Source organism: Chlorocebus sabaeus, chromosome 2 (genome assembly GCF_047675955.1).
Source record: "Chlorocebus sabaeus isolate Y175 chromosome 2, mChlSab1.0.hap1, whole genome shotgun sequence".
NCBI lineage: Eukaryota > Metazoa > Chordata > Mammalia > Primates > Cercopithecidae > Chlorocebus > Chlorocebus sabaeus.
This window is the reverse complement of record NC_132905.1, coordinates 13,784,350-13,844,992: the sequence shown is the minus strand read 5'-3', so window position 1 is coordinate 13,844,992 and position 60,643 is coordinate 13,784,350. Positions and strand designations below refer to the sequence as shown.

Here is a 60,643-nt window from a genome sequence, read left to right as displayed (position 1 = left end):
GGCTCCATCAGGACAGGAACTTTTGTCTACCTTATGCACCTAGTGCAATGCCTGGCACACAGTCAGTGCTCAACAAATGTTTGTTAAAAGAACCAATAAATGAATAGCGATCTGTCTGGGGAGAGGAGCCCTGAGCTCACCTCCCTCCCCAAGCCCAGGGCTCTCGGGTGCTTGTTGGTGTCAGACCCAGGTCCCCTCTCATCAAGCAGCCAATAAAACTGCCCTGGTTGGCGTTCTCATTTCACAGATGGAGAGACTGAGCCCAGAGAGGGAGAGTCGCCTGTCTGATGTCACACAGAGGTCGGCACCTGGGCTGGGATTCCAGCCCAGGATCATGTGGGGTGGGGGACAGTGGATCAATCTTTTCCTGGAAGGAGTCAATGGTGATGGTGGGAACGGGTCAGGGGTGCTGGCAAGGAGGTTCCAAGGCCCCCAGGAGGGAGGGAGGCATGGGAGATGAGTTAGTCCCTCTTGAGTTCCATCTCTCTCTGTGTCTCTCTGTTTCTGCCTCTTTCTGTGTCCTTGTATTTCTCGGTCCCTGTCTTCGTCTCTCTTTCTCTCTTCCTTGTGTATCTGACTCACTACCCAGGAGGGGATGCAGGCACACACCCCTGGCTTGGGGGCTGGAGTTGGGGCCAATGAGGGGATTGACATCTGGGGTTGAGCTGGGACTCTGAAGCCAGACCCTGCAGCCAGGGCAGCATGCCAGTCTTGGCTCCACACTCTAGGGATAGCCTTGGAACGTCAGGCAGTTCAGAGAGCCCAAGGCCTGGTCCTGGAGACCTGGGTTCCAATCCCAGCTTTGCCACATTCCAGCCTCGTGGCCTTGGGCCCTTAGCCTTTGTTCCTGTAAAATGGGACCATTGAGAGCCTGATCTCAGCGTTTTATGAGGAGGAAGGATGTGAGGGTTGTGCTGGGCTTCCTGAAGCCCTGTGTGGCCTGGAAAACACTCAGTAAATAACTCAGTGTAATGATTTCTTCTAGCAGATGGAGAAAGCGAGAGTTAAAGAGGCCCAATCATTTCACTCACTCATTCCTCAAACGTTATTAAGCACCTGCTATGCACCAGGTGCTTTGTTTTGTATACATTAACTCAGGGTTCAGCAAACTACAGCCTCCAGGCCAAATCCAGTTCACGGCCTGTTTTTATAAATAAAGTTTTATTGGCACACAGCATGCCCATTCATTTGCGTATTGTCCACAGCTGCCTTTACTCTACAACTGCAATGTTCAGTAGTTGTGAGAGAGACCATAACACCCAGAAAGCTGAACATATGAACCCTCTGGACATTTACAGTAAAGTTTGCTAATCCCTGGATTAACCCATTACAACCCTGGAGGAAGGACGTGTCATAAGCTCGATTTTACGGGTTAGGAACTGAGGTCCCAGTGCAGTGTCTGTCACAAGGTTGGGTCTCCATACATAATATCTGGGTCTTATTCCTCCTCTTCTGGCCCATGGGAAGCTGCCAACTCCTGTTCCCTTTCCCTATCCTGCATGGATCATAAGTGGATAATTTGAACCCCGCAGAGGAAAGAATGCTGTTTGAAAGTCAGGTCAACGGAAAGAGTCCTATTTTCAGGTCAATTTGGACCTTGCCAAAGCCTCTTCCTTCTGGTGACCTTGGATGAGAGGTCTGCCACTAGTAGGAGCTTCATAAACAGTTGCTGAACAAGTCATGTGCGTCACGCCCTCGCTGTGAGCTTCAGCTTGCTTGAAGGCTTCCTCCACGTAATTGCAGGAGACCCCACGGCTGGCCGCACACCACCATTGGGGTGAAAGATGGCCTCGAGCCATCGGTGGGAGAACACCCTGGGCATGGAGATGCTTTCTAGAACTCCACGGAAGTGGGGGAGGGGATCTCACTGCCCCCAAGCCTGCCCTGGAGTCTTTGTTCCTTCCTCCCTCATGCCGGAGGCCTGCAGGTATCTGGCTTGAGATGTTGCCTGGCCCTCAAAACACCCAGGTTCCCCCCAAGCTCCTACCCAGCCTCCCCTCTGCTGGCCTTGGGAAGCTCCCAGTTTGCCCTCAGCACTTTTCTGGAGGCCCCAGAATCACCAAGAGGTAATCCTGCCTGCTGCCTGGAGGAGGTGATGTGGGAGACTCATGAACCTGGGGTGTCCCCCAGCCAGGGAACGGGCGTGGTGATCAGGGGCTGCTGAGCACTGCAGTGCCTTCCCTGATGGCCTTGCGTGCCGCCCCATCCCTCCCTTAGAGCAGCCTTCCCATACTGCTGGGTGACACTTGGGTAAGTCATCTCACCTCTTGGCTCTGTAAAACGGGACTGGGGCGGTTCCCACCCCTTCAGGGTGTCATGAGAATGAAAGGCATCAAGTGGGCAGAGCACTTGGCATGGCCCTGAACCACGGTGGGCATTTGTCACACACGCTCATGGACTTACTGCTGGGTCCCTAGGACACCCTGGAGCTCCTCCCCAAGTCGGGCCTGCTGCTAGCGTGAGAAGGAAGAAGGGGGACATAGACACCAAAGATACCGTTCTCATCCCCATCTAAACGCTGGTGACTTCCAAGGGCGTCTCCCCAAGGCCTCCCCTGAGCCTAGACTCAGGTCTCCACCCACCTGTCTCTGTCACTGCTGGGATGACCAGGAGGAGCCTCAAACCCGGGTCAGCCAGGACTTCATTCCTGATCTACCCACTGAAACCAGTCCTGCCTCCGCTGATGGCTCCTCCATCCTACAGGTGGCCCCCCAAACCTGGGAGTCTCCCCTGCCTTCTCCTCATTCGCTCCCACATCTGATCGCTCATCACATCCTGTCGACTCCACCTTCAAGGTGGACCCAGAGTCTGCCCTCGTCTCCCCACCTCCATGGCCCCCGCTTCGGCCACGGCCACCAGCACCACTGCCTGGACTGGTGCAGTCACTTCCTCCTGCCTTCCTTTTCTCCCTCAGCCCCTCATAGTCCGTTCTCCACACACGACCAGAGGGACCTGTCAGATGGGACCCATACCTTCCCGCACAAACCCTCCCAGGGATCCCAGCTCTCTGAGCGAAAGCTCCCTGTGGCCTGTGAGGCCGGGTGTGACCCTGGCTCCCAGCAAACCCTCCACCTGTCTGATGACCTCGCTGCCTCTCTCCCTCGCTTACTCCCTTCCAGCCCTGGCTGGCTTCCTGCTGTTCTTCAAGAAGCCCTGCGTCTTTCCACCTCAAGGTCTTTGCAGGTCCTTGGAGCCCTCATCCACCACGGATGTCCATGACTCCCTCACCTCCTTCAGGTCTGAGCTCGGATGCCACCCTCGACAGCCACCTCCTCTGACCCTTCCCCTGGATTAAGCAGCCTCTGCCTGCTCAACAATCTCTCTCACTACGCCCCTGACCATCCCGTATTCTTTTTTCATAGGGGGAGGGGAAAGGCACTCCCAGGAGAGTGGACAGTGTAGGCCAGGGCCTGGACGTGTGGGCAGTGAGAGGGTGGGTGAGGGGACAGTGGTGGAGCCTGGGTGGTTGAGTTTCAGGGCGAGGCATTCCCCAGGAGTGAGCAGGCCAGGGTCACCCTGACTCCATCAGCCACTGGTTGTATGACCTCAGGAAGCTCTCTCTGGACCCAAGAACCTGCAACTGCTGTTGGAGACCCCCTAAGTGGACCCATCATCTGACAGAGGGGGAAACTGAGTCTGCAAAGCTGCTGCTATGACCTGGTGAAAGGGTCAGCCCAGGGATAGGGACAAACCAGAGGCTTCTAGCAGTCACTTGCACCTCAGTGTGAATGAGCTCCCCGGATTCTTGGCTGTCTTGTAGTCCCTAGACCCCATGGGACTTGGGAGGCAGTGTGAGGGAAGGGCTGAGCCTGGGGTGGGATGAGGGCTGTGTCAGGTCCTGGCCCAGCCTCTGTCCCGGCCCCTGGCTCCCTGCAGGGCTCTGGATTGCACAATCATACCACCCACGGCTGTGACCAAGGCAGGTGACACATGCTTTCTGGGAGCCACCCTTGGGCCGTGCAGTCTCGTCACACATACAGAGCCACCGTTGGCATGGATGCACCCTGGCACAGCCTGACTGTGTGAGAAGTGACTGTTCCTCACACTGCCACTTCCAGGCTGTGTGACTCTGGGCAAGTCACTTCCCCTCTCTGAGCCTCTTTTCCCTCTTCTGTAAGAGGAGGTAATAACAGTTCCTGCTCCCCTGGCTGTTGGAGGGATTGACTCTGCCCCGCCATACTGGCCCTCTGGCTGGTCCTCAAATGCACCTGGCATGCCCCACCCAGGGCCTCCGCCTGTGCCCTTCCCTTTGCTTGGGCCAGCCCTTACACCTCCTTTAGATCTCTGCTCAAACGTCGCAGCTCATGAGGCCTTTCCTGCCCCTGATACTCCCTCCTCACTGAATTCCTCCCCGCATCTCTCAGTGCTACCTGACCCATCATGGTTCCCACTTGTTCTGTCGACCCGCTCCAGGGTGGCAGCTCCATCTTTGTCTCTCCTGATCATCATTGTGTCCCCAGATCCCAACAAAGCACCTTGTACAAGTGCTCAGTCCACAGTTGCAGAATGAATGAATGAATGAATGAATGAATGAATGAAAAGTGCTTAGCACCATGCCTGGCCCTTAGTAAGCACCTGAAACCCAATGCCGTGTGGTGGTGTTAGCTTTGGCTTCCAATTTCTAGCCCCATCAAATCCCACCCTCATCAGCTCGGCGCCCCTGCTTTCTCTGCCTGGCCAGCTTCCTGCTGCCTGTGCAGTCTCTTCCCTGGGTCAGGACGACCTCTCAGGGAATCGTGGGCCTGCAGGGCTGGCTCCCTCTGGCTCTGCCTCCAGCTCCTCTTACATCTCCCGGGGGCAGAGGCTTCTGGGAAACAGGCTTTGAAGCTCCCCTGGGTCAGACCCGCTGGGGCCTTCCTTAGGCATTGCCTGATGTGACCCCATTAGTGAACAAATGGGGACAGTGAGACCTAGAGAGGGGCAGCCATGTCTGATGTCAGGCTTCGGGGCTCCCAAAACATCCAGGGAAGCTTCCAGGACTCTGACTTTGTTGTTTTTGGAACAGAGCTGAGCTCAGGTGCCGGTTTTCTGGATGACGAAACTGAACCCCATTACAGGCTTTAGAGCCAGGTTTCAATCTCAGTCTTGCCACTTCCTGGCTGTGTGATCGAGGCTTGTCACTCGGTCCCTCTGAGCCTCAGCTTCCTTGTCTGTAAAATGGCATGCTACTGGTACCCAACTCACGGAGGTGTTTGAGGGGACAAGGTCAGCCATCCCGCAGGCATGTGGGGTTTCTGGCCTCTCCCACGGGGTCCCGGGACTCCTGGCTCTGGAACCCCTAAGGCCCAGCCCCTCCAGGGCCGGCATGGTTCCCTCCTTGCTGGATAATTTACAGTCCCGGGGCCATTGCTGCTGTTGCTTTATTTTTTTCCCTTCCCCGACTTCTCCCCTCCTTACCCTGGCCTCACTTCTCCAGAACCAGCTTGTTTTTGTTTTCTGTTTTTACGGCTCCATAAATGAGTCACGGGTCTGATCTGATTTAATTTCGTTGTAATTGTTATCTTTTCAAGCTTGTTTTTTTCCACTCGGTTACTCACGAGACCGCAAAAACCTAAACAGGACGGGGCCTTCCCCAGCCTGGCCTCCTGGTCCCCCGGGGCTCCGGGCCAGGGTCAGCAGCTCCTGGAGATTGAGGTGGGGTCTGTGGCGTTTCTGTGGGGAGGGACTTGGTGTCCCCAGCAGGACTGGGTGTCCCGAGTCCCAGGCTGTAGCTCTGTTGCTGGACAGCCTTGAGAGAGTTGTTTGAGCTTTCTGATTTCCCCAGCATCCTCCTTTGCAGGCTTTAGAACAAGGAACCAAAACCCAGGCACCTCTGGGCCAGAAGGTGACAGGATGAGTAAGGTGGGCTGGTGCTGGCTTTGGTGAACTGGAAAGAGCAGGCTCTTCTCAGGGGACGGCGGCCTCTGAGCCGGCACGCGGCCCAGATCTTCCCATTTAGTAAGAGAAGCCAGAAGTCTGAGATTGTATGTGAAAAGTCCTGATTTTTAAATGTTGGCCAAAGACTCAAACTGAAAACAAATAAACAAAACCCGACTCTGTGGATATCTGTGGCCCCGTGGGCCACCTCTAGTCTAGAAGGTTCCAATTCTAGCTGCGGCCGCCGTGTTCTCAGTCCTTCCACCCTTCTGCCTGAGCACTTCCCTCCACCTGAAACTCTCTCCTTCCTCCTCCTCATCTCAGTCACTCTCATTCTCTGAACCTCGGTGTGTCTCCTGCTCTCAGCTCAGAAGAGATGATGTCTGCTTCGTCCATGTTCGCCTTCCCAAGGCACCTCGTTGCTCCCAATTCACTTTTGTTTCTATGCTTTCTCTTCCATGGAGGGTCTGTCTTGTTTGAGACTGCCTTCGTAGTGGGGGAAATTAGCCCCTTATTTGTTAAAAGTCCTAACACATATCCTGCCTGTCTTATCATTCATTTCTAAAAGGGGGCACGATACTTCTTTGGTCATTTAAAAACCGAAGATGCAAGGCCGACGCCTCCAGGGATGTGCACTGGGCGGTGGGAGCCAGGTGTGGGGCCAAGGAGTGGGGGCGGAGGAGGAAGCCAGGACCCCAGCCAGGGGACTAAGGGCTGCTCCTCCAAAGCTTGGGTATGGACATGTGACCAGGTCTCACCAATCAGATGCAGCCATGCCAGATTTATGAATCAGAAGTTGGAAATGTTGGGGGCTGATTGCTTAAGGACTCTGCTCTGGAGTGGGTGGGGCTATTTTTCCAGAAGCTGCAGTGGGCCAGTTCTGGGGGCAGTGACCAGGGCTCAGCGGTGGCCACAGTGCCGACGGAATCATTTTGCAGAAATGACCCTCCCCGTGATTATGTCAGGAATGTCAAGTACAATGAAAAGAACATTGCATTGTGCGGTCATGCAATTTTGTTTAAATATATTTAAATGTATCCACGCTTGCTGTAGTGTGTTCATTCTAAAAATCTGTGTGCACCACAGCAATTATACGATAATTGTGTCAGGTCAAAGAGAAAATCAATTTATTTTCACAATTTTTATCCCATGTGGCAAGACAGTGACCTAGTCAAATCTCTCTAAGGTCATTCTTTATTATGATGTTTTGGCTCTAGTTCTCGGTGAATAACTCACTTTACATGGCTTTTTCCTGAGCCAAATTGTCCACCTTTATTTTCTGAGCTGTGGCCTGAGGTCTCCAGAAGCCCCTCCCAGTGCCTCCCTGGGTGTGTCTCATGCTGCAAAGGGCACAGGGACCTGCAGGCTGGTGCTGCACTCCTGGAGTCCTGATGGCTGTGAAGCCCAGGGACCCACCCAAGTTGAGCTCTGTCACCCACCACCACCTGTGGCTTCAGCCTTCCCAAACTCCTGGCTCAGCCCCTGCCTCACCTTCTCTTTCACCCTACTTGTCTTTCCCTCCTTAAGTGAGACTTTGGGTGAGACTCTTGGGCAATGCTCTGGGCCTCAAATGGAAGCTTCATGGATGCTTCAGATGCTTCAGATCATGGAGTCCTGGAACTATAGAATTTTGTCCTCCAGGACGAAGGAATCACCAGCCGTCAGCAGACTAAACCTTTGCAATTCTAAAATTCAAATGCACAGGAGGCCTGGTAGACCAAGTCATGTGCTTGTTTGGGAAGCATTTATTGAGCATCTAGTATGTGCTAAAGTACTAGGGAGACAGCAGGAAACACAATGGACAAATCCTTTGACTTCATGGCTCTTAGGTTTTGGGAGGGGGAGACAGCAAATAAATGACAAATAGGTGAAAGACATAGCATGTCTCATAGTGAGACCGATGGGGAAAGGGGCTGAGTCTGCAGGAATTGAAGGGGCTGGCCACACTGATGTCTGAGACAGAGCATTCCAGATAGTAGGAAGAGCAGATGCAAAGGCCCTGAAGTTGGAACAAGCTTGCATTGTGGGGGAGAGTGAAGGAGAGCCAGAGATAATCCGGCCCTGAGGGCCACAGGAGGAGAAGCAGTTTGAATTTTATCGCAAGTAAGGTGGGAGCATTGGAGGGCTCTGGGCATAGGAGGGAGATGGCCTGACTCAGGTTATAATACCAGGTTCCTCAGCCTCGGCACCATTAACATTTGGGGCTGGATGATGCTCTGTAGGGGGGTTGTCTTGTGCAGTGTTGGATGTTAAGCAGTGTCCCTGGCCTCTGCCTGCTGCGGGGGTTGCCAGTCGCACCACCTCCCCAAACTCAGTTGTGACAACTAAAATGATTTCCAGACATTATGGAATGTGTCCTGGGTGCAGGATCTCTCTGGCTACAAATGGGGCAAGTGGACTGTGGGGGGCAAGGGTGCTGGGAAAAGAGCAGGGAACCCAGCAGAGATGACTCCCCTAGTCCAGGGCAAAAGGAAAGTGGTGGCAGCAGAGGTGGGAGAAGGGGCTGGAGTCTGTTTGGAAGGCAAAGCCAGCAGGATTTGCTGGGTTGGGCGAGGGAGATGTTGGAGTGGATGGGTGGATGCAGGCACTATCGTCTGCTGAGATGGGGAACTGGTTTGAGGGGCCACATTAGAAAGTTTCTCCGCTGGATGCCAACTTCATAGGCCTGGGGCAGGGCCTAGAACCTGGCGTGGTCACAACCTGGCCTCAGGGGATGCTGACTTTTTCACACTGTGCCTCAAAGAATTTAAGTGTCCAGAGGATGTACGCTGGGGAAGGGTCTCTTCTATGGGTGCAGACGGGAACAAGCGGTCAGGGGCCTTTCCTCGTCAGCAGACCAGGAGACTCTAAGTTGCTGTTTCAAGGGAGTCAGAGGATCAGCCTCATTGGAGGACTGGTTCCAAAAGGCGGCCTCACGGCCAGGCGTGGTGGCTCATGCCTGTAATCTCAGCACTCTGGGGGCTGAGATGGGAGGATTGTGTGAGCCTGAGAGTTAGAGACTAGCCTGGGCAACATGGTGAAACCCTGTCTCTAAAAGAAAATAAATAAATAATAATAAAAATTAAAAGAAAAGAAAAGAAGGGATTCTGAAAATGAAAAAAGCCAAACTCAGGTGCTGCCAGGGCTGGACAAGCAGCACTCGTGGTGAAGTGGTTGGAGAGAGGTGCAGGCCTGTCTAAAGCGGTGGACACTGCTCAGCTTCTGCCAGTGTCGCCACATGGGAAGGCCGGGATTGACAGTTTTTCATGAGAAACTGTGAATCTAGATCAGGGTGTCCAACCTTTTAGCGTCCCTGGGCCGCACATGAAATACGCTAACACTAACGATAGCTGATGAGCGAAAAAGAAAAAATCGCAAACAAAATCTCATGTTTTAAGAAACATTATGAATTTGTGTTGGGCCGCGTTCAAAGCCATCCTGGGCCACATGTGGCCTGTGGGTTGCGGGTTGGACAAGCTTGATCTAGATTGTTATGTGACACCTGTTGATATTTAAATGTTAGGGAGAATTTATGCATATACAGGCCAGTTTTGGCTTGAGGGCCATGAGTTTGAGGCCTCTGTGATACTGCAGCCCTTCCATTTTGCAGATGAGGAGCTGGCCGGGAGTGTTAGCACAGCTGCCTCCAAGCCTGGCAGATGGTTCTGGATGGGGACTCGAAGGGGTGCCTCGGGGAGGCAGTGCTTGGACTCAGCTCTGAAGAAGGGTCAGATTCCCACAAAAAAGGGGAGAGGGCATTCCAGGGGGCGGAGGAGTGTGAGCAAGCATGTGTGGTGGGAATATGGAAGACTGTTTTCCAGGTAGAGGGAAGTAAGAAGACGAGGAACTGGAAAAGGAGTTGAAGGAGACAGGTTGATGAGGATGACGGAATAAAGCGGAGACAGAAGGTCAGATTGGACCCAAAAGAGGGTTGGAAAAATCACCCAAACACTTTAATAATATTAGGAACTTCACTTCTGAAATTGTGTGGCAACAAGCAGCTCGTCTATTTTACCACTTACTTCGGGTTCTTGGCAACCCTGCGTACACCAGGGAATGTTTGCCTAACAAGAAACGTTCTCACTCACAGATTGTTTACAAACGCCTTGAACATTTTTGTAATATTTTTATAAATATTAGATTAGAAATTTCCTATAGAATTGTAAAGTGTGAGTGGGTTAATTAAAGATTTTAACATTTCAACTTAGCAGGTTTTTCTTTTTCTTTTTTTTTGAGACAGGGTCTCACTCAGTGGCCCAGCAGGCTGGAGTGCAGTGATGCAATCTCAGCTCACTGCAACCTCCACCTCCCGGGTTCAAATGCTCCTCCCACGTCAGCCTCCTGAGTAGCCGGGACTACAGGCGTGCACCACCACACCTGGCTCATTTTTGTGTTTTTTGATAGAGACAGGGTTTCACCATATCGGCCAGGCTGGTCTCCAACTCCTGACTTCAAGTGATCCACCTGCCTCGGCCTCCCAAAGTGCTGGGATTATAGTCGTGAGCCACCATACTTCGCCAGCAGATTTCTCTAAGTATTTTAGAGGCAATATTTTTCCCCCAAATCTCTCTTGTGCAAATTTTCTACCTCACAGCTGCCAAAACTTGAGGTGATGGACAAAAATAGTTGATATATAATGCTAGAAAGACTTAAGTGAGGTTTAGAGAGAGAGTCTAGAAAGAGTTCACTTTCAGAGCGGAGGATCAGGGCAGGCTCCCTGGAGGAAAAGGTTTTGAATATGTGTGTTGAAGGGTGGGTGAAACAGACCAGGCAGATGGATTAGGGAAAGTGAGGGCATGCCGGGTGGAGGGCCCTCTGTGTGCTCAAATGTGAGGTGGGAATGACGGGGGTGAGAGCTTGGACCAAGGGGGCTGGGGCTGGGGCTCGGGTGCCAAGAACCAAACAGCCACCATAAGGCCTGTCTGGGGCTCAGCCAGACTGGGGAGTAGTGCATGAGAAGAGGAATGGGGAGCCCTAGAGGGTTTTAAGCAGGGGAGGAATGTGGAGTCCATAGCAAGGCAGAGTGACTGGTGGGGAGGTGGGGAGGATGCCATGGCAATCATTCACGACAAGCCTCGGCCCCAAGCCTCAAGGAGGCAGGCAAGGCTGAGCTTCTCTTTCTAGATTGTTTGTGGGTGCAAAAGGGCAGCAAAGAACGTGGGTGCCTCGTCCTTCTGCCCACGGTCTAGGGTCCTTCCCCTCACCCCAGTGGAGCCATCATAGGCGAAATATAAGAACAAGTTGCCTGCGTTCAGTGGCTACAGAATACCTGGCCTTGCACAGAAGGCTGCGGGGTTTCTGCTCATTCATTCTTCCCGCATGAGGGAGCCGCTACGTCCATTTTACACAGGACACCGAGTCCCAGAGACGCTAAGCAGCATGCCTGAGGTTACACAGTCAAGAAGGGGCACAGCAGGATTCACCCAAAAGTCTTCACTCCGGCTACTGCCCTATCATGACACTCACGCGCTCCCACCAAATCTGGCTCGTGTTTCCAGGACCATAATCATCCCTATTTACCAGATGGGTAAACCGAGGCTCTGAGAGGTAGAGTCACTTGCATGAGGCCATACGGCAGGAAGGGTCAAAGTAAAGATTTGAATCCCTGGGTCCAGTCAACTCGGGAGCCTGCTTTCTTCCCACCAAATGCCTCAGCTGCTTGGCTCCTGGGCATCTGTTTCCTCGTCTGATGAACGGGGGTGATGGTGATGCCCCCTGGCACGGTCTACAGAGGATCCCGGGTGGTGCACGTCAATCACCCAGCTCAGTGCCTGGCACTCAGTGGATGCTTTAAACGTGACGGCTGTGTTTATTTGTATAAAGGTGGCTGAACATTAAATGGGTGGATTTATGGAAGGCGCTTAGGGTAGTGCCCTGCACATAATAGATGCTCAAGAAACACTAGAAGCAGTTATTATTATTATAGGATCTACCACAGGGGACAGCCCAGTGTCCCCTCAAAGCTACTTCCTTCCCAAGTTGCCTTCCATTTATTTCTCCCTTCATCCAACACACTGGCCTTAGGGTCCAGGTCAGGATTTGGGGGCTTGGAGGGCTTAGGTTACAATTTGGGGTGACTTGGCCCCTCCTGCCCATCAGTCAGAGTGATGCTGAGAGCACTGGATGATAAGACCAGACTTCTAGGTCCACGCCCCGGACCCGCTGTGTGATCTCTGGCAACAGCCTTGCCCTCTCTGGGCCTTGGTTTCTCCTTTCATCTGCAGAACCTGGGCCAGGCTGCCCTGGGAAGTGCCAGCCCCAAATGGGGCCGGGGGCGGTTCCTGTGTCCCCTTGGCCACCAGCCTCCATCTTCCGCCTCCTGAGCTGCAGGCCCGCCCGGCTCAGCTGTGACGATGAACCAGCCAATCTGTTTACTGAACTGGCTGACCCCTTCCGGGAACTCGGCCCAAGCTTCCCAGAACTCCGGTATTAATGACCCGGAGCCACATGACGGAGCATGACACAGCACTTTTGGGCACAAGGCAGGGCCCAGAGGGGTGCGTGGGGGCCGCAGCCCAGCCCCCAAGCCCGTCCAGCGGGTGAGTCACCCGGGCCCCCTGCAGCTTCCTGATCCCAGCCACTCAGCTGTCCTCCCCACCCCCAGGATATCCCCAGTTGTCAGGGCTGCTCTGGGACCCCTTGATCTTTGCACTAGGGACTTAGCGTCGGTCTTGGGTGATCAGGGCTGCCTTCTGGGATTACAGATGGGGACAGTGAGGCCCAGAGAACTAGAGTGAATGAACAGTGCGCTCTGAGTAAGCGTCCACTGTGTGGGAGGCACTGGGCAAATACGTCATGTTAGTCTCACAGCAATGCAACACAGTGGCATAGTTTAATCCCCATATGATAGATGGGGAAACTGAGGCTCAGAGCGGGAATGAATTCTCCCAAGGGCATGCAACGAGGGCACTCTCTGTTTGACCAGAGATAATTTCCTCTTGTCTCCTCAGCAGCCGACAAGGGAGGTGCCATGTGGACTGTTTCACAACTGGAGAAACTGAGGCACAGAGGGGTTGAGTCACCTGCCTAAGGCACTAAGCAGTCTGGCTCCAGGACCTGTGCTCAGAACCAGCACCTGGCACATAGCTGGCACCGACATGGTCTCTGTGCACTGCCGTGGATGAGAACAATGCTGGCTGTGGTGTCCAGCGGAGCTGGGTTCCGATGCTGACTTCACCTTTCTCAGGCTGCACAGCCTGGAGCACGTGGCTGCACCCTGCTGTGCCTCAGTTTCCTCACCTGTCAGGGGTGATTGTGGTCACCCCGATCTTGCAGAGCTGCAGTGAGGGCTATGAGTGAGGGGTGTCTAAACTGCACCTGGACACCCAGAAGGCGCTCTGTGAACACTGACTTTCATTGGCCCAGGCCTCTGAATCCATGACAGGTCAGCCTCTGGGCCCCACGTCTTCCTCCTTCACCCTTTGCCGCCCCAGGGCAAAGTGAGGGCGGTGGTTTTTATGGGCCTGGGAACCAGACAGGCTCTGGGGCTTGGAGGGGGTGCCTGCTGCTGGCGAGAGTGGGGCCTCCTGGTTCCCAGTCCCTGATTTTGGGCTGGGGGCTGGGGGTGGGCAGGGGTGGGGCAGCACTTTGATGCTCTTCCCTTCATTCCACCACCATTGCTGGAGCTCCTACTGTATGCCAGACTGCAGGGGACCCAGAAGTGAACAAGGTCTCTGCCCTCACTGTGGTGGAGGAGAGGATGGAGGAGATAAACATCGGTGAGCAAACGCTCGAAGACGCGAGAGGATTTCACCAGGGAGAAGGGCCGTGGTGGGAATCAGCAGGGGTGTTGGGAGCTGGGTGGGTCAGACAGGGCTTTTCTGAGGCGGTGCCGAGGAGCAGACGCCTGAAGGAGAAGAAGGACCAGACCTGGGGAAGAGATTTCCAACAGAGGGAAATTCACCACAGCACATGCAAAGGCCCTGAGGGTGGGAACGGGTTTGGGAGGTTCCAGGAAAGGCGAGGAGGCTGAAGGGGTGTGAGGAGGGGACAGCAGCAGGACATGGTGCTGGAGGGCCAGCAGGGGTCGGACCATGCAGGGCTTCGTGGGCTGAGTGGGCAGTGGCGGCTGGGACTTGGGCAGGAACTGATGTGAGAGATGGCAAGACCGCCTGAGATGGCGTTCAGAGCTTCTACCCATCTCACAGACGAGCTCGCTGAGGCCTGGGCCAGCTTCCCCTAGAAGGTCAGTGGCTGGACAGGCATGAGAATCGAGGGAGTTCCACTCCCCTGGAGAAGACAGAAGCCAGAACACGGGTAGAGGAGAGGGTCCCGCGTTCACCCCTGCAGCCCCGAGAGCTGTGGGCTGTGGGGCCGCCTGGATGGCTTCCTGGCAGAGGAGGTGCCCTCCAAGCTGTGGCTGGGGCAGAAGGGCTGGGAGAGCTTTCCTAGTGAGGGAAACAGCACACAGAGAGGCCCTGAGGCGGCGGTGAGGTGCAGGCGTGTCTGGGAGATTCTTCACTGCTTGGGAGTCAGGAGAGTGGCGGGGTGAGGAGGTGTTACTGTCAGGGTCTCCCTCTCAGAAGGCCTTGGGGCCAAGGGGAGGAGCTAGAATTGCCTTTCACCACGGGCAGACCCCAGGATGGATCCCAGGACTGCCTGGAGACAGGCACACGTCTGCCCTCATGTGGCCCACAGTCCAGGGGCAGGGACAGTCTGGAGAGGTCAGGGCCAGTGGGGGGGCAGGAGGGCAGAGGGGCAGAACTCCCATCCTAGTTCCAGTCTCAGTGCTGTGACACACTCGCTGTGTGACTTGGGGCAAGTCACTTCACCTTTCTGAGCCTCCGTGTCCTCATCCATAAACACCACCTGGAAAGATATTCTCAGAACACAGTGAGATCATTCACTCATTCGTCCACTCATTTATTCCTTGGATTTTATTTTTTAGCGCTTCTTATATGCCAGGCCCTGGGCTGGGTGCTAGGGACACAGCAGTGACCAAAACTCCTGCCCTTGTAGGGCTGGTGGAAGAGGTAGTGTAAAGCAGCGAGTAGTTAAGAACACAGACATTGGAGCCGGGGGGCTTGGGTTAACTCCCGGCCCACTGCTTATTTGCAGTGTGGCTTCGGGTGAGACACTTTACCTCTTTGAGCCCTACCTATAAAATGCCACGTCATAGGATTGCTGAAAGGACAAATGAGTTAATACACGTAATGTGTTTAGCACACAGCCTGGTACACAGTAGGTGCTCAATTGTGCTTGAATGAGCAGAGATGTGCAATAAGCAAACAGAAGAGAGGTGAATGGATGAGACAGTGTCTGATAGTGGGAAGTACAAGTGGCCAGCTCTTAGCAACAAGTAGGCATTCAGTAGGTGGTCAATAAGTGTTTCTCCTCCTTTATCTCCTTCCGAGTCCATCTTGGACCTTAGCCCATAGGGGACTTAAGGGCCTGAGGTTTGGAATCTGTGTGGAAGGTGGGAAGTCGTCTTTGCTGGTTCAGAAACCCAGAGCCGAGTTTTGGAGTTGGGAAGGGCAGAGATGCCCCCAGCATCCCCCGCCCCTCATGCTCCCTGCACCCTGTCCCCAGCATCATGTGCAGCCTGGGTGGCTGCGACGAGCTGGGGCCTGCCCGACGGGTCCCCAGTAATGACACTCATTACACAGGTGTCTGGCGGCGGGGGGAGGAGAAGGCCCCAGGGGCCGCATTCACATGGCGCCCAGCCAGCCCACCCCGGGCCCTTCCTCGTCCTTTATGAGTCTGGTGCCCAGGGCAGGCGGGCAGGCGGGGGAGAGGAGCTGGCGAAGGGCCAGCTGGCGCCCAGTGAAAGGAGGGAAAGTTGAGAGGTCTGGGTGCCAAGCTCTGGAGTGGAGGCCAGGGGAGGTGGGCACGGGGGGCGTGTGTGTGTGTGCACGCATGTGTGTGTCAGTGTGTTTGGGGGGTGCAGTGAATGTGTCCAGGTCTGTGCATCTCCCCTGGCCTGTGTGCAGAGATGAGAGGGTCTCTGTAGATGAAGCACTGATGGTCCCATGCCCGTTTCATTTGTTCTGTAACCTACACTGTGAGGTGGGTACCAGGCTGGGTCCAGCCTGGGCCTGGTGACATTAGAGCCAGCCCCAGGGCAGCCCTAGACTCTGCCGTCTAAGAGCTCCAAATCCAGGGAGAGAGAGACGCCAGGCAGAGGACTAGGACATCCCAGTGAAGACTTTGATGGAGAAAAACAAGGCAGGGAGCTAAGATCAATAGGATGGGGTCAGAGGCTTCACTGGAAGGTGAACTTGGCCGGAGGCCTGGAGGACGAGCCGCCATGGCAAGATTGGCAGGAGGAATGGCAAGCGCAAAAGCCTGGAGTCAGGGCTCAACTTGGCCTGTGTGAAGCGGCGAGTGAGGAGGGAACTGGGGGCCGGGGCAGGTCTAGAGCTCATGGCCAAAGTCAGGAGTGTGCATCTTCTGGGCGCAGTGGGAAGCTTGGCATGCGGTAGGCACACAGATGGGGGCTCCGCTGGGGTGAATGGGTTTGATGAGAGCGGGGACCAGGCCCTCTGGGTGTGGGAACAATTGGCTTTCAGAGCTACAGACGGGAACGTGGGCTGCTCAATTGTGTTTGAACCTTTTCTCCTGGGTTCAAACCCCTCCTGGATCCTGGAACCTATTATTAAGCTGACTGCACCCTGGGGCACCGGCCTTTATCCCCAGACAGGGCCCTGGCCCCCAAGACGCGGGTGGACGGGAGATACTGGTGAACCCCATGCCTACCCCACCCCTGCCAGGCCCCTCGGCAGGGCCAAGTCTGCTTCTGAGAGCTGGAAGGAGATTGTGGAGCACTGAGTACCTCCGCTTTTACAGATGGGGAAACTGAAGCCCAGAGAAGGAATGGGTATGTCCTGGGGTCTTGTGGCAGGGCATGGGGGGCAGCACCCAGAAAGCCTCCGTCACACTCCTATCTCTTCCTACTTCATCCCCGCCCACAGCAGGCTCCTCCCAGTATGACTCTGGCAGGGTAGCAGCTGGTGTCTGGGCAGAGCTACAGAGAAGAGCTGGGTCTGGTTTGAGAAGCCTCTCTTAATTGGGTCCTGTAGGAAGAACTGTTAACACTGTGAGTTTCCCATCGCTGGAGGTGTGCAAATAGATCCGGATAACAGCCCTTCGTCTGCTTAGAGAATTACAGAGAGGTTCGGGTGGATGGGAGACCATTTCCCTTCTAGCTCTGTGATTCCACAGGAACCTCAGAACAATCCTCAGCTCAAGCCTCAGTTTTCCTGACTGTAAAATTGTTTTTTGTAATTATCAGAGTGACCTCATTAAAAGGACAGCTTTGTTGATAAAATTCTCCTGCATTTATCCAGTCCACACTTGGCTCCCCAGTGCTAAGAGACAGCTCCAGCCCTCACCATGGCTTGTATATCCTGCAATCCTGGTCCCCGGGGCCTTCCCTCCCACCCCCTGATTCTCCCCTTCCTCTCTCTGCTGCAACCACAGACTTCCTCTCTGTTGCTCCTCTCCTGCCTCAGGGCGTTTGCAGATGCTGTGAGCATTGGATGCCGGGTGGAGGGCTTTCCACAATTTCAGTTTCCCACCAGTCCTATCAGGTGAATAGGAGATCCATTTTACAGATGAGGAAACTGAGTCTCCGAGAGCTAAAGACACACAGCTTTTTGTGAATCCACAGGAGTCAGGATTTGAGTTCAGGCCATCTGGAATCTAACACCACTATCTTTTCTTCATTCCTTATGTGACTTGTCTTCATTTTCAAAACTTTGCTCAACAGTTGCCTTCTCTAGGAAGCCTTCCCTGACCACCCTCGTCATCCACCTCCCGTGACCTTCCTGAGTTTCACCGTTGCTGCACTGCTCACACTGCCTCTCAATTATCTCACTCTCTCTCTTTTTTTTTTTCTCAACAGCTTTACTGGGGTGTAACAAACACATGATAAACCGCACATACTCCAGTGTTCGTGTGGCTGATCTGCTTTCTGTAGTCGTGCATTAGTTTGCGTTCTCTACAATTTTCTGTAAGTGGAATCATGCGGTGTATTCTTTACTGGGCTTCTTTTCCTCAATATCATGATTTTGAGAGTTACCTGCATCCCTGTGACCATTCTCTCTTTTTTTTTAAATGTATCTGCCCTGTCCCCCTCAGACTGTGAGTTCCATGGGGCAGAGACTTTGTCATATTTACCTCTACGTCCCCAGCACTCAGCACAGGGCTGGGCACACAGGAAGTGCCTAATAAGTGTTGACTGACTGGAAGGAGGATGAGGATGTGCCCAAATGGGGGAAGAGCGGGCGCACTGGCATGGCAGTGAGGAGCCCAAAGCCTGATTAAGACAAAACAGCTCCTGGAATCATCTGGAGGCCTCGCGGCCCTATCAGATAAGCATATCCGCTCATCCCCGTGGCTGTCTCTGTGGAGCAAAGATCTGGATTGCACAAGGGCTGGGCCTGGGCTGAGGTGGCGCTAGTGGTCCCTTTATCTTGTGTGGGCATTCGGCTCCGTGTTCTAGAACTGCACAGCCCACGCACCCCAGCAGGCGGAGGCCTGAGCTCCGGCAGCGGGTGGGCAGGTGGGCGGCAGGAAGAAGTGGCCGCTCAGCCCTCCCCAAACCAGTCGGACTCCTTTGCAGAGATTTCTGCAGGCGCTTTGGGAGCTGGGTAAGGGAGAGTGGGAGGCAGGAGGAAAAAGCAGGAGGAGGGGAGGAATCATTTAATGAGCAAATATTATAGGGAATTTCCAGTTCATGCCCCATCAGGCTGGGCAGGAACAGAGTGGGATTACTCAGGCAGTTTCCAGGTACCAGCCTCGACCTCGAAGGTTCAGTGTGGCTCAGATGCTTCTAGGTCTTCATCGCTGGCTAGAAACCCAACTAGCCAGGGTGAGAAAGTGGCTGTGAGCTACATCCTGAGACAAAGCCTGAGACTAAAGTCGAGTCTAATCATGTGCTTCCTGCATCAATATTTGCTGAGATGACCTTATTTCCCATTTCCCAGACAGAAAAACTGAGCCTGGGAGTTGTGGCATTGACTGAGGTCACATAGGGGTCAGTGGGGAGTAGGGAGAGCTTAAAAGTCAAGGGCCATTTTGGAGTGACTCCTTCAACAAGGGCCACATTCTTTTGATAAATACTTATTGAGCACCTACTGTGTGCCACACACTGTGCTCAGCTCAGCAGGTGAAAAAAAAATGGAGGCCGGTCGCGGTGGCTGACACTGGTAATCCTAGCACTTTGGGAGGCCGAGGCGGGCAGATCACAAGGTCAGGAGATCAAGACCATCGTGGCCAACATGGTGAAACCCCGTCTCTACTAAAATACAAAAAATTAGCCGGGAGTGGTGGCGGGCGCCTGTAGTCCCAGCTACTTGGGAGGCTGAGGCAGGTGAATAGCTTGAACCCGGGAGGCGGAGGTTGCAGTGAGCTGAGATCGCACCACTGCACTCCAGCCTGGTGACAGAGCAAGACTCCGTCTGAAGAAAAAAAAAATGGAGTCTTTGGGTAAAAATTGTGCATTGCATCTTATCTACAGATGAACACAATTTTTGAGGTCAGAGATGTTCTGTGGAAACAAGAAGTTTGGATCAGACTAGCATTTCCCAAATCTATTTTATCATTTATCCATTCTGAGGACACAGATCTGAGGGACACAGAGTCTCTGGGGTATTAATAGGAGTGACAACGGGGAACGTGTTCCATCATCCACTGGCTTTGGGAATTCCTGGGTGAACATTTGCCACAGGTGTTCTCAGTCCTAGATGCGCCAAAGAGCTCAATGAGCATCTAGGTGGTCAGTTCCTGTAAGTTACCCTCTGGGATACCTAAGGGAGTTTGTTCACTGTTTTTCTGTCTTCATGAGTCCTTGTTGGATGCTGCTTCCTCCAAGGAGCCTTCTCTGAATCCCCAGAAGGACCCGAGTCTCCTTCTGTGAAGGCACCTGCCTGGAGCTCCCTTTGACCTCCAGGGTTGTAGCTGTCTGTTTCCGTCACTTGATTGTGAGCTTCTCAAGGGCAGGGACAGCTGTGATTCCCTTCTTGGTTCTGGTATAGAGAACAGAATGGGTGGATGGAGCATTTAATGGGTGAAAGGATGATGACTTGATGGATGGTCAAATGGATAATTTAATGGCTGGGTACCTATGTGGAGATAAGGGAACTGTTTTTGGATGGATAAAATGGATGAAGAAATAGATCAATGAAAGAATAGATGAATCAATGAATGAGATAATTAACAATTGAATTAATGGATTAGTGAACGCATGAATGAAGAAATTAGTGGATAAATGGAGAGATGGATGATGGATGGTTGAATAAATAAACGAGTGCTGGATTTTAAATTGTGTGATGGATGGTGTGGGTGATTTCATGGTTGAATACTGTGAATTATTGATGGATGAATGAATAAATATATAATTAAATGAATGAATGAATACATAAAGTGATGGGTGACTTAATAGATGGCTAGATGAATAAACAGATAAAGGGATAAATGGGTAGATGGATTGGTGATTCCACGAGTGAATGGATGGGTGTATGGATGGGCAAATGGATGAATAGATGAAAGAGTGGGTGGATGGATGAGTGAGAGGACAGATGAATGGGTAAATGGATGGATGAGTGGACGGGTGGGTGGGTGGATAGGAGAATGGATAGGTAGATAAATGAATGGATTGGTGGGTAGGAGGGTGGATAATAGAATAGATGGATGGGTAGGTGGATGGATGGATGGATGGATGGATAGGAGAATGGATAGGTAGAAAAATGAATGGATTGGTGGATGGGAGGGTGGATAATAGGATATATGGATGAGTAGGTGGATGGATGGATGGATGGATGGATGGATGGATGGATGGTTAGATTGATTGGTGGATGAATAGATGAATGGGTGGATGAGTGGATGGGGAAATAGGATGGAGGAGTGCATGATGGGTGGATGAGAGAATGAATGATGCACAGGTGAGTTGGATGGATATACAGGTGAATGCATGCTATGTCATAAGATTGGAACTGAAGTCAGAAGGCAGGAAAATTCCTGTCTTCCTCCTTGATGCAGCAGTATCAAGTTTTTGAAGTTTGAAAGCTTAGTGAAAGTTTTGAGTCATATCTCTAGAAAATTGCATATAGACACAAAATGCTAGCAACTTTATGGGAGTGGTGGTCATGGAGCCTAAGAGCCACCTACAGACCCTAGGTAAGGAGTCCCAGTGCAGTGTTATGCATTTCTTTTTACTCTCTGAGCCCTGATTCTGGAGAGGAACCCAGGCCCAGTGGAGTGAAGGCAGCTGAGATGGGGACAGTTTCCTAAAGGAGAAGAGACTTGTGTATTCATTCATTAATTGCACAACATTGCTGAGACCTTTCTGGATGCCTGGGAGATGATAAAGGTGCCTCTCATAAATGGCAAGTGTTTGGAGCTTGAAGTCAGACAGATTGCATTTTTAATCTAATCTCTGATATGTACTAGCTGGGTGACCTTGGGAAACTTACTTCACCTCTGTGGGCCTTCTCTTCTTCATGTATAAGTAGGGACAGCAATAATCCCTACCCTATTGGGTTGTGAATATGTAAACAGGTATGTAAAACATGTATCCCAGTGCTCAGTGCATAGTAAATGCTCAATAAATATCAGTTCTTCTTTTTCTTCTTACATGACTACTGCTATCTTGCATTGGGCCTATGCAAGATGCTGCTGAGCCTGAGATATCCAAGGCATCATCCTGGCCTTTTAAAGTGTCCACAGTCCATCAGGGAACACAGACAAGCAAGCAGAGGATTCCATTCACAGAGGGTTTTGGGGCTGAGATAGGGAATCCTAAGACCTCACGTTCAGGGTCATCTGATCCTCAGCATCCATTCCTATTAATATCTCTTTCTAGCAAGTGGCTGCAGAGACTGGAAGGCTACACGCTACATTTCCCAGCCTCCTTTGCAGCAGGGGTTCTGTACGCTCTGCAGGTCCTGCCAGGCAGATGCCTTCCTGTGAGAGTCAGGAAATGGGGGTGGCCTTGTTTTTGCCTGGGCTCTCTTTCTGTTGGTGAGCATGGACATGGGATGGATTTTCTTGCAGCAAACTTGGCGTCTGGGTACCACTCTTGGGGAGTCTAGAGGTAGGGGTGGCGGTGGTGGCTTCCTTATCTCCAGATCGCTGGATGGTGCTGCAATGTGTTCTCAAAGTCTACAGCTCCTCTGTGACCTCCTGATTCCCCACCATCCTGAGTGGCTGACAGCTCTCCTGAAGGTCCAGTTCTGCTGTGTGGTGCTGGTGCCTCTCCAGCCCTTCCAGCAATGTTGTGAGTGTTCAATTCCCTGTGTTGAATCCTTTCTGCTTAAAATGCCTGGAAGGAATGCTGTCTCTAAAATCCAAAACAAACACAAAATCTGGAAGGGTTTCTGGTTCCTATAACAGTAGTTTGACTTACACGTGGTGGGAAGCGGGGAACACTGTAGGACCTCAGCAGGTACCTAAACCAGACTTAGGGCGTCAGGGAAGGTTTACGAAGCCTGTGACATGTAAACTGAGTCCTGAAGGGCATATATGGAGTAGTCAGACAAAGAGTTGAGTGGGAAGAACACACCAGGCAGAAGGAACAGCCTGTGCACGGCTGGGCATGGTGGCTCACACCTGTAATCCCAGCGCTTTGGGGGGCCAAGGTGGGCAGGTCACCTGAGGTCGCGAGTTTGAGACCAGCCTGGCCAACATGGTGAAACCCCATCTCTACTAAAAATTAAAAAATTAGCTGGGCTGTGGTGGTGCATGTCTGTAATCCCAGCTACTGGAGAGGCTGAGGCAGGAGAATTTCTTGAACCTGGGAGGTGGAGGTTGCAGTTAGCCAAGATCGTGCCATTGCACTCCAGCCTGGGCAACAGAGCGAGACCCTATCTCAAAAAAAAAAAAAAAAAAAAAGGGACAGCCTATGCAAAGACTCAGAGATCAGAAAAGACATCGTGGAGAAGTGGGTAGTTTGAGCTGACTGGAACGTACAAATTGCAAGGGAGAGGTCAGGGGCTTTAAGGCTTGCCAAGGTGCTACACTTCCTTTGAAAGTGATGGGGAGCTTCTGATAGTAAACAGCAGAAAATAGTAGGTGTCTTTCAGACTCCTGCAGGAGTCTGAATCTGGGGAAGAGGAAGTATCATTGCAGGGAAAGCAGCGAGGCGGCAAGGAACTGCAGCCACCTGGGTGAGAGGTGATGAGATTGACCTGGCATGGCAGCCTCAGAGGAGAGGAGGGTGGATAGATTTGAGGGAGGTTGAGGACGAGACTCCCAGACTTTGGTGATCAATTGAGTTGGAGGCATGGCGGCGGGAGGCATTATGGATGATGCTTGTGTTTCTGGCTTTGGACACTGAAGAGTTGTGCAGCCTTCCAAAACAAGGCAGGCAGGCTGAGGGACAATTTGGGGGAAGTTGCTGAACTTGCTTTGGGCACACTGATTTGGAGGATGCCTGGGGACCATCCAAGAGGAGGCATCTGGGAAGTGAACAGACATGTGGTCAGAGGCTGAGACAGCAGATTGGATATGGACAAGGGCCCACGACTTTGGAGAAAATGAGTGAAATATTCATTCAACTAATAGCACAGGGGAGCCTGAGACATACTCTGTCTGTTCATGTCTGAATACCTGGCAGTGGGCCAAGGGCCTGGTTGCTTGTTCAGTAAGCCAGGAGGAAGCACTGGAGCAAGCCTTGGAGGGTGGGCTGGGTTCTACCAGAAGAGACGAGATGAGGGCCCAGTGGTCAAGTGCATGAGGCCTGGGTTTAAGTCCGGCCCCTCTGTGTGTTGATTGTAGGGATCTGGGCCAGATGTTTTCCCTACCTGAGCCTGTTTCCTCATCTGAAAATTGGTCATAAGGGACATGGTGAAGCTTCAAAGTTGTGCTTGTGGAAGCAGGTAGCTTGGAGCATGGAGCAGGGCTTTTGGGGGACAGCTTGGGACAGAAAGAGTCACCCACTTCCTAGTGTGGCAGAGCCGTGGGGGATGGGAAGACAGAAATTAGGATCCGCCTGAAAAACACATCCACAGCTGTGTCCCATGTGAGAAAGGAGACCTTGGTCCCCGCCCAGGCTCCCTTTCACCCCTCAGCCTGCTGGAGCTGGCGGGCGGGGGAAATCATCTCCATGGAGTGGAGGAGGGGACCAGATGACAGAAACCTTCCCCACGTCCCTTGGAGCTGCTGGAGCTGGGTCCTGGCCACCGTCCCAACCTGTAGCTCCTGACTCGGGGTCAGGCTGAGATTTGCTCCTTCTCTGCCTGCTCCATTTGGCTACAGAGAACAGAGGCTGCAAACTGGAGGCCTCAGGGGCCCAATGTGGTCCCTAAGCCTGTGGGGCTTTCTTCAGCCCACACAGAGTTTTTAAAAAGAATGAAGCCAATATTTAAGAATCTGTGGATATGACACAAAAAGCTGTGTTTTGACTCCCTCTGGAAAATCAGGGCATGGAGCATCTGACCATATTGGGCCCCATTCTCTAGGGACTACCATCAGCCAGAGCTGAGAGGTGACTGTCTTCAAACAAGGCATGTACCCCAGTCCCCACCACTCCCTCTTGTCTCTCTGATGCTGAGGCCAAGGAATAGTAGCTATTTATCATCTTACGCCAGCCCACTCTGTTCATTTTAAATTCCTGCCTGGTCCCTGGTGACACTGTTTTCAACCCCAGAGCCAGTCTCTTTTTCCTCTAAAACCACGAAGACTTTGGCCGTGGTTCTAGGCCTGAATTGGCTTCCTAAGATCCCCAATCTCTGAGCTCCTCAGGGTCATGGTTTACCTTCCTTTCCCTCTGCCCCACAAGGCCCAGCACACCCCCCCGGGGGACAATGATGAGCTGAGACTTGGCTGGTGCTGGGGGACCGGCTGGGCCTGTGGGAGGCAGACCCACATCTGCTCTGAGATGTGTCAGCTGGGCCTGGTCACACTCTCTGCGGCTCATCCCTGAGGCATGTGGAACCAGGCGCTGTTCTCGTGGCCCAGCCAGGGTGGTGGGCGGGGCCAGGCCCAGGACGTGGTGTATGTCAAGGCCACGCACAACAGGCCTGATGTTCCAGCCGCAAACACGTTGGTTGGAAAGAGGAAAGGAGGAGGGAGAGGCAGAGCTGCTTTAACAGAAAGTACCCAAAATACAGAGGCAGAAAGAGCCGAACTCACACTCTAAGTTGCTGTGTGACCTCGGGCAAATCACCTCACCTCTCTGAGCCTCTAGCTTAAGATGGAACCGAGGACAGACCCCAGCTTGCAGCCTTGTGGGCATATTCAGTGGTATAGTGGCTGATGTGGGGCCTAATGCCTAGAGGGGCAGCCTGGAATGGAGACAAAAATCACAGACTTTGGGGCCAGATGAGGTTGCCACTTGTGAGCTGGATGACCCTGGGCAGGTCACTTCTCCATCTGCATCCCCAGAGAAGGTCCTCACAAAGTTATTCTGCCAAAAAAAAAAAAAAAAAAAAAAAAAAAAAAAAAAAAAAGAATCCATTCACTGAACAAATATTTATTGGGCAATTCCTGTGGGTCAGGCGCTGGGGACATGGTAGGACATAGGACAGTCAAAGGTCTCTGCCCCCATGGAGTTCACACTTGTGGAGAGAGCAGGCAATACACAAGACAAATAAGTTGCATATTGCATTTGAGAAGATCCGTGCTAGGGAGAGAAATGAAGCAGGAAAAGGAGATGGGATTTCAGTGGGTGGGGCAGGGACAGCCTGGTGAGCAGGTGACAGCTGACAGTGATCTGTAGGAGATGAGGGAGGGAGTTGCGGGGAGGGGAGAGTGTTCTAGGCAGTGGGAACGATGCACAGGCCCTGAGTGGGGGCTGTGGCTGTTGTGTTTGGGGTGTAGCGAAGAGGCCAGTGTGTGGAGCAGAAAGAGTGAGGGAGAGAGACTAGGTGGACGTGAGGGCCAAGAGGCTGCTGGGGGGCAGATCCTGCAGGACCACGTGGGCCGTTTAAGGACTTTGGCTTTTTCTCTGCAGGAGATGGGAGTCATGGAGTGTTCTGAGCATAGGAGGGACGTGGTCTGACTTCAGTTTTCATGGATCCCTCTGGCTGGGGTGGAGAATGGGCTGGAGGGGCAAGGACAGAGGCAGGGGGGATAGTGGGGAGGTGATGGCACTAGTCCACCCTCTGTTTAGTGATCCTGGTCCTTCCCTGCTCTAAAGCCTTCCTGACTTCCCATCGCCTCTGGACAAAGCTCAAACTCCTTGGCATGACATTCAAGGCCCCCTTACCTGACTCTACCTGCTCCCCGCCCCGGCTCCTCACTCTCCACCGCATCCCAACCAGATATCCTTCCTTCCCTGCTCCACATGCTGTCCACCTTTGCTTGTGCCGTTTCCTCTGCCAGGAATGTCCTTCCTGTCCCCCTTTGTGACCCAGCTCATGTGAGGCTTAGTCCCACCAAGTTAGGAGATAGAAAAGCAAGGAATAGAGGAAAGCCCGTTCCTGGGGAGGGTCAGGGAGGACCAGGTTTCGGCTCCCCTCTTCTTCCTGGAATTCATCCTCCAGGGTCTCCGTAGCTGAGGGCAGGCTCAGGAGCTGGGAGTGGGGTTGTAGCCCACACAACCATGCTGTGTGACCTTGGGCAAGTCACACACCCTCTCTGGGCCTTGGCTTTTCTGCTGTGTAAAATGGGAAGGATCCTGGAGCTCCTCATGGTGGTTCTGTGCACTCAAGGGCTGTGGCAACTGTGGAATAACAGCATCCTGGGGAAGACATAACTGCAGTTCCTTGCCCAGCCATGCCAGGCCAGCTCAGGGAAGCCCTGAGCTGATGCTAGGGGTAGCTTGTGGGAGGGGTGCCCTCTGAAGCCCTGAGCATCTCCAGTTCAGTCACCCCTGAGTGACTTGAGCACCCAGGCAACCTGGTTTCAAATCCCAGCTCTGCCACTTCGTAGCTGTGTGATCTGGGCAAGTAATGGAACCCAGCTGGGTCTTGGTTTCTCACCTGTGACATGGAAAGAGTAAGAGTGCTCTCCTCCTGGGGAGCTCAGAGAAGCCGTGCGCTCCTGTAAATACCATGCTCAGTGCGCGGAGAAAGTGGCTTATCAAGACCAGCTAGCATTATTATTATCATCACCACTGTCATTTCCTGGCTTTGTGGCCTCAGGCATCACTTGCTTCCCTGTGCCTCAGTTTCCTCCCCTATGAGATGGAGTAATAGTCCCACCTTCAAAGAGTTGCCATGAGGATTGAGCCTGACGCATGTAGGCACTCTTTGATTTTTGTTTGTTTGTTTGTTTGTTTATTTGAGACAGGGTCTCGCTCTGTTGCCCAGGCTGGAGTGTGGTGGCAAGATGGCTCACTGCAACCTCTGCCTCCCAGGTTCAAGCGATTCTCCCACCTCAGCCTTCCAGGTAGCTGGGACTACAGGCATGCACCACCACACCCAGCTAATTTTTGTATTTTCAGTAGAGACGGAGTTTCACCATGTTGGCCAGGCTGGTCTCAAACTCCTGACCTCAAGTGATCTAGCTGCCTCGGCCTCCCAAAGTGCTGGGATTATAGGCGTGAGCCACCGTGCCTGGCCTCACTGTAATTTCTTAAGAAAAACATTTCAAATGCAGAATTTATTTGATTCACTACCATAAGTCATCACTGATGTTTGAACAGTCCCTGTGAACTCCTTTGTTGTTCCTCTAGTCAAACAAATGCTTATTTGGTTTAATCTGACTTAACAAACTAATAAGATGAGGAAGAAAATTCCAGGCCTCGGGGCATTCGCTGCAGCCCAACCGGGCACCAAGAGACACATGTCCTTCTAATGAAGAGTGGAGGAAGATCAACACGATCCTTATTTATACTTCGAGTCATTATGACTGTGCCGCTGGGTGACCTTGGGCAAGTCCCTTCCCTTCTCAGACCCTCAGTCTCTTCTTTCCTGAAATCAGTGTGATAGCTTCCTACCCGCCCTGTCTAGCTCATAGGATTATGGTCTGGCTCCAAGACATCACGGCTATCATTTATGAAGTCCCTCCTGTATGCAAAGTCCCTCTCCTTGACCACCCTGCCTCTTTCCAGGAGGGAACTGCTTGTTTTCAGGACAGGACAGTGAGCCTAGGGAGGTGGCAGAGGATGCTGCCCAGGGAGAGGAGGAAGTGGGGGGCTGGGGCTGGCTGGGCTGACGCAGCTGTGATGTCAGAGACCGGCCACAGGCAGCCAGCCCAGTGCTAACTGTGCGCTCTCTGCTGGTCTGGCCTGGCGCCTGCCCCCTCCTCCCCCGCCACCCCCCTTAACCCCTTCCCGGCCTCCTCTTCCCAGACGGCCATCCCCCAGGCCCAGCCTTGCCCACAAGATTCCCAGATTTCACAACTGGGGCTGGCGCTGAATCATGTACAGTAAGTCCGGGGAGAGAAACTCCCGGCTGCCTGGCGTCCCCAGGACAGGACGGCCGCCAAGCCTTCCCTCCCTCCCAGGGGCCCACCGGCAGCCAGGGATCATCCCCTCTGGGCCCCTGACCAGCTAGGGGGTGATGGGCGGGATGCACAACCTCTCTTGGCTGTGCCAGGGATCGAGGGACTATGCGGTTTCCAGGGAACCTTCAGGCTCTGGAGGGATGGGGACAGGCCAGGGTGGTGGGAGGGGGGTCGAAGTGGCCTTTTATTCAACCACAGCCTGCCACCAAATCACTGGTGACCTGGAGCAGTCCCTAACTGTAACTCTAAGTTACAGTTTCCTTATCTGGAAAGTGGGGATAATCACAGCCCTGACCTCACAGGCCGCTGGAAGGGCTCTGAGACGATCTGGGTACGGTGCTTACCGCAGGAAGCGCCCAATAAATATTATTATTATTGTTGTGACGTGGAGCTGCCCATGACACGCTTTAAAATGCTGGAGAAATCATCCAGTTCTTTGGATGACGTCTCCCCTGAAACACCCACCCCTCCCGCTGTGATACAAATTACATCTTATCTTTCCAAAACTTCTTCAGTACATCAGCAAACATTTATTGAGCACCACTGTGTTCCATGCCTGCTACCAGGTCCTGGAGATACAGCAGCGAACAAAAACAGAAAGACATTTAAAAGCCCTCTGTCCTCGTGGAGCCTGTATTCTAGCTGAGGAGAACGGACATTTGAGGTCATTACAGAGAGCGAGCAGGGCTCCAAAGGAAATAAAGCAGAAGGTGAGATGGAGAGAGCCTGGGAGGTCCCCTCTGAGGGGGTGACATTTGAACAGAAGCCCCAACAAAAAGGAGAAGCCCACATGCAAAGGCAGGGGGTCGGAAATGGTGCTCCCGGCAGAGGGAACTGCAGGTGCTAAGGCCAGGCTGTACGATCCTCTCGCTGAAGGCTCAGCAAGGGCAGTGGCTGGAGCAGAGGGAGTGAGTGAGGGGTGGGAGCTGAGCTTAGCAGCGCCTCCACCCTGGAGCAGCTCTCCTAATGTCAGGCTCTTCCTGAAAGTGGCCACCTGGTGCCTGACTTGTACCTGTGGGGGCAGCTACCTGACAAGAGCCCGGCTTCTTCCCACCTGGGGTCCCAAGGCCCTGGAGCTGCCCACTCACGGTAAAAAGCCTCATTCCCAGGAACACCACGGAGGGCCAGGCTCCCCAGCCCCTGCCCTGTGCTCAGGCTGCCCCTGGGACTCCCTCGTCCCTCCCGGAGAGTGTGAGCCCTCCCTGCCTCTCAGCGGCTTGGAGTGTGGGCATCTGCATCTCGGAGTCTCAGTGTGCCCACCTGTGAGATGGGCACCATGTTGCCTCAGGGAGGAAGTAAAAGGAGGAAGGGAGCTCTGACCTTAGTATCTGTCCCCTGAACCCTGGAAGAAGGAAAACATCTGGGACTCACCGGGGACCAGGCTGTGCGTTCACAGCTGGATGCAGAGATCAGGCGTGTGTATGCGTGTGTGCGTGTGTGTGTGTGTGTGTGCACGTATGGTGTGGGGGAAACGGGGTGGCATCAAGATCCAGGAGCCACAAGAGCGAGGAAGAGGGAAGGGGTGGGCTTCTGGGGACAGGGGCCAGTCAGAGCCTGGTTCCGGGGCCCAAGTGGGGATTGGGGCAGGGGGAACAAGAGGCCCAGCCTCCCTCCCAGGGTCCCAGTGGCCACCCGGGATCATTTCCTGGGATGTTTTAAAAATCACTTATTTCTAGAAAAGTCTTTCATCATTTTCCTTCAGATCACGGAGGCTGAGATGGCTGATGGCGCAGGTGGTTGTGGGCTGATGTGTCACTTTTGACCTCAAACTGAGGCAGCAGGGGGACGAAGTGGCCGCGAGGCACAGTATCTGGCATATGTGTGAGAATCAGCCACAGTGCCCGGGGGTGGGGCCAGGGTCTGAACATGTCTCCCAAAGGTCATGTGGGCCTTTAAGAGGTGGTTGGATCCTGAGGGTTCTGCCCTTATGAATGGATTCATGTCATTATTGCAGGAGTGGCTTCATGATGGAGAGAGTGGATTTGTCACAAAAGTGAGTTCGGCCATTCCTTGCTGTCTCACATGCCACCTCTTGCCATGGGATGCCCTCGCCATGGGATGCCCCCGCCATGGGATGCCCTCGCCATGGGATGACAGCAAGAAGGCCCTTGCTTGAGTGAGCCCCTCCATCTTCGACTCTCCGGCTTCCAGGACTGTTAGAAATACACCTCTGTTCTTTGTAAATTACCCAGGCTGTGGTACTCTGTTATGGCAACACAAAACAGACTCAAGACACCACTATATGGATGAAGAAACAGGCCCAAGAGGTGAGGTGTGTTGTCCAGGTCTTCCGGTCAGAGGAGTGGCAGGATGGGATTTGAACCCTAGGACTGTGGCTTGTGACCACTCCTAGCTTCAGCCTTGCCTGGTGCTGGGGGGCTTGAGGCCAGGACGATGGTCAGATGTTTGGGCACACTGGGCCCTACCCACTTGGAAAGAGGCTGGCCTGGGGTTGAATCAGAACTAGAAGTGACTCAGGCTAGGACCCCTCTGCACCCTCCCTCAGGCCGCGGGTAATTACCTGCCCAGGTTAATAGCGCCCACTTTCCGCCACCTTTCATCAAGGCTCCTGGAGCTGCCAGGCAGTAATTAACCCTTACAGCACCCCTCCGAAGTCAGCACTGAGGCAGACATGTGATGAAACCTGTTTTTTACGAGTAGGTAAACTGAGGCAGAACCCATTGCACCCTGGGAGCCTGTTGTTTCCCCGTGACTCAGCAGCTCAATCAGTTGCTGCTTTCTTCCCACAGGAAGCACCAGCTGGCCCAGATGCTTCTCATCTTTAGAGCTGAGCTGCAGGCTGGAGACCTGGAAGGCCCTCGCAGCACCTGCTCTCACGCTCTCACCTCATGAAAGCACAGGAACTTGGTTTGGAGCCGATGAAAAGGGCTGGAATCTGACTCTGCTCTGTGACCCTGGGCAAGTCACTGCCCCTCTCTGGGCTTCAGTTTCCTCCTTGGTAACACAGAATGATTATACCTACCCCTTGGGTTTGTTGACCTGAATCTACCTCTGAGTCATTGCCTTTCCTTCTTGCTGCAGCCACACTGGCCCCTTGATGGTTCCTTGAACACAACAAGCCCTTGCCCACCTCAGGGCCTTTGCACGTGCAGTGCCAGATGCCTGGAATGCCCTTCCTTCCCATCTCCCCATGGCCGGCTCATTCTCGTCTTTCTTGGCTCAAATGTTACCTCCCCAACCTAGATAGCACCCCTGCCACCTCTTCACCCTGTCTTACTCTTCTTCAAGCACTTCTGGAGGTATCTTGCTATTTATCTTGTTTGTATCTTTTTCAGCTCCATGAGGGCAGGACATCTTGCCTGTTTCATTCACAATGTGTTCCCAGAGCTCAGCACGGTGTCAGGCACACACTAGGTGCTTAAGAAACAACTGCTTCCTCTACCTCTTCCCCTGCCAGTCCCAAGTTCAGCTAACTGGCTGTGTGACCCTGGGGATTGCTTTTCACCTCTCTGGTCCCTTATTCTCCCTCGTGGACAAAGGATGGCCTGGGCATGTGTTTCTTCAAGGACTCAGGTAGCAATGAAATCCCTGGGACCCCAGCTTCATTATCTCCCCAGGCAATGAGGTAGAGAGCAAGAAGGCAGGTGAGCAAGGACCAGCCTCCGCCACGCAGACACCCTCTTTCCGGCTTCTCTGTCCTCCCACTTTGCCCTGGGTTTGTGGACTTACTCTGGGCAGATCTCCATGACCAACCACCCCCTCCCTTGGCATGTCTGTCAGCACCCTTGGGGGAAAGAATTTGGAAAGGGGAGGGAGAAAAAGAAAGCAGGGTGCGAGAGGATGGTTCCCACACCTGTGTAAATAATTTGTCATCTTAAAATGCTCAAGTATGCTCACCTTTAATGCCTGGTTCTTGGGCTTGTTTTCCTTGGCAAGGCCCCCACAGGAGTGGAATTTCGGCCGAAGGGAGCCCAATTGTCATCTTCTAAGCATGTTCCCAGGCCGGGGGCCGGGGAGGGCTCTGGCTGATGCTCCATTTCCGTCCCCAGAAGTGCTGGAACGTTCCTGGGATCTAGGGAGCAGCCTCCAGTCCTGGAAGCTGTCCCAGATTTCTGGAATGTTGGAATTCAAACGGCCTCCTGCCCATTTTCCGGAGGAGGAACATGAGACCCAGAGAGGGGAAGGAGTTGGCCTGAGGTCATACGATGTGCAGAGGCGAGCTAGAGTTTGCCGGGAGAAGGTGAGGGTGTGTGGACGAGTCAGCATCTATCTCCCATTTTCAGGAAACAGCACCTCGACTTCCTACTGAACAACCTTCTCTTCCCTCTTCTCAGTCCATGAGGAGGGGGGTGCCCAGAGGCCTCTGTCTCCAGGGGTGGACATGTGACCGGGTCTTGCTCTAGTGATTGGTCCAGGGATGAGCACATGACTGAACCTGCCCAATGAAACTTCATCCTGGGACTTTAGAGCTGGCCATGATTTGTGAAGGAGATGCCATTTTCCACTGGATGGACAGTGAGCAAGTGAACGCTTAGAGCAAAAAGAGAACAAAACAAGGGAAAAGTCTGCCTGGGAGGAAGCAGCACAGAGCTGGACAGGCTTTGAACTCCTAGATCCCACCGTACCTGAAATTAGGCGCCTTCAACTTTCCAGTCATGTGAGCCACTGCCTTTCTCATTTTTGGCTGAAAACAGTTGGGACTGGCTTTCTGTCCCTTCCATACAGAAGGTGCTGACCAACCCCTGCCCCATGGGAGAAGAGACTCCAGGCAGAGGAAATAGTGTGTATAGACACCCCAAAGCAAATGCCAAGCGGGGCACTCATGTGCCAAGGAGAAGGAGGACGAGGCACCTGGGAGCTGAGCTTAAGAGTTAGTCAGGTGGTCAAAGTGGGAGAAGAGAGTATCTTTAGCAGAGGAAACAACCAATGCAAAAGCTTGGAGGGGTGACTAGTTAGTGAAGATCAACTATGTGCTGAGCTCGTGTTGGGTGGCAAGGGACACAGACGAAAAGGGCACAGTGGAATCCAGCTACTCCTCACCTGCCCCAACACAGTGCAGGCTTGTCTGCTTTTGGAGCCAAACCTGGACACCTCCGTGTCCTTCCCCTGGCAGAGTGCTGCCCGCGCTGTCTCAGACTCTCCAGCATCTCCTGGTTTGATGATGTGCATCATGGGGAACACACAAGATTATTTTATAGGCTGCATAGACAAAGCGTAAAATCACCTCGGGTCACATAGCGAGAGTTATTCTCCCTGCAAATTCTTTACAGTCTTTCCTTTATATCCAGGAGAGTCTTTGTTTGGTGCTAACCTGCCTCTAAGACCAAATACTTGCTAATCTCCCTTTGTGAAAAAGAGAGCAGATCTCAGGCTCATTCACGTATCTAGCTAGGCTTTTCAAAATGTCCTGTAGAGCTGTAGCACATATGAACGAAGTGTTCAGCTTGTCCCAGGCCTGTAATCGGCACCCCAGTGAGCAGACTGGACATCCCCACCCCCAGAGAGAGCTGCCCTCTCTCCCCTCCACTTATGTTCCCTCTAGGGATGCCACGATCCCAACTTGTATCACCACAGATGAGTTTCACATGTTTTTGAATTTTACATCTTATATGTTTTCTGTTTCTATACAAGTTTGCCTTTTCTAGAATTCCATATAAGTGGAAGTCTATAATGTGTTATCTCAATTTGAGTCTGTTTTTTTTTTTCCTGCTCAGCATGACACTTTTGAGATGCATATATGCTGTTGTGTGTATCCGTAGATGGTTCTTCTTTATTGCAGAATAGTGTTCCAGGGTATGGATGTACCAAAGCTTGTTCATCCGTTCACCAGCTGAGGGATATTTGGACTGCTTCCAGTTTTTAGCCATTATAAATAAAGCCATTGGGCACATTTGCAAGCAGGTTTTTATGTGAACATAAATTTTTGTTTATCTTGGGTAAATTTCTAGGAGTGGAATTGCTGGGCCAGGTGGCCAAGTGTATGTTTCACTTTTACAGAAACCGCTGAGCTGTTTTCCAAGGTGTCTGTACCATTTTTAATCCCTACCAGGAATGTATGAAAGTGTCAGTTGCTTCGTATTCTCACCAACACTTGGTGTTGTTAGGTTTTTTTGTGTGTATGTGTGTTTTACTTTTAGTCATTCAAATAGGTGATAGTAGTATCTCCTTGTGGTGTTAGTTTGCATTTCCCTAATGACTAATGATGTTGAACATCTTTGTATGTGTTTCTTTGCCATCTGTATATTTTCTTTGGTGTAGTATCTGTTCAAACTTTATGTCCGTTAAAAAAAAAAATTGTTTTCTTCTTAATAGATTTAGAGAGTTCTTTATATATATTCTGGATACTAGTCAAGCCTTTGTCAAATATGCGATTTGCAAATATTTTCTCCTGTTCTGTGGCTTGTCTTTTTGTTCTTTCAATAGGTAGACTTTAATAACATGGTTTTGTTTTCTTTGTAAGTATTTTTCTGGTTATCTTTGATTTGTGGCATGTATTCTTCGGTTTTTCAATTCTAGTGATAACACCAAATGTTTTCTTTTAAAATGAATTTATTTAAGTAAAAAAGTCAGTAAATTTGAAGAAACACATTAAATACAGAAGAGTAGAAGTGGAGAGTAGACAGCATAAAAATTGTGAAGACAGTTTCCAATTTGCATAACCAAAGTACGGGCAGCTCCGATTTGTTCATCAACAAATCCTGATGGAGCCCCCACTGTCCACCAGGCTCTGAGCCAGGTGCTGGGGACACAGCACCAAACGAGACAGTTGTTTCTGCTCTTTTAATGCTGGCTTTCCTCCAGTGAGTCTCTCTTCATCTTTCAAAAGCCAATTTGAATGACCCTTCCTTCGCCCAGACCTTCCCTGGAATGTTTGTCACACTCTACTGCAACTTTCTATTTCTGTATCTCCCAGGCAAGGGGCACGTCGGGCAGCCTCTGGTAGGGTTGCAGAGAGCTTGGTGCATAGATACTTCAATAAATAGCCTCTCACAGAGTACAAGCTATGATGAGGTGCTGAAGACCAGTCGCTGATTCCATTGGTTGAAACTAGCCAGGTCTACCCTGATGAAGGGGCCTGAGGACCCTCCCTGCTGCAATCTGGCTGACCCCATGCAAACCAAGGTCTCTCCCCTTGGCCTCCCCTCCCACAGATAAAGACACCAAGAGAAAAAGCCTCCCGAACCCACTGCCTTCAGCCTCTGCTATGTGCTTCCCATCCAGTGCCCATGGATGCCTTTCCTGCAAGGCTCAGTATTCACACAAACACTTCCCAGGCATCTTTGCTCTGACCTGCCCCAGGCCCACGACCTTCACCTTGGCCTCTAACCACCCTTCCCCTGTTTCTCCACTCCAGCACACCAGCCACCATTTGCCCCTCCAACATGCCCAGCTCATTCCCACACCTGGGCTTTTGCACTAGCTCTTCCCTCGTTCATTGCCTTCTCTGGCTCTCCACGTTCAGTTCTGAACTTCACGGACCCTCCTCAGAGGCCCTCTAGGCTATGCTACCAAAGCCCTCTGTCCTTTTTTTTTTTTTTTTTTTTTTTTTTGAGACAGGGTCTTACTCTGTCACCCAGGCTGGAGTGCGGTGGTATAATCATAGTTCACTGCAGCCTCCATCCCCCAGGCTCAAGTGACCCTCCTGCCTCAGCCTCCTGAATAGCTGAGACTACAGGTATGTGCCACCATGCCCAGCTATTTTTTTTTTTTTTTTTTTTTAAGTAGGGATAAGGTCTCAGTATGTGGCTCAGGCTGGTCTCAAAATTCTGAGCTCAAACAATCCTCCCACCTCGGCCCTCCAAGTGCTGGGATTACAGGAGTGAGTCACTGTGCTCAGACACCCCATGTATTTTTGATCCCTTCATTCTGTTTCTTTCCTTTGTAGCATGGAATGCTCTCATTTCTGAGTTTATTTTTGTGTTTGTTTCTTGTCTGTGTCCCCTGCTGGAGTGGCAGTTCCATGAGCGATTTGAGTCTATCCTTCTCTCCGTCTCCCCAGTGCCCAGCACAGTGCTCAGCACACAGTCGGTACTCAATCAGAATTTGTTGAATCAATGAGAGAATGAATGAATGAGGTCATGAGCTCTCCCTTCTCCAGATGCATTCACGGCAAAGTTGAACCCATCTATCTGCCCATGAGTCAGGCTAGTTATCCTGTGGGCCCCTCCTGGGTGGGTACTGAGGGCTGCCTACTGTGTCCAGCCAGGCCTGTGTCTTGTCAGCTGCCCAGGCTAAGGGACTTTCCACTGTCCTTGGAGTTGGCCTGTGGAAAGTTGTTCTCAGGACCTCGTGAGCCCAGGGCCATGGATGGGGCTAGAGGTAGCTGCAAGGTACAGGGACCCTGGCATGAAATTCCATCAGTTAACACTGTAAGTGAGGCTTTCCAGCTCCCTTTTGTCCTCCCTGTGATGCCAAGGGGAGGGAGAAACTCCTCGTGGGGCTTGTGTGTCTTGAACACCTTTCTACCACCTGCTTTTTCTTCAGAAGGAACAGAGCAGATCTCAAGTACCAGCTGCCATCAGCAATAGTAGCTGGTTTTGTTTCACTTTTTTGTATATTTCACCAATTGTCTTCCATTTGCAGCAAGTGCCTTAGATTGGGAGCCTACAAGCAGATCCCTAACAGAATAATATGAAGGCAAGTAGCCTATTTGGGAGATGCCTCCAGAAAGCACTGGTAGGGAAGTGAGATCAGGGAGGAAGGGCTGCCAATCTCAAGAGTGCTACCAAGTCAGTAACCACTTAGGCAACTGGGCTCAGTCCTGCTGTGGCATGCTGGGAGCCCATGTAGTAATGGAGTTAGCCCCTCTAGGGGAGGGGATCTGGTGACCAGGGAGCTGGGGAAGGGACAGGATGACTCAGGTCGTGCCTGTCATTGGTTGACAGCTGCCGCTTGGAGTGTTAGTTCCCAGCACATCCAGCCTGCCCCATGAGCAAAGCTCACAGGTGAAGGGGGCAGGTGCTGTCTGTGTTCACCAGAGAAAAGGGAGAGGGGGTATGGGCAGGGCACAGACAACAAAGGCCTCACAGTCACCACTGGTTCCTCATTTAAAGCCAGGATAAAATGAGTTCCTTTAAAATTAAATTTTAGCAAACATTTAAAAAGCGAATTGATGGGAAGAGTAGGTAATACCGGCAGGTGAAATGTGAACATGGCAAAATGCTGCTAGTTTTCAAAGCATCCAAAGCCCTTAATAAGGAAAGAGGTGTTCTTCAGGACCCACAAGAATGGCGTGTTTTGGGCGGTGACAACACTCCCCCTTTCCTCCCAGCATACGAGACTCATGCCCACTCCTAATACTGCCCAGGACCCCTGGGAGTCCTGGAAATGGACCATGAGGCTTGGAGGCAGAAGCCCTGTGTGACTTGGGGTTTGCCCCTTAACATCTCTGGGCCTGTCTGTTAAAAGGGGATGTTCTCAAGTCACGTAAAAGAGTAAATGTGCAAAAATAGTCAAAGCAATGCTGAAAGAAGAACTAAGAGAGAGGACTTGTTCATCCAAACATTAGAATATATGACAAAGGCATAGGAAATAAAACAGTTTGGTATTGGCATATAAGTGGACAAATACATTATGGGAACAGAAGAGCATCCAGGAATTAACCCGGTTATCACCTGTACTACCTGCATTCATGGATGTGAAAGGATTTAGGAAAGGCAAGGCATTGGCGGGCATGGGATTCTCTGGATTATGTCCCGGCTGATGAAGAAGCTTCCAACAGACTCCCCACCTGCAGCCCTTCCCCTCTAACCTACCAGCTATGGCACCAGGGACACTCACTCTCATGAGCTGCACTTACCCCTGCTCTGCTCTGGAAATATCAGAGCCTTCCACGCAAGATGCATTAGATCACAGTTGTCACCATTCCTCCTTTTGCAATTCTCTTTGATGCTTCTGATTAACCCAAGGAGAAAGTCTCAGGTGGGCGCGGCTGGACTTGAACACCTCTCCCACGTTTGCTTGTCTCCCTTTATGAGGCAGAGCAGACCTTAAGCTCAGAGCCTTCACCAGGCAGCAGAATGCAGCTAGGATTTGGTAATGTTCTTTTGTGATTGTTGTTTTAAGGTTACTTTCTATTTATAGGAATGAAAAGTTGTTTCCTCTTTCTGATAGTAACACAAATTTTCCTTGAAAAATAATTTTTTCTGATCCATATTACAATGAGAATGAACCTCCAAAACATGATGCTAACTGAAAAAAGCCAGACACAGAGGTCTTTTTATTTGGTGAGACAGGCTCTTGCTCTGTTGCCCAGGCTGGAGTGCAGTGGTGTGATCTCGGCTCACTGCAACCTCTGCCTCCCAGGCTCAATGATTCTCTCACCTCAGCCTCCCCAGTAGCTGGTACTACAGGCGTGTGCCACCACACCTGGCTAAGTTTTGTATTTTTCGTAGAGGCAGGGTCTCCCTATTTTGCACAGGCTGGGCTCAAACTCCTGGGCTGAAGTAATCCTTCTGCCTCAGTCTCCCAAAGTGCTGGGACTACAGGCGTGAGCCACCATGCCTGGCCAGAAGGTCATATATTGTATGATTCCATTTCCAGGAAATCTCCAAAATAGGTACATCCATTGAGACCAATGAAGAATGGTGGTTGCTAGGGGATTGGGAGCAACTGCTTAATGGTCACAGAGTCTCCTTTTAGGGTGATGAAAATGTTTTGTGGTTAGCTAGAGGTGATGGTTGCAAAATACAATACTAAAATGCCACTGAAATGTTCACTTTAAAATACTTAATATGATGCTATGTGAACTTCGTCTCAGTAAGTTATTTTTTAAAAAAAACCAACTGAGTAAACCGAAAAATCAATTTACTTAAGAAAAGGTATGAATGGCTTTAAAGATGGCTTTTTTTTTTTTTTTTTTTTTTTTTTAAGACAGAGTCCTGGTCTGTCTCCCAGGCTGGAGTGCAGTGGCGCAATCTCGGCTCACTGCAAGCTCTGCCTCCTGGGTTCACGCCATTCTCCTGCCTCAGCCTCCCGAGTAGCTGAGACTACAGGCGCCCGCCACCTCGCCCGGCTAATTTTTTGTATTTTTAGTAGAGATGGTGTTTCACTGTGTTAGCCAGGATGGTCTCGATCTCCTGACCTCATGATCCGCCCGCTCTGACCTCGCAAAGTGCTGGGATTACAGGCGTGAGCTAAAGATGGCTTTTAAGTGAGGTGTGGGAGACACTGGCTAAGGGGATGAGTCTCACCACCACACATTGCCCAGGCCTGGAAGGTCCTCTGCTCACTGACGGAATCCTATGCAACACTGGGAACCCAGCTCAAGCCTCACCTCTGCAGGAAGCCCTCCCTGATTACACAGGTGGTCAGGCGTGGTCAGTCCTGTAGCCCTTCAGACCCAGGTGTGAATCCCAGTCGTGCCACTTACTAGTGGGAGGAGTCTCTTAACTTAGACATATTGTTTGACTAAGAGGGCCTCAGTTTCCTTATCTGGAAAATGGGGGCTTATGATAGTTCTTATCTCACTAGGTTGAGCTCCTACATAGAAAGTTTTAGGACAGAACCTGGGGAGATGAAGCTGCCCTTAATTCACACTTCAGTCTGGCACTGATCACATCACAGTTGCATTCCTTTTCCTCCCGTCTCCTACACTGTGGGCAAGGGCTCAGCCTTTGTGATCTCTGTATCATGTTGCTGTACAGAACTCATGCACAGTAGGCCCCCAAGAAGGGCGGGTTGGCTGATGTGCAGAGGAACTCCCAGAATTCACCTCTTCTCTCACCTCCACGGTCCCCACCCTAGTCCAGACCCTGCATGGCTTACCTGGACTATTGCGGTCTCCTCCTCCCTGGTTTCCTGGCTTCCGTCCTGAATTCTCCACCTCCAATGCATTCCCCACATGCAGTCAGAGAGATCCCGTGAGAACCTAAGTCAGATCTTGTCCCTTCTCTGCCCAGAAACTTCCCACAGCTCTCACCTTGCTTAGAGGAAAAGCCAAAGTCCTCGTGGCTCATCCACTGTGGGACATGCCCCAGCCCCTCTCTGCTCTCTCTTCCTCCTCCCCCAGCCCTCGTCCCTACGACAGTCTCCTTGTTGCTCCGACACTCCAGGTTCCACTTCAGAACCTTTGCCTCTGCCATTCTGGTTTCCTGGAGCACTTTACCCCACATTACCCCACACGGCCCGCTGCTTACTTCCTCACCTCCTCCAGGCCTCTGCTCAAATAGCACCTGCTAGGGAAGCTTCCCCCTGCTTCCCAGGTTTTGCTGGACTCCGAAGCTCTTTTCTTCCCAGAGGCAAAGCCCTTGGCTGGGGTCCTGGGCCCAGCCTGGTGACTCAGGTGGAGAAGATGCTCCCAGGCCTCCCGCTGGATTTGGAGCCCAGGGTCAGCCATGGGAGTAGGCGGTACCTAGGCTGTACCTGGCGCAGAGGCCTCTGCCTTCCCCTGCCGTGGGAGGCAGCCCTGCCCTGCACACACGGGCTTCCAGTCTGTGGGTGGGAAAGCCCCACATCCTCCTCTGCTTACCTGACTCGAGCTGACTCAGACCCCCAGCCCTGGCCAGAGGGGAGCCGCAGCTGCTCCGCCCCTTGATGGGAAGCAGAGCTGTGGCTGTGAGGGCCTGGCTGGGCCAGACACTGACTCACCTCGCTGTATCCCGCCCCTGTGCTGGGAGCCATGCCTCCCTCTGGCCAGAACCTCTTGGCCGTCTGCTGTGGGAGCTGCCCCAGGCGGAGTCTTCCTGAGGGGTGCCTTCTTCTGCCTCTCGGAGCCTTTCTGTTCCTTCAAGGCCCAGCTTGAGGGCCATCTCCTGCTGGGAAACATCAAATTCCCTGTGGCCAGAAGGGGAAAAGGATGTGGGAGAGGTAAAATAATAGTGATGATAATACCAGCAACAATAATGAAAACAACTGTTATATAAGAATCATAGCAGCTAGCCATGCTTACTATGTGCCAGGCACTGTGCTAAACACTTCACGTTTTAACTCATTCAGTCCTCACAATAGTCCTATGAGGTAGGAACTCTCATTTCTCAAGGCACAGAGTGGTCAGTATCCAGCCCAAGGCTACCAGCCAGGCCGTGGGGGGAGGGGATGTGAATCTAGGCAGCTGGACATTGAGTGGCATTGAGTGGCATTCTCACCCCCAGCTGTGAGAGCCGAGTGGAGGCCCCAAGACTGGAATGCAGGGAGCTGGGAGGGAGGGGAGCCAGGTCCTGGGCTCTGTTCCAGTGCCCGTCCCCACAGTGGGATTTTGAGTCTCCCCAGGCAGAGGCCAGCCGCCTCTCTCCAGGGGAAGAACCTCGCAGAGGGAGGGCCCTGCCACAGCACAGGCTGGTGCTTCTTCCCTCCATCGGGGTGGAGCTCAGAACAGAGGGTCTGGGCAGTCCACCAACATTGCCCAGCCCCGAGTGATGCCAGCCCCTGCTCTGGGCAGCCACTGAATAAGAATTCACACAGGTAGGGCAGGAACCATGGCGTGGGCACTTAACTCATTAACGCTGCCAGCCACACTGTGAAGCGGGGACAGTACAAACATCTGTTTTACAGAGGAGGAGACTAAGGCTCAGAGGGCGACAGGACTTGCTCAAGGCCACAGAGCTAGAACATGGCAGGAGTGAATTTGAACCCAGGATTGTTCTGATGCCACACAGTCAGAGTCCCTTCTACTGGGTGGTGACACAGCATCTCAGTGAAGAATGGGGCAGGGTGGGAAGCAGACACAGGAAAAAGCCTGGAGCCTCAGTTCACATCACCCTCTCCCTCTGGCCTTCCACTAACCTGCACTCACCAGTCCATCTTTTCATTCCTTTACCCGTATATCCACCTACCTACTCATCCACACATTCATCCACCATGCAAACATCTGTCCATCTATCCTTCCATTATTCCATCCATCCTTTCTGTCCAATTCTCAGCCATCCATCCACCCATCAAGACTTCCCTCCACTTGTCCTTCTATTCATCCACCCATCCATTCTTCTATCCTTCTTGCCTTCTATCTATCCATCCTTCCATTCGTCCATCTGTCCATCGGTTCAAATATCATCTATCCACCTATCCTTCCTTCCAACCTACAATCCATCCATCCATCCAACCATCCGCCCACCCATTCATCCATCCAGTCATCCACCCACACATACATCCGTCCATTCATCCGCCCACCCACCCACTCATCCTCACAGCCACCCACACATCCATTCATCCATACAACCCACAAATGTCTATTTGAATGACAGCTGTGATGCCCAAGCCTTGGGGTTGCCATGCCTTGAGCCAGAAGAAACACGCCTAATTAGGTTCCTGTTTATTTGTTGTTCCAAGAAGGTTAATTGTGGGCTTTGTAAACAGCCGTTTGATGGCTGAGGAGTTACTTTAGGAGGACAGTTAAATAAACAGTCACTGGGTGGAAAATAGTCAGTGCTGGTACACGGCGGGTCCGAAGTCATGGCCTGCCTTACAGAGGAGGGATGGGATTGAGTTCCAGTCACTGCAGAGGCTTTGAGTCAGAATGATGGGAATGCTGGCAGTAACAGCTCATCTGTGTTGGGTGCCTACTGTGTGCCAGATGCTGTGCCAAGGAGCCCTCACAGCAACTCCAGGTGATGGCAACCATTATGGCCCCGATTTATGGGTAGGGAGACTGAGGCTGGGAAAGAGGAAGCTGTGTGTCCAGGGTCACATGTCTGAGAAGTAGCACAGCCATGACACCGATCTAGACCTGACTCTGTGCAATAATAATGATAACAATAGCAAATAATTACATAGTACTTACTATGTGCCCAGCACTGTTCTAAGAGCCTTTTTTGCCTGTACCCTACGAGGTCAGAACTAAACATCATCCCCTTTTTTACAGATGAGAAAACTGAGGTTGGAGACATGAAGCAACTTGCTAAGAATTTTTAAAAGTTAATTATCTGGGCCCAGAGTCTTACTCTTGATCATGTTATTCAGTGGAATGTACTTTCTATGCATTTAACTTAGATCCAGCCATACATGATCTGCCAGACATTTTTTAAAAAATAATTTTTCATCTATTTTATATCTCTAAAAATATTGCAATATTATAACTTATGTGTTTTTTATTACTTGCTGCTGAGGTTGGTAAAATGTTTCTGTAAAGAGCCAGATAATAAATGTTTTAAGATTTGTGGGCCATACCATCTTTATTGCAACTACTTAACTCTGCTGTGGTGCAGGAAAACAGCCACAGACTGTATGTCAGTAAATGACTGTGACTGTGTGCCAATAAAACTTTATCTACAAAAACAGGTGGTGGGCCAGGTTTGGCTCAAGGGCTAGAGCTTGCCAACCCCTGACTTTGCAGTACACACGTATTTATACTTACCAAACCATGTTCTCTGCTCTTTTATGAATGAGATAAAAGCTTTTCAAGTGTGATTTCAACCAGGCTATTTCACCTGCAGGCCATTTGCTCACCACATGCCCTATACACTGTTTAGCAATTTGCCCACTATTGGCAATTTTGGAAGGAATTTGCAAATTACTTGAATTAACCTGCTTTCTTCATTTGCAATATCAGTAAATTAATGACAACTGTGAGGGGCACTGAACTTGGCTGATCACCCCAGCAGGAACACTGAGGATACTTCATTCCAAATCTGTAAACTTTGAGCTTGAAAAAAAAAATTGAAAAGTGAAAGTGAGAAGTTCTGTGGCTGGGGTTCTATTACTGTTTTCTATTGGTGACAAGAACAAGGAAATGAAAGGATGATATGGGAGGGGTGTTACAAAATGTACTCAGAGCTAGTGGAAAGAGAACAGAGTAGTGTCAGAAAGATCCCTTTTCCCCGTTGTCCCCACCTCCTTCCCATCAGTGTTCATTTCCCAACCTCAGAAAAGTTGTGAGCCTGGGTAAAACAGCATGTGGCCACTCCAAAGTTAAAAGACAAATGGTAACCTAGGTAAAAATATTTGAAACATAAATGTAGATTGTGAATTTACTTCCACAGTATATAAAGAGTTCCTACAGAACAATAAGAAAAAAACCACAAACCCACTAGAATAATGGGTAGTGGATGTGAACAGGCAATTTACATAAAATACAGATGGCAAATAAACATGCAAGATGTTCAGTCGTGCTGGTAATCAGGCAAATGCAAATTAAAACAACAATGCAAGAACATTTGCCATGCCTCAGGTTGACATGAATGAGATTGGTGATGTAAAGCATTAAATTAAGGAGACTGGGAAATGGTCACACTGATATACTGCTGGTGGTGGTGTAAATTGAAACAGCCTCTCCAGAAGACAATTTTTACAGTAGCCAGTAAAACTGTAAGTTCACATTTTTGGGGGCAACACTGCAGTTCCGTGATGTGGCATCTCCCTTAGTGAAACATCCACACACAGGCACAAGGCGTATGGTCAAGATGGCCACTGGGAGCAACCTAAATATCCATCAGTTGAGGAAGGGTTAAACACCCTGCAGTGGTCTGAGGCTCCCCATCTTTTGAAGCACAGTCTGCTCAATTCCATCACTGATGTTGAACCTGCTAGGTGCTCACTCTTCCAAGCATCTCTTGCAGCTAGTTGTGGTCACATGACCCAGATTCCACCAATCAGACATGCCCACTGAGACCTGGAAGCAGGGATAGTTCAGGGTCAGCAGAGAGGGCTTACTGATCCAGTGTTGGGTGTGATTTGGGGTACTGTCCCTGTTGACCTTAAGCCTGGTTCTCCAATCCCCCCAAGCTCCCCAAATCCCCTATTTTATTTTGAACTTTCACTGAAGTATAGCACACATAGAGAAAAATGCACAGGTCGTAAGCAATAACTTCACGAGCCTTCGTAAGTGAGTACATTTGTGTAACCAGCCCTTCATCAAGAAACAGAATATTCCAGTTCCTTTGAGCTTCTCTTATGCCCTCTTCCAGTCACGACTTCCCCGAGGCTAACCAAGGCAAGTTGTGTCTATTTCTAGTGCTTTATATAAATGGAACCAAACGATGTGTGCTTGTTTGTGTCTGGCCTTTTTCCCTTAATGTTCAAGTCTTTGAGATTCACCCATGCTGTAGCGTGTGGTTGCAGATCTTTCATTCTCATTGCTGGGCAAAATTCCATAGTCGGAACAGTGTCTGAGTGTGTCTCTGTTCTTTCATTCATTCTCCTACTGATGGACATTTGGGTACTTTCTAGTTAGGGGAGATTTATGAATAGGGCTGCTATAAACATTTGTGTGTGTCTTTTTTGGTGAAAATCTGTCTGCACTACTATTGAGTGTAGTCCTATCATTGAGTCTTATGACAAGTGTATGTTTCACCTTATTAAGTTGCCAGTGTCTTCTGAAGTGCTTGTACCATTTTGCATTCATGTATGAGGGTTCTTTCTAGATGCTCCATATCTTCATCAACTCTTGGTATTTTCCATATTTTTCATTTTAGCCATTCTAGTGGGTGTGCAGTGGTTATCTCATCAAGGTTTTCATTTGCATTTCCCTGCTGAGCAAGGATATTGAGGACCTCTGTGTGTTTATTGATCCTTTGGGTATCCCCTTTTGTGAAGTGCCTACTCGAGTCTTGGCTATTTTTGTTTATTGGATTGATTGTTATTCCCCCCATAAAGTACTTTGAATAGACTGCTTCTCTGTTTAAATTACTGTATCAGCCAGGGCTTTCCAGAGAAACAAAACCCAACAGGATGGGTGTGTGTATATATATTTATATTTAATTTAATTTTTAAAGGGATTGTAGAAGCTGGCAAATGTGAAATTTGTAGGGCAAGCCGGTAGACTGGGGACTCAGGCAAGACTTCTATAATATAGACTTAAGGCAGAATTCCTTCTACCAAAAACTTGGATTTTGCTCTCAAGGCCTTGAACTGATTGAATGAGGCCCACTCACATTATCAAGTCCATCTACAGAATATCTTTTATTTTTATTTTTATTTATTTACTTTTTTGAGATGGAGTCTCACTCTGTCGCCCAGGCTGGAATGCAGTGGTGCGATCTCAGCTCACTGTAACCTCCACTTCCCAGGTTCAAGTGATGCTCATGCCTCAGCCTCCCAAGTAGCTGGGATTACAGACGCCCCCCACCATGTTGGGCTAATTTTTTCGTGTTTTTAGTAGAGATGGAGTTTCGCCATGTTGGCCAGGCTGGTCTCGAACTCCTGACTCAAGTGATCTGATCTGCCATCCTCAGCCTCCCAAAGTGTTGAGATTACAGGTGTGAGCCAACATGCCTGGCTCAGAATCTTTTTTTTTTTTTTTTGAGACAGAGTCTTTTTGTGTTGCCCAGGCTGGAGTGTGCAGTGGTGCAATCTCGTTTCACTGCAATCTCCACCCCCTCAGGTTCAAGCGGTTCTCCTGCCTCAGCCTCCCGAGTAGCTGGGACTACAGGCGCCCGCCACCATGACTGGCTAATTTTTTTTTTTTTTTTTTTGTATTTTTAGTAGAGATGGGGTTTCACTATGTTGGCCAGGCTGGTCTTGAACTCCTGACCTCATGATCTGCCCACCTTGGCCTCCCAAAGTTTTGGGATTACAGGCGTGAGCCACCAGCCCAGCTCAGAATATCTTTATAGCAACATCTAGACTCATGTTTGACCAAACAACTGGGCACTGTAACCTGGTCAAGTTGACACGTAAAATTTAATGATCACAATTACCCAGAGCTGTTTATGTTGCCCTCAACTCTCAGCTCTATCTAATCTACTGTGAAAATACACACATACTCACACACATGCGCACACTACCAACAACAGTGGTAGGCATTTCATTGTAAATGCATAGAAGTAAATCTGGAAGGATGCTAAACTCATTACACGACCCCATTGGGGAATGTCCACGATGGACATCAAAGGGTATTTTAACTATAAACTGTAGCTGTAAAAATATTTTTTAAGAATATGATAATGGGTTAATTGTATAATTAAAATTAATATTTAAGTGGCAAAACTTTTAAAAGAAAACCAAAGGAGTCATTGAGTCCCCATTATTCATTCAGCAAAAATTTGCTGAACACCTACTATGCTTCAGTTGTTGGAGACACTGTGGATAAGACAGATCCAGCCTCTATCTTGGTGGAGCTGATGTCATAGTGGAGAAGACAGGCAATAAAGAAGCAAACAGGGAAATAGCAGATGATTTCAGAAAGTGTTCAGGAGTATTCTGAAAGCAAGTAAGCCATGTGCAGGGGCACAGTATGAATGGGGACAGGGTTATGTTGGTGTGGGAGGTCAGGGAAGGCCTCCCTGCAGTGATATTTGAGCTCAGCCCTGAAAGAGGAGAAGGAGCTGAAAGAGCACACCAGGGGACCAACTTGGCACATGCAAAGGTCCTGTATTAGTCCATTCGCACACTGCTAATAAAGACATACCTGAGACTCGGTAATTTATAAAGGCAAAGAACTTTAATGGACTTATAGTTCCACTTGTCTGGGGAGGCCTCACAATCGTGGCAGAAGGTGAAGGAGGAGCAAAGGCACGTCTTACATGGTGGCAGGCAAGAGATTGGTGCAGGAGAACTGCCCTTTATAAAACCATCAGATCTCTTGAGACTTATTCACTATCATGAGAACCGCATGGGAAAGATCCACCCCCATGATTCAATTACCTCCCACTGAGTCCCTCCCACTACACATGGGGGTTATGGGAGCCACAAATCAAGATGAGATATAGGTGGGGACACAGCCAAACCATATCAGGTCCTGAGGCAGGAATGAACCAGATGAGCTGGGATGAGAACCCAAGCAAGCTTCTGACTTGGCAACTGAGGCTCAGAGAGGGATACAGACAACTCAAGGCCACAGCACTGGACATGGTGTAACTAAACGAGAATAGAGCAGTGTGCTGGTACAGAGCTGCCTGTACAGGAAGGAGGCCTCTGAGCTGCTTGAAGGGCTCTATCTGCACTCCCCCACAGAAATCCCCTTATGATCAGAGCCAAACATTGGAGACCTAGCCCCCAGGCTTGTGCCAGCCTTGCCCTGTCAGCCAAGGCCAGTATCCCCACTGAGGGGCATCTGAGGGCTCCGTACTCTTTGCCTCTGAGTTGAAGGTCAACAGAGGCTACCACTGCTGTTTTACCTAATTATATAACAAAGACCAGGGAGGAAGGTGTCTGGGATAGATGCTTTACCTGCACCATCCCATTGAATCCGCTAAGAACCCCATGAAGTGGTATTATTATTCCCATTTTGCAGTTGGGAACACTGAGACAGAGAGATCAAAGACCTTGACTCCAGAGCCTGTATTTTTCTTTTTTTTGAAACAGGTTCTGGCTCTGTTGCCCAGGCTGGAGTGCAGTGACATGATCTCAGCTCACTGCAGCCTCCACTTCCTGGGCTCAAGCCATCCTCCCACCTAAGCCTTCTGAGTAGCTGGGATTACAGGAGCATACCACCACACCATGCTAATTTTTGCATTTTTTTGTAGAGAGGGAGTTTCTTCATGTTGCCCAGGCTGGTCTCAAACTCCTGAGCTCAAGAGATCTGCCTGCCTAGGCCTCCCAAAGGGCTAGGATTACAGGCGTGAGCTACCGCACCTGGCCCAGACCTGCATTCTTTACCTTTACAGTCTAGACCCTGCTCCTATAGATCACCAGGCAAGAGCGAGACCATCTTTTTTAAATGCCAGAGCCTCAGATAGAAAAGGATGATCTTACCCAGGACTTCATTATACAGATGAGAAGACCAAGGTCCAAAGAGGGAGAAGAACCATCCCCTGACTATACAGAGCTGGGTCTCCTGCTCCCAGAGTCCCTCCAGCTTTACCGCCTGTTCCCCTCCCCTTCCTTCCATTCATGATGACCTCACTGGCCTCTAGGCTGTTGCTCCAACATGCTGAGCTCAGTCCTGCCTCAGGGCCCTTGTACTTGTTCCCCTGCCAGATCTAGTCCATCACTTCTCGTCTTCTTTGATCACTCCATCTATAGTGGCTCTGCGTGTTGCTTTCCTACCTAGGTTTATTTTTATTCCTAGCATTTATCACCTTCTGTCATTATATTAAGTGTATAGTTTCTTTTTGTCCATTACCTGCCTAGAATATCAGAACCATGAGGGCAGAAACTTTGTTCACAGCTGTATCCCCAGTGTTCAAACCAGGGCCTGGCCTCCATGATGCTCAATATGTGCTTGTGGGATGGATAGATGGGTGGATGAATGGATGGATGAATAAATGGATGGATAAATGGATGTATGATATGAGGGAGGAAGGGAGGAAGGGAGGGATAGATGGATGGGTAGATTAATGAGTGGATGGATGGATGGATGGATAGATGGATGGATGAATGAATGAATGGATGGATGTTTGGATGTAGGGGTGGGTGAATGGATGGAGGGAATGAGGAGTGGATAGATGGATGAATGGATGGGAGATGGGTGGGTGGATGGATGGATCAAGGGAGTAAGAGAGGGAAGGGATGGATGGATAGTTGGATAGAAGGGTAGATGAATGGGTGGATGAAAGGGTTAACGGATGGAAGGAATGACGGGCGGATGGATGGGTGAGTGGATGGGTAGATGAATGGGTGGATGAAAGGTTGACAGATGGAAGGAATGTTGGGTGGCTGGATGGGTGAGTGGATGGGTAGATGGGTGGGTGGATAGATGGTGGGCGGATGGACATTTCTCCCAGCATCACTTCCCACCCCCAGGCTATGGGTCTCTCACTTGGCTGCCCTGACTTGCCTCCCCTGGCCCCAAGCCCAAGCAGAGAGCTCTGGGGGCTTCCACATGATTGGGCGGGATTTCTATTTCTCACCCTCCTCTGAGGCTGGGCAGACAAAAGCCTTTGTTCTTCCTCCCTGCCTGGCCCTGCTGCAGCCAGGGTGGGAAGTTGCTGGCAAGTCAGCAACTTAATTTTGCTGTAACTGAACTGAACTTTGAGGTGTAACCTGTCAAGCAAGCCCCGGAGGCTTCTGGGGTCCACAGGGGAGGGGCGTGATGGAGGTATGGTGGGGAGCACCATGGCCAGGCAGAGAGATGATCCCTATCTGGGCGGACCCCCAAGTCTCCCAGAGTAGATTCATTTTTTGAAGCAAGGAGGGGGAGCTAATAGATGAAGTTGGCTCTGGGCTCTCTATGGACAGCTGGGGATTGTGTTTCTTCTTGACCTCCAGAGTTGTTCTACAGGGTAAGGGGTAAGAAAGGGGTCCCCTGCTTAGTGCTCACAGTGGTCCTGTGAGGGGGTGTCAAGATCACCATTGCACAGAGGGAAAAACTGAGGCTCAGAGAGACTAAGTCACACGCCCCCAGGATCACCCGGCTGGAGTATGGAAGGCAAAGTGTGGACCTGGACAATGTGGCTCAGATAAAAAGGTCTCATGTGCCATGTCACCCCATCACACTTGGCATAAGAGCCACAGTTCTTCCCTAACACTGCTTTGCTGGATGAACTCAGGTAAGCCTCTTTCCCTCTTCGGGTCTTAGTTTCTCTCCTCTGTAAAATGGGAGGCTTGGCCCTAATTTAGATATTGCAGAGTTCTCTGGGTTACTGGGATCACTGGGTTCAACTTTCATAATAATATGAAGTCTCAAAGAAATTCTCAAATTCTCTCACAGTCCTGTGACCACACCCAGGACCCACAGGCCCATTAGACAGAGCAGCAAACTAAGGCCCTAACTGGCACCGTCATTTTCCCCAGAGCCCTAGAGTGTGATGGGATCGCTGGCTCTCCGCCTGAGCCCTGTCGAGAGTTCCAGGTGTCCACTTGCCCCCAAGGCTGGGCACTGCACAGGAGAGACAGTCAGAAAAAGCAGAATCTTGGGCAGGTGCTGCTGACCCATTGGGTAGGAGGTCTAAGAATCAAGATCTGCAGGATGGGGGATGAGGCGGTGGGAGGCTTTTCTCTGGAGTGGGACCCTCCCTTGGAAGCCGGACTGGATGGGTAACGTTACTCTGCTGGGCTGTCACTAACCAATCAAAACCAGTGGCCACTTGCCAATCTTCTGTCTTTGTCCAGGGCAGAATTGAATCTTGTTCAAATAAACTCAAAGGCCAGGTAGATCATTGAAGCAAAGACTGGAGAACTTGGCAATCTCTAGCCCGCCAGCCCTACCCAAACATCCTCAAGGTATCTGCATAACCAGCTCATTGCCCTGCCTACTCTGACCAGAGAATGTGGGAAGAAGCCGCGGACCTCAGTGCAGCGGTGGAGGCCCGCTTGGCTGCTCCTGACCTGCGCCTCTGGCCTCTTCAGCCTTTCCTCCAAATTCCACTCTGTGCACAAGCTGCTGGTCACCTCCCTGCACACGCTGTGTGGCTTCCGGCCTCGGGGCCTCTGCACATGCAGTCTCCTCCACTGAGTTCTCCTAGAAACAGGCCCTCAGACACGAATTCAAGTGCAAGGAATATATTTTGGGTGGTGATCTCAGGAAGCACCCATAGCAGGTTAGGTAATCAAAATAGGGAAGAAAGACCATAAAATAAATGGTATGAAACCAGTCACCACTGTGGGCAACTAGACCTCAGACCCATCAGGGGACTCTGGGAGACAGTGAAGAGCATGCATTTCAGTCATTCCAATCCAGTCGCAAGGGAAAGGATCACGTACCTTCCAACATCCCCCAGTCGTGAGCTGCGGGCTAATTCCAGGGGCTAGTTCCAACTCTCTGGAACTTCTGACTGAGCGTGCACCCACAGCCAAATGAAAGCGCTTAAGCAGACATCTGCAGTGAGCAAGAGTGGGCATCTGTCTGGGGCACACGGGCCGGGTAGCAACAGCATCTGCTACAAATGTCTCTTGCTTCCTGATCTTTTGCAAGCAGACTCCTATTCACTCTTCAAAGCCCAGCTCAGATGTGACCCCTCGGGGAAGCCTTCCCTGACCCTCCTAAATCAGTCAATCACTTCATGAGCTTCTAATATCTGCACGAATCACAGTGGATTCTTATTGCCTGTCCCACAGGGGAGTGAACAACTTAAGATCAAGGGTTTTACATCTTGGGCGTTACGAACACGCATGTCACGCAGTCTTGGGTTCTGCTCTCCTGGCCCCTCTGAACAAACTGTGGTCTCCTGTCTGTCCCCAGGGCCTGGTTGTTATTGGGCCCTCAGTGAATGTCCAGATAAAGGGATTGGAATGACAATTTCAGCTCATTGACTTTTCCTCTTTCCTCTAAACTTTCCTGGTATTTCCATGATGGATGTTTTGGTCCAGCTAGTGGGTCCTGATTCTAATTCCTCTTCAGAATCACTGGGACAGCATTTAAAAAACTTTGGGAGCTGGAGCCCCATCCCCCTGAGATTCAGATTCTGTTACTGGGATCACTGGCTTCAAGTTTCATAATAATATGAAGTCTCACAGAAATTCCCAAATTCTCACCCGGACGAGGGCACGCAGGGAGTGAGTTTGTCATGAAGTCCTACGGGGAGGGAGCCAGAGGGCAGGCAGCCTGGAGTCCATGCTGGGAGACAAACGTGGAGGAAGCAGAAATTAGAAATTAAAAGAAATGAACTGGACATATGGGCAGCCACATGGTTACAGCTTAAAAACAAACAGAAAAAAGGGAACATGGCGGAGCAATGCTTTATGACAATACGATGTAAATGACTGAGAACCGCAATGAGACCGTGCCGTCCTTAGGAAGGGGCTCTCAGACGTAGCTGCCCACTAGATTTGCCTGGTAACCCTTAAAGATTCCTATGCCCATGTCCACTCCCAAAGCCACTGCAGTGGAATCTCTGGGGCGAGACCCAGTATTTTTAAAATGCGAAGCCTGGGCTGAGAACTGCAGAACACGGGAGAACTGCTATCTCAATTCTTTGTCCCCAGAGGGGAATTCATCCTGTAATAATGTTACAAGGGTACATTGAGAACTAACTATGTACCAGGCACGGTGCTCAGACCTTTGCACACATTACCTACCCTTGTGTGGAGAGTTCTTTCATAATCCCTATTTCATCGATGGGGAAATCGAGGCACAGAGTGGTGAAGTCAGTGACCAAGGACTCACAGCTATTCAGTAGCAGAGCAGGTTTGTCCTCAGTACCCGGGGCTGCGAGTCCGGCAAAGGAGTCCTTGGCACCTCCCTCCTGTGTGCTCCAAAGTTGCTCCCTCTGACGCCCTTTGACTCACTTCGTTCAGCAAACCACAAGCAGTTGTTGTTTCCCATAAATTCCTCACGGTGTTTTTTTTTTTTTTTTTTTTTTTTTTTTTTTTTTAAACCTCAACGCACAGGCAAACCCCACATCATGAAGGCTGATCGGCTTTTGAAGGCGAGACCTTCATTCCAAAGGTCAGAGCTGTATGAGCCATGTTTAATAGAGCTTATTTTAAATTGCTCCCTCAACCCTGTGAAAGGCGGGAAGTCTTAAAATTACTTCTCCCCAAAACTGGCGCCACCCTGCCCTGGAAGTTCTCTGACTTGTTTCATAAGGAATTATTAATTATGATTTGTTTTTATAATTGTCCACTTGGAGTCTTGGATGACACACGCTCAGACTTGCCCATCCTTTTTTAAAAGAAGGAATCAAAAGTTCATGGAAATCAGTTATATTTAATGAGTAGAATTACTTGGGCTCAGTCCTGGATTAGCTGTGTGACCTTGGGCAAACCCCTTCCCTCTCTGAGCCTCTGTTTTTCTAGTTGTAGTAGGAAGAGTGTGGATTAGTATCTCTCATAGGATTTAGAATATGTATTTCCTGTCAGTCACTGTGGCTCATGCCTGTTATCCCAGCACTTTGGGAGGCCGAGGTGGGAGGATCATTTGAGGCCAGGAGTCTGAGATCAGCCTGGCCAACATGGCGAAACTCTGTCTTTACTAAAAATACAAAAATTAGCCAGGTGTGGTGGCACATGCCTGTAATCCCAGCTACTTGGGAGGCTGAGGCACAAAAATCATTTGAACCTGGGAGGCAAAAGTTTCAGTGGGAGATCATGTCACTGCACTCCAGCCTGGGCAACAGAGCAAGACCTTGTCTCAAAAAAAAAAAAAAAAATTATATATATATATATTTCCCATACCATGAATATGCCAGGGGTATATGAAAAGGCTTTAAGTGGTACATGGATGGACATTTTATGAGTTGTATTTTTTATTTCAACTTTTAAAATTTCTTGGTATTACATTTCATTTGTAAATGCAGACATTTCTTGTTGTTGGGATAGTCAACGAGGAGAAGGAGCTGCTTCATGCAGTCAGTCACTCAGGAATCTGACAGATGGGAACTCACTCATCTGCAACAGGTCTTCCAAGGTTTCCCTGAGGATCAACATCCAGCTGAGGATCCAGCTGCCAGAGGAGGGGAGGTGATGGAGGAGAAACCCATGCTCAACCAGCTCAGCCCAGAATGACATACACATCAGTTCCCCTCACATTTCACTGGATAGAATTTATCACATGGTTCCACCTAGATGCAAAGGCAGTTGGGAAATGTAGTCCCCTGGCTGGGTGACTGCTTACCTACAACACTTAGGAGGAGGAGCATGAGTCTTTGGTGGACCCTTGGTTATCTCTGTCTCGGTATTCTCTTTTTATTTTTATTTTATTTTACTTTATTTTTTGAGACAGAATCTCGCTCTGTCTCCCAGGCTGGCGTGCAGTGGCGCCATCTCGGCTCACTGCAACGTCCGCCTCCTGGTTTAAGCAATTCCCCTGCCTCAGGTTCCGCAGTAGCTGGGATTACAGAGGTGCGCCACCAGTTAATTTTTGTATTTTTAGTAGAGTTGGGGTTTCACCATGTTGGCCAGACTGGTCTCAAACTCCTGACCTTAAGTGATTCACCCACCTTGGCCTTCCAAAGTGCTGGTATTACAGACGTGAGCCACCACGCCTGACCAGTAAGTTGGCGGCAGTGCGATTCAAACCCATGCCTCTGAAGAGACAGTGTCTTAGACCGCTTGGCCACTCTACCTCCGTGGAAAATATTATTCTCTCTTTAAATAAATAAGTTGAAGAACAGAGATTTTTCCCCTCCACTTCTCAATGAATTAAAATACAATATACAATTTTCTATAGGTGGGAGGACTCATTCGATGCAATGCTAAGGTTTACTGTTTAGCTGTGGTAATCAAGACAGTCTGGTTGGCAGAGGGACAGATGCATACAACGGTGGAACAGAGTAGAGAACCCAGGAATAGACACACACAGATGTGCCCAAAAGATTTTTGACAAAGATGCAAAAGCAGTTCAATGGAAGATAAAAAGCCTTTTCAACAAATAGTGCTGGAGCAATTTGACATCCACATGCAAGAAACAAAGAAAGCGCATTGACCTAAGCCTCACACATGATCCAAAACTTCACTTAAAACAGATCATAGACTTCAACGTAAAACATACAGCTATAAAACATTTAGAAAAAAGCAGGAGAAAATCAGTCTTCAGAATCTAAAGCTAGGTAAAGAATTATTAGATGTGAAAACCAAAAGCACGATTCATAAAAGGAAAAAAATGGATAAATCAGACCTCATCAAAGTTGAAAACTTTTAACCCATGGAAGGCCCTATGAAGAGGATGAAAAGACAAGCTATAGATTAGGAGAAAATACTTGCAAACTGCATATCTGACAAAGGGCTACTACCTAGAATTCTCAAAACTCGACAGAATTCTCGAGAACTCTAAAGTCAGCAGTTAAAATCCAAATAGAAAATGAGCAAAAGACACGAACAAATATTTCAGTGAAAAGAACACGCAGATGAAAATAAACACGTGAAAAAATGTTCAACATCATTAGCCATTAGGGAAATGCAAATTAAGGCCACAATCGGATATTGCTACACACCTATCAGAATGACCAAAATAAAAAATGATGAGAACTTTCGCATTCAATCACTGGTGAGGAATGGAGACACTAGAACACTCCTACATTCCTGGTGGGAATGTAAAACAGTACCGTATTCTGGAAAACAGTTTTTTAAAAACTGCCTTATGACTTGGCATTTGCAATCCTGGACATAAAAATGAAAACTTATGTTTGTGCAAAAACTTATGCTCAAATCTTCATAGCAGCTCTCTTCATAATAGGCAAAAACTGGGAAACCACCCGGAAGCCTGTCTATGGTTTTTTTTTAATTAAAAAAAGCTGTGTTTATATCCATACCATGGACTGCTACTTGCAATAAAAAGGAATAAAATATCGATAACACACAATTTGAATAAATCTTCAGAGAATTATGCTGAGTGAAAAAAGCCAATCCTCAAAGGTTACATAAACTATATGATTCCATTTATGTAACATTCTTGAAACCACACAATTATAGAAATGAAGAACAGATTAGTGGTTGCCATGGCTCGGGGGCAGGGTTGGGGGTGGGAAATGGGTTTGGTTATACAAGGGCAATGAGGGATCCTCGTGGTGGTAGAAATGTCTGTATCTTGACTATATCACTGTCAATATCTTTATTGTGACTGTTAACATTGAGGGAAACTGGAAAGGGTATATAGACTCTCTCTGTTTATTTCTTACAACTGCATGTAAATCTATAATAATCTCAAAAGGATACATTTTAAAAAGAATATATTATACAATTTTCTATACCCAGACACTACCAAATATAATTATATCTTTGGTAACACAGACACACTGTTCTCAGATAACGGAAGTAGTGCGGCGATTATGTGTGTGGCTTGACAACTGGATGGGCTGGGTTCAGATCTCAGCTACCAGTCCCTTCACCTCCTTGGGCCTCAGTTTCCACACCTGCAGGTGGGTGAGCAATGAGAGGACCTGTCTCGTGGGGTTGCTGGGGGGACATGATGACATGATTCATGAGACATGCAGAACACAATGCTCACTTGCATGGCTGCTCAGTAAACGAAATGGTCACTTTTCCAGGCTGTAGAGAAGGCTACAGGTAGAGGCAGGCAGAGGATTGAACCCGAGAGCGTCCTCTGAGAGTTCTAGATTGGGATCATGCCTCACCAGTCAGGGGGTTTGTTTCGACTTCTTTCTCGCAGGGAAGTGGCTGCTGAGTGGTCCATTCCACTCCCCTGAGTTTGGCCTGGTCGCTTCTTGTCTGCCCTCTGGACCCCGGTGGCTGCAAACTTTCATGGGTGTCTCTCCACAAAGAAAGAACACCTGGAGCCTGTGGTTGGGACTGCTCAGGTGGAGACACAGCCTGGTGGACAATCCTCTGTAAGGCAAAATGGAGCAGGAGTGGAACCCATGCCTACTGCATACCTACTGTGTGCCTTGTGGCTTACGTGCCCCAGCTCACAGAATTCTCCCAATAGCTTTGAGTAGTAGGTGCTATAATCACCCCTGCGTGATCCAGAGAAAACTGAGACTCGGAGAGGAGAATGGACTTGTCCAAGGTTGTGCAACTAGTAGGTGGCAGAGCTGAGATCTGAGCCCTGGTCTGTCTGATTTAAATCCAGAATCATTTTCACTGTTGATAATAACCTTATCACTTATTAAATATCTACTAGAGTAATAAATATGCTAGCTCTTTCCATTGAGGTATGATCACCTTTCCATTTTAGAGAAGAGGAAGCAGGGGTTAGGCGAGGTGCATCGCCAAGATGGACAACAGTTCTCAAAAAACAGCCAGTCTCGCAGCCAACGGGCAGCTTTCTGGTGTGCCTCCAACCCCACCTGTAGCTCCAACCCAGCTCAGCCAAGATCACTCAAGCTTTGGGACTTTTAAATGCTGAGTCAGCAAACAACCCCTACCTTGAGATACACTGCCTAGGCAGGCTGTGGGTGTTTGCACTTCAGCTTCAGGCGTCCAGGGTCAGCTGAGACAGCAAGAGCTTCCCCTGGGGGCTGGATGGGGTCATTGGGAGCCACTGAGAGACCCTTTCCCCTCTTGGCCTGGCAGACAGAGTGGCAGTTGGAAGAGGCTCGAGGTGGCGGTGGTGGTAACAACTTCCTTTTGAGTAATAACATTTACTGAAAAGCAATTCTGCTTTTAGCACCAGAAGTTCACCACCCTTGCAAGCAGGCGCCTAAGAATACCTTCATTCAACCACAGTTCAGAGATTCACAGACTTCCTTTTGCACTACCTCCAGGAGAGTTTCACATTTGGTATTGAGGGAAAACCAAATACCACAATTATTGGAGGGAGTAGGAGGGGTGTCGAGAGGGAGGTGATGTGAAGGGGGCCAGGTGGCATCAACCACATCCCCTAAGACCCCACAGGCAGCCTCTGGGCTACGGTTCAGCCTCTCGCCCTCAGTTACTGGAAAGACAGCGGACGAGCTCAGAGCGAAACCGACAGGCTGACAATTTCTCTTCCTTTTACAAGAAAAAGAAAGTGATTGTCCTTCAAACAAGCATGACTTTGGAAGCCAGGGACTTACCCTGGCCACTCTGCAAATTAGAGACAGAGCCACGCTGCTCCAGAGGCCCCGAGCCCCTGCCTGTCACCTCCAATTAGCACTGGAGTTCTTTAGGCTCGTTTTTTCTATTGCCCAAAATCCAATCTACTGGGGCATAATGGGGACTTATGGAAAAAAGAATCCAATCTGCACTTGGGAGGGGATAGCCTTAAATGTTAGGCGCTCACTCCAGGCAGTTGGGGGTGGCTGATGGCAAGGGAGAAGGCATGGGTGGGGAAGGAGGGGATGTACCAGGCAGAGCCAGGAGGCTCCAAAAAGCAGCTCTAAAAGGCTCTCCCCCTCCCAGCAATCCAGCCTCCTGACTCATGCCAGACACAGGCAGCTGATGGGATGGGAAGAGGCTGGCTTTGGGAGCCACAGGGATGTGGGGGCAAACTCCAGCTCTGCCACTTGCTGGCTGTGTGATCTTGGGTGAGTAACTTCACCTCTCTGAGACTCAGTTTCCTCGCCTTTAAGATGAGGATGAGTATAGGAGGTCAGGACATGACCTTCCTGTGTTCAAAACCCTCCCACGGCTCCCACCTCACTTGGCAGAAAAGTCAGAGATCTCTGTGGTCTACCAGGCCCTACAAGATCTTTCCTGTGCTTCCCTTACAACCTCATCTCTCTCTCTCTCTGTCTCTCTCTCTCTCTCTTTTTTTTTTTTTTTTTTTTGAGACATGGTCTCACTTTGTTGCCCAGGCTGGAGTGCAGTGGTGCCAGCACATCTCACTACAGCCTCAACCTCCTGGACTCAAGTCATCCTCTCACCTCAGCCCCTCAGATAGGTAGGACTACAGACACATGCCAGCACGCCCAGCTAATTTTTGTATTTTTTTGTAGTAGAGATGGGGTTTTGCTGTGTTGCCCAGGCTGGTCTTGAACTCCTGAGCTCAAGTGATCTGCCCACCTCGGCCTTCCAAAGTGCTTGGGATTACAGGTGTGAGCCACCATGCCTGGCCCATCTCCTCTTATTCACTCTCTCTGGTTCCCTCTACCCCTGCCACACTGGGCTCCTCTTTGTTCCTGCAACATGCTAAGCACACACCTGCCTCGGGACTTTTGCATGCACTGTTTCTGCTGCCTTCTGCATCCTTCCTCCAGATAGCCACAGGGCTTCTTCCCTCTCCTGATCTGGGTGTCTGCTTAAATGGCCCCAGGGGTCCTGCTCTGACCACCCCCTTCCAAATTACTCCCCTTGCCTTATCTCTTCACCCTGCGTCAATGTTTTCCCATAACACTGACCACTACTTAACATAATAATTTGGGGAGGGGTTCATGACTCCCCATTGGCCAGACTGTAAGCTCCCAGCGGGCAGAGGCCAGTTCTCCATTGTCCTCCATTAAATCTCAGAGCCTAGCACATAGGGGGCACTCAGCCAGTGTTTGTTGAATGAACAGATGCAGGGTTGTGTGGTGAGGAGGGAAGAAGGACGTGTGTGGCGGTTTAGCACCAGCCCGGGGTGCGTGCTCCCTGCCATTTCTTCTCTCCTCTGCCCAGCACCAGCCCCATGTCATGTGCTCGTCGAATTCCTACAATGGAAGGATGCATTTCACAGATGCAGGAATGAGGCCACAGAGCCCAAGTGACTGTCACAGCTCGCAGTGGGGCGAGGCTTTGGATTCTGGTCTGCAGGACTCTTGGCCTCCAGGACGATGGTGACAGTGTCCAGTCTGACCTGGGGTCTGGGTGAGAGAAATGACTGGTGGGACCATCAGACTCTCGAGAAGGGGCCCTGGCTTTGAGGATCTCCAGCCGACATCTGGGCTTAAGACTGGGGTTCATGCCCCTGCCCTCCTGTCCCACAGTCCCACATTCTGCCCCAAAGCAGAATGCAAGTCCCATCAAGGAGTCTCAGGGTTTCCAGAGAGGGGCTTTCTCAACTTTCCGTTGCTGGAAAATCCTGTCCTAGAAAGGGCAGACGCTTGAGGAGCTCCTGGATCCGGCAGAAGCCTCCGAGACTAGGAGACCCCGGTGTCCTCGCTCCCTGGCACCCAGCCAGCTCCCAAATATGAGGGACTTTCCAGAGAAGTCAGCCTCCTGGCTGCCTCCAAGCTTGCCCAGGCCTGCAGCCCAGGCCTCCGTGAGGCCCAGTCCTGCCTCGGTTTCCCTGTTTTTAATTTCTTGGAGAGGCCGAGGAGTTTGGAGGTGAACAGCCTCATATGAGCACTAATCTCCCCTAGGTCTGGTGCATAGGAATTTTGGAGCCATAAACAGGCTTCTCACAGCCCCCAGGATGAGTCCTCCCCACACTCCCATCCACCCTGGACTCTGGGCTGAGCTGGGCAAGGAGTCGGTCTGGGGTGGTTGCCTGTGGGTGCGGCTCAGAGCTGGGGGCGCTACCTCTGCCCTTCTG

The 60,643-nt window shown here is 50.6% G+C and overlaps 3 long non-coding RNA genes across 10 annotated transcripts; 1 reads left to right on the top strand and 2 right to left on the bottom strand.

Moving 5' to 3' along the window:
• The first annotated feature begins 12,271 nt into the window (after window positions 1-12,271).
• LOC119618555 (uncharacterized) lies at window positions 12,272-34,026 on the top strand. Of its 6 annotated transcripts, none has more exons than XR_005234904.2 (5): window positions 12,272-12,374; window positions 12,786-13,219; window positions 28,731-28,874; window positions 30,119-30,431; window positions 30,915-34,026. It is a non-coding gene; the product is annotated as an uncharacterized lncRNA (long non-coding RNA). The 6 variants fall into 6 exon arrangements; XR_012089112.1 differs by lacking the exons at window positions 12,272-12,374; window positions 12,786-13,219 and adding an exon at window positions 27,962-28,086 and having other exon boundaries at window positions 30,119-30,157; window positions 30,357-30,431; XR_012089111.1 differs by lacking the exons at window positions 12,272-12,374; window positions 12,786-13,219 and adding exons at window positions 27,962-28,086; window positions 29,867-29,985.
• On the bottom strand, window positions 33,810-41,757 carry LOC140708869 (uncharacterized). Its single transcript, XR_012089120.1, has 2 exons — window positions 39,892-41,757; window positions 33,810-38,093 (listed from the first exon to the last, which is right to left on the bottom strand). It is a non-coding gene; the product is annotated as an uncharacterized lncRNA (long non-coding RNA).
• A 1,661-nt stretch (window positions 41,758-43,418) lies between these two features.
• Window positions 43,419-53,139, bottom strand: LOC119618554 (uncharacterized). Of its 3 annotated transcripts, none has more exons than XR_012089114.1 (3): window positions 52,894-53,139; window positions 52,351-52,432; window positions 43,419-44,668 (listed from the first exon to the last, which is right to left on the bottom strand). It is a non-coding gene; the product is annotated as an uncharacterized lncRNA (long non-coding RNA). The 3 variants fall into 3 exon arrangements; XR_005234902.2 differs by lacking the exon at window positions 43,419-44,668 and adding an exon at window positions 51,368-51,694; XR_012089113.1 differs by lacking the exon at window positions 43,419-44,668 and having other exon boundaries at window positions 51,368-52,432.
• Window positions 53,140-60,643: the final 7,504 nt, after the last annotated feature.